This window comes from Carcharodon carcharias, chromosome 29, assembly GCF_017639515.1.
Source record: "Carcharodon carcharias isolate sCarCar2 chromosome 29, sCarCar2.pri, whole genome shotgun sequence".
Classification (NCBI taxonomy): Eukaryota; Metazoa; Chordata; class Chondrichthyes; order Lamniformes; family Lamnidae; genus Carcharodon; species Carcharodon carcharias.
In genome coordinates this window covers 1,992,285-2,064,199 of record NC_054495.1, presented here as the reverse complement: position 1 = coordinate 2,064,199, position 71,915 = coordinate 1,992,285, and the positions used below count along the sequence as shown (strand labels likewise).

Sequence of the window (71,915 nt, the reverse complement as noted above, 5' to 3'; positions counted from 1 at the left end):
CAGAGGGTCAGTACCGTGGGAGCACTGCACTGTTGGATGGTCAGTACTGCGGGAGTGCTGCCCGGTCAGAGGGACAGTACTGAGGGAGTGCTGCCCTGTCAGAGGGCCAGTACTGAGGGAGTGCTGCCCTGTCAGAGGGTCAGTACTGAGGGAGTGCTGCCCTGTCAGAGGGCCAGTACTGAAGGAGCGCTGCACTGTCAGAGGGTCAGGACTGGGGGAGCATTGCAGTGTTGGAGGGTCAGTACTGAGGGAGTGCTGCACTGTCAGGGAGTCAGTGCAAAGGGAGCGCTGCATTGTCAGGGAGCCACTACTCAGAATGTCAGAGGGTCAGGACTGAGGGAGCATTGCAGTGTTGGAGGGTCAGTACTGAGGAAGTGCTGCACTGTTGGAGGGTCAGTACTGAGGGAGTGCTGCATTGTCAGGGAGTCAGTGCCAAGGGAGCGCTGCATTGTCAGGGAGCCAGTATTGACAGAGCGCCGCACTGTTGGAGGGTCAGTACCAAGGGAGTTCTGCACTGTCGGAGGGTCAGTACTGAGGGTGCGCTTCACTGTCGGAGGGTCAGTACCAAGGGAGTACTGCACTGTTGGAGGGTCAGTACTGAGGGGAGCACTGCACTGACGGAGGTTCAATACTGAGGGAGTGCTGCACTATCGGAGGGTCAGTACCGAGGGAGCACTGCATTGTTGGAGGGTCAGTACTGTGGGATCACTGCACTGTCGGAGGGTCAGTACTGAGGGAGCACTGCACTGTTGGAGGGTCAATATTGAGGGAGTGCTGCACTGTCGGAGGATCAGTACTGAGGGAGCACTGCACTGTCAGAGGGTCAGTACTGAGGGAGTGCTGCACTGTCGGAGGGTCAGTACTGAGAGAGTGCTGCACAGTCGGAGGGTCAGTACTGAGGGAGCGCTGCACTGTCGGAGGGTTATTACTGAGGGAGCGCTGCACTGTCGGAGGGTTATTACTGAGGGAGCGCTGCACTGTCGGAGAGTTATTACTAAGGGAGTGTTGCACTGTCGGAGGGTTATTACTGAGGGAGTGCTGCACTGTCTGAGGGTTATTACTGAGGGTGTGCTGCACTGTCAGAGGGTCAGTACTGAGGGAGTGCTGCACTGTCGGAGGGTCAGTACTGAGGGAGTGCTGCACTGTCAGAGAGTCAGTACTGAGGGAGTGCTGCATTGTCAGGGAGTCAGTGCCAAGGGAGCACTGCATTGTCAGGGAGCCATTACTCAGAATGTCAGAGGGTCAGGACTGAGGGAGCATTGCAGTGTTGGAGGGTCAGTACTGAGAGAGTGCTGCACTGTTGGAGGGTCAGTAACGAGGGAGCGCTGCACTGTTGGAGGGTCAGTACTGAGGAAGTGCTGAACTGTTGGAGGGTCAGTACCGAGGGAGTGCTGCATTGTCAGGGAGTCAGTGCCAAGGGAGCGCTGCATTGTCAGGGAGCCACTATTGACAGAGCGCCGCACTGTCAGAGGGTCAGTACTAAGGGAGTTCTGCGCTGTCGGAGAGTCAGTACTGAGAGTGCGCTTCACTGTCGGAGGGTCAGTACCAAGGGAGTACTGCACTGTTGGAGGGTCAGTACTGAGGGAGTATTGCACTGTCGGAGGTTCAATACTGAGGGAGTGCTGCACTGTCGGAGGGTCAGTACCGAGGGAGCACTGCATTGTTGGAGGGTCAGTACTGTGGGATCACTGCACTGTCGGAGGGTCAGTACTGAGGGAGCACTGCACTGTTGGAGGGTCAATATTGAGGGAGTGCTGCACTGTCGGAGGGTCAGTACTGAGGGAGCACTGCACTGTCAGAGGGTCAGAACTGAGGGAGTGCTGCACTGTCGGAGGGTTATTACTGAGGGAGCGCTGCACTGTCGGAGGGTTATTACTGAGGGAGCGCTGCACTGTCGGAGGGTTATTACTGAGGGAGCGTTGCACTGTCGGAGGGTTATTACTCAGGGAGTGCTACACTGTCAGAGAGTCAGTACTAAGGGAGTGCTGCACTGTCGGAGGGTCAGTACTGAGGGAGTGCTGCACTGTCAGAGAGTCAGTACTGAAGGAGTGCAGCACTGTCAGAGGGTTATTACTGAGGGAGTGCTGCACTGTCGGAGGGACAGTACTGAGTGAGTGCTGCACTGTCGGAGGGTCTGTACTGAGGGAGTGCTGCACTGTCGGAGGGTCAGTACTGAGGGAGCGCTGCACTGTCAGAGGGTTATTACTGAGGGAGTACTGCACTGTCGGAGGGTCAGTACTGAGGGAGTGCTGCACTGTCGGAGGGTTATTACTGAGGGAGTGCTGCACTGTCGGAGGGTCAGTACTGAGTGAGTGCTGCACTGTCGGAGGGTCAGTACTGAGTGAGTGCTGCACTGTCGGAGGGTCAGTACTGAGGGAGTGCTGCACTGCCCGTAAACAAGACTTTCGTCTGCCCTCTAAAGTGGATGTGGTAGACCTCATGTGCATTATCTGGAAGAAGATAAGTGGGGAGTACTCCCCGATGTCCTGGGACTCCCACAACCAGTGTCAGCAAAACCAGATGATCTGGCTCATTATCACATTGGTGTTTGTGGGAGCTTACTGTCGGCAAATTGGCTGCTGCGCTTCCTACGTTGCAACAGCGACTGTGGGAGAAAAAATAAATGACTTGAGCTGTGAAGGGCTTTGGGCCTGCTGAGATGGGGAACGTGTGAAAGAAACGGAAGTCTTTCCGTTCAGTGAGTAGGATGGAAAGGACCTCGAAGTTATGCACACTAACACTGGTCTGATTAATAATACAGAGACTAAAAATGGCATGCATTGCTATGGATGTACCGATAACGAATGCCTTTCGAATTTCAAGCTTATTCCTTGCACTGCTAATCAGCACTTTTGTGCTTGGGGCCACTTCAAAGGAACGGTTTGGGGTAAGTACTCCTCCTAAATTTTGCAGTATGCACAAAACCGCCTGGTTTTTTTTAATAGCACAATTGACGTTGCTTCAAGGCTGCCTTGCCTAATGCCACACTTACCAAGAGGATTCAGAAGATACATTAAATTTCAAAGATACAGCACGCACCCCCACCCCAAGCCCACTTGCTGCATGGACTGTACTGAATCTGTGCAGTACTCCACCCGCTGTTCCAGGGCCTGCAGCAATACTCTGTGTGAGGGATTCCTGATTGTGACAAAGTGAAATCGAGCTTTGTATTCAGATCGTGAATCCATTCTTACAGCTCTCCTGTCTCCCCCGATGTCTACCTCCCCTCCATCCCGCAGCATAGTAATTCTCAGCAGCCCCCACTGTGTCCCAGTGCTCAATCTGTATGTATCTCCAAAACCAACAATCTCAATCCACTGATAATTATCTTGTTGCCTTGTTGGAACTACTCTTCAAATACTCACGCATTTGGTTCTCTTTAACACACGTATCACATTTTTAAAACATTCAGAACTCGTTTCCTCATCATCGCCACTGTTTCTCACTGACCCACTTTGGCTCCCCCAATAGCAATGCCTCCAATTTAAAATTCTCGCCCTTGGTTTCAAGTCTCTTCATCCATTCTTCCTCTCTCTAAGCCCGTAACTTCCTCCAGTCCCTACAACCCTCCCTATCTGTATAACCTCCTCCAGCTCCTACACCCCTCCGTATCTCTGTAACCTCCTCCAGCCCTTACACCCCTCTATCTCTGTAACCTCCTCCAGACCCTACTTCCCTCCCTATCTCTGTAACCTCCTCCAGCCCCTACAACCCTCCCTATCTCTATAACCCCCTCCAGTCCCTACATCCCTCCCTATCTCTATAACCTCCTCCAGTTCCTACACCCCTGCCTATCTCTGTAACCTCCTCCAGCCCCTACAACCCTCCCTATCTGTATAACTTCCTCCAGCCCCTACATCCCTCCCTATCCTCGGAACCTCCTCCAGCTCCTACACCCCTCCCTATCTCTGTAGCCTCCTACAGACCCTACAACCCTCCCTATCTGTATAACCTCCTCCAGCCCCTACAACCCTCCCTATCTCTGTAACCTCCTCCAGCCCCTACAACCCTCCCTATCTCTGTAACCTCTTCCAGCTCCCACAACCCTCCATATCTCTGTAACCTCTTCCAACTCCTACAACCCTCCCTATCTCTGTAACCTTCTCCAGCCCCTACAACCCTCCCTATCACTGTAACCTCCTCCAGTCCCTACAACCCTCCCTATCTCTGTAACCTCTTCCAGCTCCTACAACCCTCCCTATCTCTCTAACCTCCTCCAGCCCCTAAAACCCTCCCTATCTCTGTAACCTCCTCCAGCCCCTACAGCCCTCCCTATCTCTGTAACCTCCTCCAGCCCCTACAACCCTCTCCAGCTCTGTAATCTCCGCCAGCCCCTACAACCCTCCCTATCTCTGTAACCTCCTGCAGCCCCTTCAACCCTCCCTATCACTGTAACCTCCTCCAGCCCCTACAACCCTCCCTATCTTTGTAACCTCCTCCAGCCCCTACAACCCTCCCTATCTCTGTAACCTCCTCCAACCCCTACAACCCTCCCTACCTCTGTAAACTCCTCCAGCCCCTACAGCCCTCCCTATCTCTGTAACCTCCTCCAGCCCCTACAACTCTCCCTATCTCTGTAACTTCCTCCAGCCCCTACAACCCTCCCTATCACTGTAACCTCCTCCAGCCGCTACAACCCTCCCTATCTCTGTAACCTCCTCCAGCCCCTACAACCCTCCCTATCACTGTAACCTCCTCCAACCCCTACAACCCTCCCTATCTCTGTAACCTGTTCCAGCTTCTACAACCCTCCCTATCTCTGTAACCTCCTCCAGCCCCTACAACCCTTTCTATCTCTGTAACCTCCTCCAGCCCCTACAACCCTCCCTATCTCTGTAACCTCCTCCAGCCCCTACAAGCCTCCCTATCACTGTAACCTCCTCCAGCCCCTACAACCCTCAGGGATCTCTGCGCTCCTCCAGTTCTGGTTCTCCTTAATGCCCCAAATTTCGCCAATCCACCAATCGTGGCTTTTACTCACCCTTGCTCACAATATCAAATAACGTCACACCTCACCAGCATCTGCAATCCCAGCCCATCCTAATGTGCTCAGGGAGGAATACTGTCATTGTCGAGCCCCTACTCACAGGAACTGTAGGAGGCCATTCAGCCCCTCGAGCCTGTTACACAGGAACAGAGATATGCAGCTTCCGGACGCTGACCTGTCATTCAACCTTAACTTCATTTTACCCGCCTTGGTTCTGTAAATCTTAATCCCCTTAACCCCATCAAAAATCTATCACAGAATCACACAGTGCAGAAGAGGCCCTTCGGCCCATCGAGTCTGCACCGACGCATAAGAAACACCTGACCTACCTACCTCACCCCATTTTCCAGCACTTGGCCCATAGCCTTGAATGTTATGACGTGCCAAGTGCTCATCCAGGTACTTTTTAAAGGATGTGAGGCAACCCACCTCCACCACCCTCCCAGGCAGCACATTCCAGCCCGTCACCACCCTCTGGGTAAAAAAGTTTTTCCTCACATCCCCCCTAAACCTCCTGCCCCTCACCTTGAACTTATGCCCCCTTGTGACTGACCCTTCAACTAAGGGGAACAGCTGCTCCCTATCCATCCTGTCCATGCCCCTCATAATTTTGTACACCTCGATCAGGTCACCCCTCAGTCTTCTCTGCTCCAACGAAAACAACCCAAGTCTATCCAACTTCTCTTCATAACTTAAACGTTTCATCCCAGGCAACATCCTGGTGAACCTCCAGTGCAATCACATCCTTCCCATAATATGGCGACCAGAACTGCATACAGTACTCCAGCTGTGGCCTCACCAAGGTTCTGTACAACTCCAACATGACCTCCCTACTTTTGTAATACTTTGATTGATAAAGGCAAGTGTCCCATATGCCTTTTTCACCACCCCACTAACATGCCCCTCTGCCTTCAGAGATCTATGGACACACACGCCAAGGTCCCTTTGTTCCTCAGAACTTCCTAGTGCCATGCCGTTCACTGAATACTTCCTTGTCGAATTACTCCTTCCAAAGTGTTTTACCTCACTTTTCAGGGTTAAATTCCATCTGCCACTCATCTGCCCATTTGACCATCCCATCTATCTCTTCCTGTAGCCCAAGACACTCAACCTCACTGTTAACCACCCGGCCAATCTTTGTGTCATCCGCAAACTTACTAATCCTACCCCCACATAGTCATCTATGTCGTTTATATAAATGACAAATAATAGGGGACCGAGCACAGATCCCTGTGGTACGCCACTGGACACTGGCTTCCAGTCACTAAAGCATCCTTCTGTCATCACCCTCTGCCTCCTACAACTAAGCCAATTTTGAATCCACCTTATCAAATTACCCTGTATCCCATGTGCCTTTGCCTTCTTTATAAGTCTCCCATGTGGGATCTTGTCAAAGGCTTTTTTGAAATCCATATAAACTACATCAACTGCTCTACCCTCATCTACACATCTGGTCACCTCCTCAAAAAATTCAATCAAATTTGTTCAGCATGACCTCCCTCTGACAAAGCCATGCTGATCAAACCTTGCCTCTCCAAGTGGAGATAGAACTTTCTCCAATAGTTTCCCGACCACTACCGTGAGACTCACTGGCCTATAGTTCCTGGTTTATCTCTACAACCCTTCTTAAACAGCGGAATCACATTATCTGTTCTCGAGTCCTCTGCCCCCCACCCACCCCTACCCCCCCTCCGCCCCACCCCACCATGGCCAGAGAGAAATTAAAGATTTGGGTCAGAGCCCCTGCGATCTCCTTCCTTGCCTCCCTCAGCAGTCTGGGACACAAATCATCCAGACCTGGAGATTTGTCCACTTTTAAGCCTGCCAACACCTCCAATACCTTGTCACTCCCTATATCAATTTGCTTTAGAACCTCGCAGTCTCTCTCCCCGAGTTCCATACCTTCATCCTCATTCTCTTGGGTGAAGACGGATGTGAAGTATTCATTCAACACTCTAGCGATATCCTCTGGCTCCACCCATAGATTGCCCCCTTGGTCCCCTATGGGCCCTACTGTTTCCCTGGTTATTCTCTTCCCATTGATATACTTATAGAATATCTTGGGATTTTCCCTACTTTTACCAGCCAGAGCTTTCTCATATTCCCTCTATGGTCTCCCAATTGCTTTCTTAAGCTCCACCTTGCACTGTCTGTACCCACTAATGCCTCTGCTGATTTGCTCCCCTTGTACCTGCTAAAAGCCTCTCTTTTCCTTCTCATCGTAACCTGAATATCTCTGGTCATCCATGGTTCTCTGGGCTTGTTACTCCTTCCTATCACCCTAGAGGGAACATGTTGAGCCTGTACCCTCCCCATTTCCTTTTAGAACATCCCCCATTGTTCCTCTGTAGATTTCCCCACACATAACTGTTCTCTTGGCCAGATCTTGCCTTATTTCACTAAAATCCACTCTCCCCCAATCCAAAACATTTTTTTGCAACTTGTCGATTTCTTTGTCCATAACAAACTTAAACTGTACCATGTCGTGGTCGCTATCACTAAAATGCTCCCCCACCACCGCCTCAGCCACCTGTCCGGCTTCATTCCCCAGAATTAGATCCAGCAATGCACCGTCCTTCGTTGGACCCTCTACATATTGACCTAAAAAGTTCTCCTGTACACATTTCAAGAAATCCACTCCATCCAAGCCCTTAACACCATGTCTATCTCAGCTTTGAAAATTGCAGCTGACCCCTCCCGGTCTCAACTGTCTTTTGAGAGGAAAGAGTTCCAGATTTCCACTCTCCTTTGTATGAAGAACATACTCCCTGACCTGCACTGCTTAATTTTTTACTTCATCGTTCTAACTTTTAACGTTATGCCCCCTTGATCATGGACTCATCCCATAATATAACACACAACATCTCTTTAGGTATGATGCTGTCTAAACCTCGCTGCTGCTGTTAAATAGAAGGCTTCCATCGTTTCAATGCTGCCACTTTACACCGTCCCAAGAGCATGAACAGCTAGGCCTTGGGGGCTGGAGGCACGCAGTCCCTAACAGCTGTTTTAATCTTTCAGATAATGCGAGTTACAAAGTCACTTCCGCATTTCGAGGCTGCGTGAGTTTGGAGGTTTGCGCGGTGCCCTTTTCTGCACTCCACGACATTAGCTGCTGCTGTGGGGATCGGTGTAACAGGAGCGTCAGTACGCAGCGCAGCATCATTCTCCTCGTGTCGGGCCTGCTTTCGTCTCTCAACGCGCTCATGTAAGCGGAAAGCTGGAAAACTCCAGGCTTCGAATGGCCAGTTGGGGTGCCCCGTTTGAAAAGCCTGCCAAGGCAGTGAAAATGAAGAAAGGCTCTCTTTTTATTCGCTGAGTGCCTTTCAGGACCTCAGCTCGCCCGCAGGTGGTTTTAACACCCAGTGAGGTACTTTTAAACTGTAGCCACTGTTGTCGTGTAGGAAATGTGGTAGCCAATTGGTGCACAGCAAGCTCCCACAAATGAGATAATGACTTGATCTCTTTTTCAGTGATGTTGGTTGAGGGATAAATATTGGCCCCTGGACACGGGAGAACTCCCCCGTGCTGTACTTCAAATGGCAGTGGGATCTTCTACACTCACTTGAGAGGGCAGACAGGGCCTTGGTTTTGCATTTTGTCTAAAAGATGGCACCTCCCACAGCACAGCGCTCCCTCAGTACCGACCCTCCGACAGTGCAGCACTCCCTCAGTACTGACCCTCTGACAGTGCAGCGCTCCCTCAGTACCGACCCTCCGACAGTGCAGCGCTCCCTCAGTACTGACCATCCGACAGTGCAGCACTCCCTCAGTACTGACCCTCTGACAGTGCAGTGTCCCTCAGTACCAGCCCTCCGACAGTGCAGCGCTCCCTCAGTACTGACCCTCCGGCAGTGCAGCACTCCCTCAGTACCAACTCTCCGACAGTGCAATGCTCCCTCAGTATCAGCCCTCTGACAGCGCAACACTCCCTCAGTACCAACCCTCCAACAGTGCAGCACTCCCTCAGTACTGACCCTCAACAGTGCAGCACTCCCTCAGTACCGACCCTCGGGCAGTGCAGCACTCCCTCAGTACTGACCCTCCGACAGTGCAGCACTCCCTCAGTATTGACCCTCTGACAGTGCAGCACTCCCTCGGTACTGACTCTCTGACAGTACAGCACTCCCTCAGTACTGACCCTCTGACAGTGCAGCGCTCCCTCAATACTGACCCTCTGAAAGTGCAGCGCTCCCTCAGTACTGACCCTCTGACAGTGCAGCGCTCCCTCAGTACTGACCCTCTGACAGTGCAGCGCTCCCTCAGTACTGACCCTCTGACAGTGCAGCACTCCCTCAGTACTGACCCTCTGACAGTGCAGCACTCCCTCAATACTGACCCTCTGACAGTGCAGCACTCCCTCAGTACCGACCCTCTGACAGTGCAGCACTCCCTCAGTACTGACCCTCTGACAGTGCAGCGCTCCCTCAATACTGACCCTCTGACAGTGCAGCGCTCCCTCAGTACTGACCCTCTGACAGTGCAGCGCTCCCTCAGTACTGACCCTCTGACAGTGCAGCGCTCCCTCAGTACTGACCCTCTGACAGTGCAGCGCTCCCTCAGTACTGACCCTCTGACAGTGCAGCACTCCCTCAGTACTGACCCTCTGACAGTGCAGCACTCCCTCAGTACTGACCCTCTGACAGTGCAGCGCTCCCTCAGTACTGACCCTCTGACAGTGCAGCACTCCCTCAGTACTGACCCTCTGACAGTGCAGCACTCCCTCAATACTGACCCTCCGACAGTGCAGCACTCCCTCAGTACCGACCCTCCGACAGTGCAGCACTCCCTCAGTACTGACCCTCTGACAGCGCAACACTCCCTCAGTACTGACCCTCCGACAGTGCAGCACTCCCTCAGTACTGACCCTCTGACAGTGCAGCACTCCCTCAGCATTTCTGTTTCTGGGAGCTCGCTGCATGCAAGTCAGCTGCCGCGATTTTTGCATCACAACCGTGACTCCATCCACCTCATTAGATAAAACTTCATTGGCTGTGAAGTGTGTTGGGACGTCCTGAAGTGGTGAACAGCGCTCAGAGAAATGCAAGTCTTGTTACTTCTGGTTGGACTGACGTGTTTGTGAGACGACCACCAGACTGTCATGGTGCCTGCTCGAGAGGGCGTGACAGAGGGCAGCTTCTCCGGTTGACTGCACACCTCAAAAGTCAGCCGCGAACTCCACTAGTATCTTGACAGGACATTCCTTACTGAACTGCTTCCTTCCAATCCATTCTGCTCAGTGTGAAACCTCAACTTTGATCAAATCAGCAATGAAATGGCACTCAACATTCCATCCAGAAGTTTCCCTAATGGATTGTTGCAGGAATTCTCCTTGTTTGAGCAGGTAATGGGAAATGATAACCTACTTTGTAGCATCTGCAAACAACCGTTTTATAACCTTTGAAACTGTGTTCAGACTTGAAACTTGTAGTGTGTATTTGGTGCGTTACACAGAACACTTTAATGATATTTTGAAAATGAAATGAATTAATTATTAGTGGATGTGTTATATTCATTTTGAATTTTGCGAAACCATGTTTGTATTGAGTGCCACGTGTTTGTATTGAGTGACACACGTTTGTATAGAGTGATACGCATTTGTATTGAGTGACACATGTTTGTATTGAGTGACACACGTTTGTATAGAGTGATACGCGTTTGTATTGAGTGACACATGTTTGTATTGAGTGACACGTGTTTGTATTGAGTGACACGCGTTTGTATTGAGTGACACGCGTTTGTATAGAGTGATACGCGTTTGTATTGAGTGACACGCGTTTGTATAGAGTGACACGCGTTTGTATTGAGTGACACGCGTTTGTATTGAGTGACACGTGTTTGTATCGAGTGACACGCATTTGTATTGAGCGACACGCGTTTGTATCGAGCGACACACGTTTGTATCGAGCGATACGCGTTTGTATCGAGCGACACGCGTTTGTATCGAGCAATACGCGTTTGTATGGAGTGACACGTGTTTGTATTGAGTGACTCGCGTTTGTATTGAGTGACACGCGTTTGTATTGAGTGACACACGTTTGTATTGAGTGAAACGCATTTGTATTGAGTGACACGCGTTTGTATTGAGTGACACACGTTTGTATTGAGTGACACACGTTTGTATTGAGTGACACGCGTTTGTATTGAGTGACACGCATTTGTATAGAGTGATACGCGTTTGTATTGAGTGACACGTGTTTGTATTGAGTGACACGCGTTTGTATAGAGTGATACGCGTTTGTATTGAGTGACACGCGTTTGTATTGAGTGACACGTGTTTGTATCGAGTGACACGCATTTGTATCGAGCGACACGCGTTTGTATCGAGTGACATGCGTTTGTATCGAGCGATACGCGTTTGTATCGAGCGACACGCGTTTGTATCAAGTGATACGTGTTTGTATGGAGTGACACGCGTTTGTATTGAGTGACACGCGTTTGTATTGAGTGATATGCGTTTGTATTGAGTGATATGCATTTGTATTGAGTGACACGCGTTTGTATTGAGTGACACGCGAGTGACACACGTTTGTATTGAGTGACACGCGTTTGTATTGAGTGACACGCGTTTGTATTGAGTGACACGTGTTTGTATTGAGTGACACACGTTTGTATAGAGTGATACACTTATGTATTGAGTGACACGTGTTTGTATTGAGTGACACGTGTTTGTATTGAGTGACATGCGTTTGTATTGAGTGACATGTGTTTGTATTGAGTGACACGTGTTTGTATTGAGTGACACGCATTTGTATTGAGTGACAATACCCTTTCAGTGTTTGCCTTTCGGACCGATTGAAACTGCCTGCGGCGTTGTGTTTCGTATCATTTTCACCTCAAGATAATTTCAGAATTGAAGCAGACACACTGGGATCTTCCAAAGAGAATTGAGCACCTTCTCGAAGAAGAGTAATAATTGCAGAGCTACGGGGAAAGAGTGGGCTGGGATTTTTTCAATGGGAGTCTGCTGTGCACAAATTTTGCAAGGAGGATGGAGTACAAAAGTAGGCATGTCTTGGTACAATTGTACAGGGCATTGGTGAGACTGTGCCTGGAGTACTGTGTACAGTTTTGGTCTCCTTACTTAAGGAGAGATATGCTTGCATTGGAGGCAGTTCAGAGAAACTTCACTAGGCTGATTCCTGGAATTAAGGGGTCTGTCTTATGAGGAAATTTTGGACAGGTTAGGTCTATACTCACGAGTTTAAAAGAATGAGAGGTGATCTTGGCTTGATAGGGTAGATGTTAAGAGAATGTTTCCCCTTGGGGAATCTAGAACTAGGGGACACAGTTTAAACTTAATGGGTTTCCCATTTAAGACAGAGATGAGGAATTTTTTCTCTGAGGGTTGTTAGTCTGTAGCATTCCCTTCCCCAGCAGAAAGCAGTGGAGGCTGGGTCATTGTCTAACTCAGCCTTGAATATATTTCGTTTTGATTGACAGGGGAGTCAAGGGTTATGGGGGACAGACAGGAAAGTGGAATTGGAGACCACAATCAGATCAGCCACTGTTTCATGTTTAAGAACTGCAGGGCTTCATCAGTGTCTTCTCAGTGAGAGGCTTTATTGAACTGATCGGAAGTGGCAGCTTATAGTGCTTGCCTCATGGCAGAGTCATATAACAATGGAAAGCTAGATGTGACTTCAGACTGATTACACTTCAAAACCCAAACAGCTCCCTTTTCGTATCAAACAAAAGATATAAACATCCTCTTTTTCATCGTGAACAAAAGACACATTTGCATGCACAATCCTGTGTGACTGTGAGTTACCCAAGTTACCCACTATACACCCACTGCTTTCATGCATTATCAACTGTTTCGTCTACTAGTCATTCTCTGCACACGCATTGCACACATTGCCTTTAAACCGTGCACATTGACATTGGCAGTTCGTCTGGGTAATGTTCCTTGTCTGGAGAGTGTTGTTCCCTTGCTCTATACTCAGTGCAGCTGGTGAGACACCTTCGTCTTGACTGGCCGATTTCTGTGAAGAACAGCTTTGCTAGTTGTTTGGAAATGTCTGTGGTTGCACTGGTCTATTCTGCTATTCACTCCCATCGCGAATGATTGAGGTGACAATGACTCCATGCCTCTCCTAAGTCTCCACATGGGCTGACTCTTGTTGAGAGCGTTGAAGGTTTGCACTGTGACTGGCTCCGGTTTATCGTGCATTTTCACGGGTCTACGCTCAGCTTGAATCTTGCGCTTACAAATCTTCCTGTTCAGTTCTGATGTGGAACGTTTTACTGTAGAACGGTTTTCACTTACCTTCAGCTCATGCATTTCATTCTCCGATGTGGTCGGCAACCATCCTGTGGCTTATTCAAATATTGTCCCCCTCTCTCTGGGCTCTTCTGTTTCCCTCTCTCTCTCTCGTCTTTTGTTGTACTTTGTGTTGGTGCGTTTAGGGTTACCGGCCCAAGCTTTAGACTTGCTCCAGCTGAGATGAGTGGACGTTGCATCCCATCTATGATCCGGAACTCTAGGATCTTCTATCTTGTCATTGCATTGGGCTCTCAGACTAATTTGTCCTCTTGGGTATGAGTATCAAGCCACCGTATAACCTCAGTCTTACTTTCAAGGATTTCATTTTTGAATTGCCAGGCTGAGCCACTTTGCACAGATCTGTGGAGGTCCTGATGTTGCATGATGCACCAGTGTCTATCTGACATTTCTTATTCTCCCTCTGCGGTCGTCATTGGAATAGTCACAAACCATTCGTCGCCTGTAGATTTGACAGAACCAACCTGTTGCATCGTGTATAGTTCTTCATTATACTCATCCGCTGATATCTCTCCAGTGGCCATCTCCAGTATAGACTTTTTTTGCTTTTTCTCACCAAGCCCTTGTGTTCGAAATGACTCTATTCCTTGCAGTTAAAACACTGTTTTCCCCCCAACTCTGGGCAATTCTCCTTTTCCTTTGTATGCTATCCTCCGCAGTATCTGCACCTCGCCTTTTGTCTGTAATTGCGTCTCTCAGCATGATGTACCTCCTGGTCTTCTCTGCTAAACATGTGCTCTGGCTGACCTTTCACAGTTACCGCATTTCAACACACGTCAATCGTTTTCTTCAGCGTTAGTTTCTCACCTTTCAGTAGACTTTCTTTCACCGAGGGGTCTCGCACACCTAAGACTAATCTATCTTTAATCAGGTCATTGTTTTAGCTGTCTGAGTTCACATGTTTCTGCTTTACTGCAGTCACATACTGTACAATGGCCTCTTTTTCACCCTGAGCCCTAGTGTTGAAAACACAGTGTTCATACATAATGTTCACTTGCGCTTCAAAGTGTTCATTCAAGGCTTTCAAAATCTCTATTTTCTTTGCTTGTCGGTTAGATTTAGGGTGGGTACACAATTTGTAGTAGTCCCTCCCCAGCAGCATTAAGAGGGTGGCTACTCTTATCCGTTCCGGCCTGTTAATTAAGCCTTTTTTTTTTTGCAATCTCATAGTTTTGTCATTGCAAGTGGAAAAACTGCCAATTCTGCCACATATCACCGTCCAATGTTACTGATGTAGGGATTGGAAAATTTACTGCAGCCATTTTACTCGCTCGGTATTGTCCTGGCAGCCTTTGTGTGCTTTTGCTTTGTCCTTTTGCGTTTGCTTTTCCTTTGTCCCTTTTTTATTTTAGCAGCTTTGCTTTTGTTGACGATTTGAACTTTTCTGTGTGCCTTTCTGAGCAGCATCTTTTCTGCAGCCTGTGTTTTACTTGCAGCCTTCGGTCTGTGTTTGCTCTACATTTCAAAACCCAGTGGCGTTTTTCGCAGATTCGAACACTCCCATTTTCCTGGGTTCTCAGTGTCTTCTCTGCATTTGCAGGATTCAAAAACCTGTTTTATCACAACTTCCTAACACCGTGATTCATGTTTAAGGACTGCAGTGCGAGAGGCACTGATTCAGAAATAGCAACCTGCAGTGCTTGCACCATGGTAGAGTCACATGACTATGGAAAGCTAGATCTGACAGCAGACCGATTACGCTTCGAAACCCAAACAGCCGTGATCCTATTGAATGGCGAAGCAGGCTCGAGGGGCTGAATGGCCTACTCCTGCTCCTACCCCTGATCTTAAATTGCCACTTTCTACATTGCAGCAGTGACCACTTTTTAAACAATGGCCGTCATTGGCTGCAAAACGCTTTGGGGAGGTTCCGAGGTGGTGAAAGGTGGCTAGAGGAATGTAAGTCACTCTTATGCCAATTTACTTTTAATAATTGCTCCCTGCGGCGCTAAAAGAAAAAAGTGCCAGATGTGTGTGTGTGACTATATGTGCGTGTGCGCCTCCCTGTCGCTCTGTGTTGCCTAGAGCGGAGGAGGGAGAAGGGGGTCAAAGGTGAAGGGTCAACACAGTACTTGACTTGTATACTTGGCTAAAGGCCTGGATGATGCAGTTGGCCACAGTATCCAAGGGCGCCATCTCTCTGACAGCCGGAGCTCATATTCCTGTCAGCTTCCTGTGGGACACTGGTAGCCCTCATTTGATTGAAGATTTGCTAATGGCCCAGAGCTGCCCCTGAGGCTTTGAGCCACTGTTTGTGCATTCGGGATGCTTGCAGAGCTTAAATACAACACGGCAATACTGCAATACTGCAACATGGACATGAGAGGGAACCGAAGCACCATTTCAGACACAGCCAGGAGAGGGAAAACTAGTCATCAACATTCATAATGGCAAAGGTGAGTTTAACATTCGGGGTCCCAACAGAAATGTAAACCCTTACGCAGGATTTCCTGATCTATTTCTTCCCTCATGTCTTTCTCCGATTATTTTTTCAGTCTCTCCCTCCTCATTCTCTCTCTCTCTCCGCGACCTGCTGATTATCGTTTGTAGCCAGGAAGAGTCAACCGCACAGGAAAAAGGGCCATTTGGCCCATAATGACCGTGCTGCCCCTCAGCTAGAGATCTCCACTATCACCTGAGGCTGAGCCAGTCTTCGATGCTATTATTGAACCTGAGGTGAACTTCCAACCTCACATCCACTCTGTCACCAAGAGCAACTATTTCCACCTCCGTAACATCACCTCACTCTGCTCCTGCCTCAACTCATCTGGTGCGGAAACCCTCATCCAACCCTTAGTTACCTTCAGACTCTACTATCCCAACACTCCTGCCCAGCCTCCCATCTTCCGCCCTCTGTAAACTTAAACTCATCCAAAAGTCTGCTGCCCATCGCCTACACCCACATCATGTTTTGTTCATCCCTGTGTTCAATGACCTACATTGGCTCCCACTTGAGCAGCACGTCCATTTTAAAACTTATTCACTTTTCAAAACTCTCCATGGCCTCCTCACCCCCTCCAATCTCTATAACCTCCCCTAGCCCCTACAACCCTCCCTATCTCTGTAACTTCCTCCAGCCCCTACAACCCTCCCTGTCCCTGTAACCTCCTCCAGCCCTTACAACCCTCCCTATCTCTGTAACCTCCCCTAGCCCCTACAACCCTCCCTATCCCTGTAACCTCCTCCAGCCCTTACAACCCTCCCTATCTCTGTAACCTCCTCCAGCCCTTACAACCCTCCCTATCTCTGTAACCTCCTCCCGCCCCTACAACCCTCCCTATCTCTGTAACCTCCTCCAGCCCCTACAACACTCCCTATCTCTGTAACCTCCTCCAGGCCCTACAACCCTCCCTATCTCAGTAACCTCCTCCAGGCCCTACAACCCTCCCTATCTCTGTAACCTCCTCCAGCCCCTACAACCCTCCCTATCTCTGTAACCTCCTCCAGCCCCTACAACCCTCCCTATCTCTGTAACCTCCTCCAGGCCCTACAACCCTCCCTATCTCAGTAAACTCCTCCAGGCCCTACAACCCTCCCTATCCCTGTAACCTCCTCCAGCCCCTACAACCCTCCCTATCTCTGTAACCTCCTCCAGCCCCTAAAACCCTCCCTATCCCTGTAACCTCCTCCAGCCCCTACAACTCTCCCTACCTCCGTAACCTCCTCCAGCCCCTACAACCCTCCCTACCTCCGTAACCTCCTCCAGCCCCTACAACACTCCCTATCTCTGTAACTTCCTCCAGCCCCTACAACCCTCCGAGATCTCTACGCTTCCCCCAATTCCGGCGTCTTGACCATCCCCCGATTCCCATCGCTCCACCATCGGTGGCCGTGCCTTCAGCTGCCTGGGGACCCTAAGATCTGGAATTCTCTCCCTAAACCTCTCTGCCTGTCTCCTTGAAGGTGCTCTTTATAATCTGAACTCTGACTGAGTTTTTGGTGGCCTGACCTAGCATCACCTGACCTAGCTAGCTGTCAGGCTTTGTTTGAAGCAGCTTGGACATTTTATTATGGTAAAGGTGCAGGATGAATTGAGTTTGCTGTTGTTGCTAATTCTATTCCCCTGCTGCTCCCCCTGACTATTCTAGATTTTCCTTCACACAAAAATCTCTCAACTTCCCCTTTCAAATATCTTTTGGATTCCACTTCCCCCAGTGCCTGTGGTTGGACATTCCCCAAGTCCAAACGCCATTCTTTGAGCCCCCACCTAAGAATTGTGGCGATGATTTCACAGACGCGAGGGTCATATGCTCAGAGGTGGGTGGCAGGCACAGGGTGCTTATCCTTCCGTATTGCTCGCTGCTTGTGGGATCTTGCTGTGTACGCAGGTTAGGTCCCCAGCCTAAAAGGGAGCACTTCCAAAAACAAAATCTATCCGGATGTGAGGCCTTTTGGGATGTCTCGAGGTTGTGGAGGGCACTGTATTTCAATTGGATATGGGTAGCAAGGGATGAGGATCAAAGGAGCTGAACAGCGTGGAGCCATGATAAAATGTGGGACATGCTCGAGAGGCTTATTGGTCTTCCCCCTACTCCCATATCAGTGCAAATACTTCCTCGGTTTTACGGTACAAGGAGGTAGAAGTCACACTTCAGCCTATACAAAGGCCCTGGTTAGACCACACCTGGGAGTCACTGTGAGACGCTCTGGGCCCCACACCTAAGGAAGGATGTACTGACCTTGGAGGGAGCGCAGTGTCGATTTACCAGAACGGTACTGGGAGTCCAAGGGTTAAATTACGAGGAGAGATTAAACACAAACTCAGCTTGTATTCCTTGGAATTTAGAAGGTTCAGGAGGCACTTGATCAAAGTTTTGAAGATATTAAGGGGAACAGGTAGGCGTGGATAGAGAGAAACTATTTCCCCTGGTTGGGGGGAGTCTGGGACTCGGGGGCAGAGTCTAAAAATGAGAGGCCGACCTTTCAGGAGTGAAATTGGGAAACACTCCCACACACAAAGGGTGGGAGAAGTTTGGAACTTTCTTCCCCAAACGCCAATTGATCAATTGATAGAGTTCTGTTATCCAAGGGGATTAAGGGATATGGGGCAAAGGCGGGTATGTGGAGTTAGGTCACAGATCAGCCAGGATCTCATTGAATGGAGGAACAGGCTCGAGGGGCAGAGTGGCCTCCTCCTCTCCCTGTGTTTATGTTTCCCTAAGTTGTCAATGCGGCAAATCCATGTAATAGGGCCAGGGACTGGTGGTAATAGGATTCAGTCAACACTGTATACAGAACCAGGTAATTAATTTATTCCCTAACCAAATCAAATGTTCCATTTTAATTAAGCGAATGGTTTAATTAATTAATTAATTCCGGAGGATAAAATGAAAATTAACTAAATAGAGAAAAGGGACACTCAAGGGTTCTAAATCTTTATTAAATTAAAATCTAATGTACAAGGGTGAAGGAACTAAAAGGACAGAACTAGGAAACTAAAAGGGTCAACTCACTCCAAATTAATCTAAATCTAAAGGCAAAGCAAAATCTATCTAGACCTACCTTGGTGAGGTCACATCTGAGTACTGTCTGTAGTTTTGGTTTCCTTGCCTGAGGAAGGACATCCGTGTCTTAGAGGGAGTACACGCAAAGGTTCCCTAGATCGATTACAGGAATAAGGGGATTTTCATATCTGGGAAGATTGCATAGAACGGGTCAATACTCTGGAGTACGGAAGAATGAGAAGTGATCCCATCAGAACATTAAATTAAGGGGCTTGACACTGAGTGGTTGTTCCTTGCCCCCACCCCCTCCTACATACACACACACACACAGAGTCCAGAACTTGGGGGTCATAGTCTTAGGATAAGGGGTTGGCCAATTTGGGCTGAGGTGAGGAGAAATTTCTTCACAGAGGCTCAGGCTAATGCTCTGGGGGCATGGGTTTGAATCCCACCACAGCAGCTCGTGGAATTTAAATTCAATGAATAAATCCCAGAATATAAAGCTAGTCTCAGTAAATGTGACCGTGCAATTATCATCGATTGTTGTAAAAACCCATCTGGTTCACTGACGCCCTTTCGGGAAGGAAACCTGCCGTCCTTACCTGGTCTGGCCCACATGTGACTCCAGACCCACATCAAAGTGGTTGAGTCTTAACTGCCTTCTGGAATGGCTTAGCAAGCTACTCAGTTCAAGGGCAATTAGGGATGGGCAACAAATGCCGGCCTTGTCAACGACACTCACATCTCGTGGAAGAATTTGGGGGAAAAAAAACCCTCAGGAGGGTTGGGTTGTGAATCTTTGGAACTCCCTACCCCATAGAGCTGTGGATGCTCAGCTCAAGACTCTCAAGACTGAGATTGACAGGTTCATGGGCGTCAAGGGACAGGGCGGGAAAGTGGAGTTGTGGTGGAAGGGCAGCCGTGATCGTACTGAACGGCTGCTTGTGGGCTTTTGCCGTGCACCTTTTGGCTGCCACACTTCGTACATTACGACAGCAACTACACTCCAAAAGGTACCTCAGGGGCTGTAAAGCGCTTTTGAGACGACCAGTTGTCACGAAAAGCGCAATATAAATGCGGGTCTTTCTTGCTGTAAGAGACGTGGATCAGGAGAGTGAGTTCGAGACACTGCAGAGGAAAACAGAACTGGCAGGAAAAGGCAGGACCGTCACTCTGCAGGGTGAGGGGGAAGATTGTGCAGGAGAGTCCCACAGACGATTTTCCTGTCTAACAATAACCTCACAGGATAGGACAAAGGCTTCCATGGTGTATAAGCACCAAGATGGATCCGTGGGGCTGAATGACCTGTTTCAGTGTTGCAAATACCTTGTAACCAAGTCTGAAACCGGACAGATTGGGGGGAACAGTGGTTGGAAATAATTGGTGAGTGACTGGTCCACAGAATGAGTAATGAGGAGGTGGGGGAAGTTCAGTAATTCAGAGAATGTATCACCAGTGGGTCCATGGTAATTCCACCGAGGTCCCGAGATTTAGCAAAAAGAGGAAGTTTTAAATCTCATTTTTATTCTAAACGCCTCTCCTCGGTGTGACAGAGTCTCATCCTAAAGGCCTCGGCACCTGCAGTTATCATTTCTCAATCTATCAGTGCTCACCATTGAAAGAATCGTACACTGTCCCATCTATTACAGCCCCCGTCAAACACTCCCAGGACAGGTACAGCACGGGGTTAGATACAGAGTAAATCTCCCTCTACACTGTCCCCATCCAACAGTCCCAGGACAGGTACAGCACGGGGTTAGATACAGAGTAAAGCTCCCTCTACACTGTCCCCATCAAACACTCCCAGGACAGGTACAGCACGGGGTTAGATACAGAGTAAAGCTCCCTCTACACTGCCCCCATCCAACACTCCCAGGACAGGTACAGCACAGAGTTAGATACGGAGTAAAGCTCCCTCTAGACTGTCCTCATTGTAAATCACTCCAAATGCAGGAGAGAATTCATAGAATCATAGACTGGTTACAGCACAAAAGGAGGCCTTTTGGCCCATCATGTCTATGCTGCCTCCTCCTATTGTGTTGGGGTCACTACTTGATTGGAGCCAAAGTTGCTGGGGTTTGTGTGCATCACTTGTAACTGTCTTAAGATTCAGGTTTATGGAAGCTTTTCACTACTGGGCCCAGGATATGTTAAGGATCTTGGAGGTGAAGATTTGATGTACCATTCAGCCAGGCATCCAGCTCCTTTTCCACCATTTCTGAAACTCTAGATAAAATAGTCTCACCAAATACCATAGAAGAATTGAATGCCGATTCGCTCTGGTCTCACAGACTTGGATGTTCTGATGGTACCATATAACTCATCGCACAACAGTTAAAGATAATCATTTATTAACAATATATATATATATATATAAAAATGATTGCAGTACAAAGCTATAAGCTACAGCCTGCTGCAGCAATCTTTTAACATTCACAGAATCTTACAACTCAGCAAGAGGCCATTCAGTCCATCGTGCCTGTGCCGGCTCTTTGAAAGAGCTATCCAATTAGTCCCACCGCCCCCCCCTCCCCCCCCCACCTCCCTCCTCACCATAGTCCTGCTAATTTTTCCCCTTCAAATATTTCTTCAATTCCCCCTTGTGAAAGTTCCTATTGAACCTGCTTCCACCACCCTTTCAGGCAGCGCTTTTGGTCATGACTTTGAACACCCTGGATTAAACGTCCCACGTAACCTTCTCTGCTCTAAGGAGAACAATCCCAGATTCTGCAGTCTCTCCACCTGAAAGGAAGCCTCTCATCCCTGCTAAGCCTCCTCCATACCCTCTCCAAGGCCTTGACATCCTTCCCAAAGCCTGTGGCACCCAGGATTGGGATACAATAGTGTCAGGAACGTAAAATGCTGGAAAGGATAAATGTTGGGAATTTAATCTTCTTTCCGATTCTCTACGCTTTCAACCCTCCATTTGGTAAGACCCTGGCGTACGACCACCATTCCCTGCGTGCGAGCTCAGGCCTGCTATTTGACTGTAGTAGCATTGCAGTCATAGTCACCTTTGTGAGTGTGTCTCCGGGAAGCGTGTGGGTTAACAAGGGGCAGCAGGAACATTGGATGACATTACCGCCTTCTCCCTATTCCCCCCCACCCCACCCCCCCAGAGTCGCTCAGGGGCATCTGTAACAGCTCAATCGCAGCCCACCTGTGCCCTCCGTCAGGCAACAGTCTGCTCCCACCGGGGGGACCAACGGCGTGATCGTCCGGTGACCTCGGCTGATCGACGAATGGGGCATCGCAGGATCGTGACAATGGCAAGGCGAAGTCTCAGCGGTTGGCGTGTGGGCTCGTGATGGGACTGATGCAGCCAAACCCCTTCCCGTGTCCTTCTCCAGCCTGATCCCCACAATCCCCACCAGGGGAGGCTGTCCATCCCTCCCTCAAAGGGAATTAATAGTCACATCCATTGTCACCCAGCGAAGGCCAGAGAGGCCAAGATCACACACAATCCTCATGCTGGTTGATCTTCTGCATTTCTGAAAGAGAAGACGACAGGGTTTTCACACGGAGGTTTGTATCCCATCATCCAACTCCCTCCCTAACAGCACTGTGGGTGTGCCTACATCACATGGACTGCAGCGGTTCAAGAAGGCAGCTCACCACCACCTTCTCAAGGGGCAACTGGGGATGGGCAATAAACGCTGGGCCCAGTCAGCGACACCCGCATCCCGTGAATAAATTTTAAAAATATATTTTTTCTTTTTACAGCAGCTGTGTATTGTCAAGCAAGCCTCATTCTGAACCTCTTTCGCAATCCTGGGCACTCTTTCCCTCTGGTAAGCATGGACCTCCCAGTTTCAATTGGATAAGTCAGGCAGCAGTCTGGCTGCAATCTTGGAACACAGGAAACGGAGGCCATTCAGCCCCTCGAGCCTGTTCCTCCATTCAATGAGATCCTGGCTGACCTGTGACCTAACTCCACATACCCGCCTTTGCCCCGTATCCCTTAATCCCTTTGGATAACAAAAATCTATCAATCTCTCCAATTTAAAATGAACATTTGCCATTTGGGGAAGAGAGTTCCAAACTTTCCCCACCCTTTGTGTGTAGGAGTGTTTCCTAATTTCACTCCTGAAAGGTCAGCCTCTCATTTTTAGACTCTGCCCCCGAGTCCCAGACTCCCCCCCACCACCCTCAATCAGGGGAAATAGTTTCTCTCCATCGATCCCTATCTGTCCCCTTTAATATCTTCAAATCTTTGATCAAATCCTCCCTTAACCTTCTAAATTCCAGGGTAATGCAAGCCGAGTTTGTGTTTAATCTCTCCTCGTAATTTAACACTCGGAGTCCTGGTCTTATTCTGGTAAATCGACACTGCGCTCCCTCCGAGGTCAGTACATCCTTCCTAAGGTGTGGGGCCCAGAGCGTCTCACAGTGACTCCCAGGTGTGGTCTAACCAGGCCTTTGTATATGCTGAAGTGTGACTCCTACCCCCTTGCATTCTAGTCCTCGGGACAGAAAGGCCAGCGTTCCATTAGACTTTTTGGATATCTTTTGTACCTGTTCATGATACTTTCATGATCTATGTACCTCCACCACCGTGCCTCTCCTACACCCCTCCCAAGTCCACCAAAACCTCTGCTTGCTACTTACCACTGGGCCTGGACTCTAAAGATTCAAGATTGAGGTCATTATCATGGTTGCTCGTTACTGTAAAACACAAAACACATAAGAACATAAGAAATAGGAACAGGAGTAGACCATTTGGCCCCTCGAGTCTGCTTTGCCATTCAATAAGCTCACTGCTGATCTTCTTGTGTTTTGATTTCCACATTCCCATCTACCCCCGATATTGATTCCCTTGCCTCACAAGAATCTTTCTGCTTCCGCCTTAAAAATATTCATTTACCCCCACCTCCACCACCTCCTGAGGCAGACAGTTCCAAAGTCGCACAACCCTCGGCGAAAAAAATTCTCCTCATCTCTGACCTAAAAGGGCCACCCCTAATTTTAAAACAGTGCCCCCTAGTTTTGGACTCATCCACAAGAGGAAACATCCTCTTGATGTCCATCTTATCAAGGCCGTTCGGGATCTTGTAAACTTCAATCAAATCAACGCGCACTCTTCGAAACTCCAGCCTGTTTCCTCATAAGACAACCCACTCATTCCAGGTATCAATCTGGTAAACCTCCTCTGAACCGCCTCCAAACCTTACATCCTTCCTTAAATAAGGAGACCAAAACTGCACACAGTATTCGAGGTGCAGTCTCACCAATTCCCTGTATAGCTGAAGCATAACATCCTTACTTTTATGTTCAACCCCTCTCGTAATAAAGGAGAGCATTCCATTAGCCTTCTTAATTACTTGCTATACCTGCATTCTAACTTTTTGTGACTCGTACTAGAACACCCAGATCCCTCTGCACCTCAGAATTATGCAGCCATTCTCCATTTAAGTAATAAACTGCTTTTTTGTTCTTCCTGCCAACTTCACATTTTCCCACATTAAACTCCATTTGCCAGATCTTTGCCCACTCACTCAACTGATCTATATCCACTTCAACCTCCTCATGTCTTCTTCAGAACATACTTTCTTATCTATCTTTGTGTCATCTGCAAGGTTAGCTACCATGTCTTCACTCCCCTCATCTAAGTCATTGATGTAAATTGTAAAAAGTTGAGGCCTCAGTACAGACCCCTGTGGGACTCCACTAGTCACATCCTGCCAATCAGAAAAAGACCCATTTATGCATACTCTCTGCTTACTGCCAGCCAGCCAATCTTCTATCCAAGCTAATATGTTACCCACTACACCATTATTTTCTGTAATAACCTCTGATGTGGCACCTTATCAAATGCCTTCTGGGAATCCAAGTACAGTATGTCTACAGCGCATATAACTCCTTCAAAAAAACTCCAACAACTTGGTTAAACACGCTTTTCCTTTCACAAAACCATGCTGACTTTTCCCCATTGCTTTGAGCTCTTCTAAGTGCCCAGCTATAGCCTCCTTGATGACCGATTCTAATAACTTCCCCATGATAGATGTCAAGTTAACCGGCCTATAGTTTCCTGTTTTCTGCCTCCCTCTCTTTGATTTCCTTCCCTAAAAGATGTTAGTGTCATCATTAGACTTTTAGTTCCAGATTTTTATTAAATTCAAATTCCACTATCGTGGGATTTGAACCTGGGTCCCCAGAGAATTCTCCTGTGTCTCTGGATTACTAGTCCAGCAACAATACCACTACACCATCACCTCCCCCAGTTAACACCTCTAGTGAACCACGGATGGTGGATCCTCCCCTTAGAATCTTCCTTTATGGTAGGAATATACTTATTTTGAATACTTTAAAATATTGCCTAAATGTCTGCCACTGCTTCTCTATTGATCTATCCTCTAGCCTAGTTTCCCAGTTCACTTCAGCTCACTCAGCTTTCATCCCCACATAGTTGCCCTTATTTAAGTTTAAGAGACTAGTCTTAGACCCACTCTTCTCTCTTTCAAACTGGATGTAAAATTCAGTCATATTGCGGTCGCTGCTACCTAGTGGTGCCTTTACTCTGAGGTCATTCATTAATCCTGTCACATTACACAACACCAAGTCTAATATAACCTGTTCTCTGGTTGGTTTCAGAACATGCTGCTCCAAGAAACTATCTCAAAAGCATTCTAAGAGCTCTTCATCCAAGCTACTACTGCTGATCTGATTTTTCCAGTTTATGTGTAGATTAAAATCACCCATCATTATTGCTATCCCTTTATTACAAGCACAAATTCTTGAATATTTTGTCCTACACTGTGGCTACTCTTAGGGAGCCTATAGACGACTCCCACTAATGACTTTTTCTCCCTACTTTTCCTCATCTCCACCCAGACCGATTCTACATCCTGATCTCCTGAACCAAGGTCATCTCTAACTACTGCACCAATGCCCCCTTTGATTAAGAGTGCTACCCCTCCACCTTTACCTAACTCGCTATTCTTCTTGAGTGTCATATATCCTTCAATATTAAGGGCCCAATCTTTGTCGTCCAGTAGTCACGTCTCCATAATTGCTATTAGATCATATTTATTTACTTCAATGTGGGCCATCAATTAATTTACTTTCTTATGAATGCCACGTGCATTCAGATAGAGAGCCTTCAGTTTTGTCTTTTTGTTACCTTTGATACATCTGGTCTTGACTGTTGATATAATCTTAGGTTTTTTCTCTCTGTCCTTTCCTGCCATTCTCTGACCCTCATTTCTCATTTTACTATTTTGCTCTCCTGTCTTGACTCTATGGTTTGAATTGCCACCTCTACCCCAGCTTGATCCCTCACTGCTCTTGTTTAGTTTAAAGCCCTCTCTACTTCCCTAATTATGTGATTTGCGAGGACACTTGTCCCAGCACAGTTCAGGCCCCACTTTCTCCAGTACTGATGCCAGTGCCCCACAAACCGGAACCCACTTCTCCCACACCTGTCTTTGAGCCACGCATTCATCTCTCTAACCTTACTTGCCCTAAGCCAATTTGCACGTGGCTCAGGTAATAATCCAGAGATTATTACCTTTGAGGTTCTGCTTCTTCATTTGGTCCCTAGCTCCTCATACAGACTTTGCAGAACCTCTTTCCTAGTTCTACCTATGTCATTGGTACCTATATGGACCACAACAACTGGATCCTTCCCCCTCCCAATGCAAGTTCCTCTCCAGCCCTGAGCAGATGTCCAGAACATCTGCACTCTCGCTCTTTGCTGCAGCGAACAGTGTCAATTCTCCTGAATATAATACCCTGTACTACCACTGCATTCCCAACAGTACAGGCCCCACTTTCTCCAGTACTGATGCCAGTGCCCCACAAACCGGAACCCACATCTCCCACACCTGTCTTTGAGCCACGCATTCATCTCTCTAACCTTACTTGCCCTAAGCCAATTTGCACGTGGCTCAGGTAATAATCCAGAGAATATTACCTTTGAGGTTCTGCTTCTTCATTTGGTCCCTAGCTCCTCATACAGACTTTGCAGAACCTCTTTCCTAGTTCTACCTATGTCATTGGTACCTATATGGACCACAACAACTGGATCCTTCCCCCTCCCAATGCAAGTTCCTCTCCAGCCCTGAGCAGATGTCCAGAACATCTGCACTCTCGCTCTTTGCTGCAGCGAACAGTGTCAATTCTCCTGAATATAATACCCTGTACTACCACTGCATTCTGTTTTGCTCCCCCCTGCCCCTTGAATGGCCTCCTGTACCACAGTGCCATGGCCAGCCAGCTCATCCACCTTGCAGACTTTGCTTTCATCCACACAGGTTGTGAGCACCTCAAACCTGTTTGACAATTGCAAAACCTGAGGCTCGTCCACCACTGTCTGCTCGGTCCCATTAGCTGCCTCACTGACAGTCACATCCTCCTGTCCCTCACTGCTGACCAAAACAGTTGACCTTCTTCTAAGAGGTGTGACAAAGTATCCAGGTATTTTTCCCCCCCCCCATTATGTTGCGCAGAGTCTGCTTTTCGGCTTCCAGATCAATAATCCTGATCTGAAATTCCTCAAGCTGTTAACACTTCCTGCAGATGTGTTTGTCATGGATCACCTTGGCATCCAAAAGCCCCACATTCCACAGCTGCAACGTAACACCTGTCCCGTCATTCTAACTTATGTTATTTAATTTACTTTCTTCCTATGTATTATAATTGTGTTAATTGAATTCTAGTACCTGACAACTAAGGTTACATGCTACATGCTTCATGACTACAAGGTATGTCTCCGCGCTCTTTTATCCTGTGTCTCCGCTCTCCTCACGCTCTTTTTTCCTGTGTCTCTGCCGCTCTCCTCACGCTCTTTTATCCTGCGTCTCCACCACTCTCCTCATGCGCTTTTATCCTGTGTCTCCGCTCTCCTCACGCTCTTTTTTCCTGTGTCTCTGCCGCTCTCCTCACGCTCTTTTATCCTGTGTCTCCACCACTCTCCTCATGCGCTTTTATCCTGACATCAAGCCATGAGGCGAAAAATCACAAAGCTGCCTCTGGTTTTACTGCGATAGCAAATACACAACCAAGATCACTTTGGCTTCTTGGCAAAGCTACAAGAGGTTGGGAATTCTGTGGTGTGTTAACTCACCTCCTGACTCCCCAAAGCCTGTCCACCATCTACAAGGCACAAGTCAGGAGTCTCTGATGGAATACTCCCCACTTGCCTGGATGAGTGCAGCTTCCACAATACTCAAGAAGCTCAACACCATCCAGGACAAAGTAGCCCCGCTTGATTGGCACCACATCCAGAAACATTCACTCCCTCCACCACCGACGCACAGTAGCAGCAGCGTGTGTACCATCTACAAGATGCACTGCAGGAATTCACCAAGGTTCCTTAGGCAGCACCTTCCAAACCCACAACCGCTACCACCTAGAAGGTCAAGGATAGCAGATAGATGGGAACTTCGCCACCTGGAAGTTCCCCTCCGGGCCACTCATCATCCTGACTTGGAAATATATCGGCTGTTCCTTCACTGTCGCTGGGTCAAAATCCTGGAACTCCCTCCCTAACAGCACTGTGGGTGTACCTACACCACATGGACTGCAATGGTTCAAGAAGGCAGCTCAACACCACCTTCTCAAGGGGTAATTAGGGATGGGCAACAAATGCTGGCCCAGCCAGCGACGCCCACATCCCATGAATGAATTTTTAAAAAATTAATCTCACGTTCAGAGCAGTTCCTCATTGGTGCTTACCTGAATATACAAACGCCAATCTCTTCTTTCTGTACAGTAATATTCCCACAGTGAAGGCAAGAGCAACTCCTATCAATACGGCCACTAGAATTAGTGCTGAGGCCTTGCCAGACTGATCAGGATTCCAGGAATCTAAATCAAAAGCAACAACTTTAGAGCCAGGGAATGTAACAACTTGCATTTATATAGCATCTTAACAGAATAAAACATCTCTAGGCACCTCACAGGAAGGTTACCAAATATAATTTGACCCCGAGCTACAGAAGGAGGTTTTAGAACAAATTGGGACAAGTAGGTGAGTTTTTAAGGAGCATATTAAAGGAGGAGAGAGAGAGAGAGAGAGAGGCGGAAAGGTTTAGGGAGGGAATTCCAGAGCTTAGGGCCCCCAGGCAGCTGAAGGCACGGCCGCCAATGGGGGAGCGATGGGAATCGGGGGATGCTCAAGAGGCCGGAATTTTGGAGCGCAGAGATAAACAGCCTGCCAACCCTCTGTGGTCTCCCTATTATAAAAAGGTAGAGTAACTAGAGAAGGCACAAAGAAAATTTGACAACAATACCAAAACCGAGGGGTTAAAACTGTCGGGACAGATTGAACAGGCTGGGGCTCCTTTCTCTAGAAAAGAGAAGGCTGAGCGGTGACCTGATAGAGATCTTCAAAATGATTCCCGGGATGAAGAGCTGTAGCTATGAGGATAGATTGGAGAGGTTGGGACTGTTTTCCTTGGAGAAAAGAAGGCTGAGAGGAGACTTGATCAAGGAATTCGAGATCCTGAGGGGTAAGGACAGGGTAAATAGTGAGAAACTGTTCCCAATCAAGACAGCATCAAGAACTAGCGGGCACAGATTTAAAATAATTGGCAAAGGGAGTAAATGTGACGTGAGGAAACATTTTTTCACCCAGAAGGTGGTTGGAGTCTGGAGCGAACTTCCTGAAAGGGTGTTGGAGGCAGGATCGATTGAGATATTCTAAAGGGAATTGGATTGCTATGTGAAAAGAGAGAACGTGCAAGGTTACAGGGATAAGACAGGGGACTAGGACTAGGTGGAATGCTCGTTCAGAGACCCAGTGCAGACTCAATGGGCTGAATGGCCTTCTACTGTACCTTAAAGATTTTGTGATACTGTGATTCTGTGAAAATGATGAAAGGGTTTCAATAGGGTAGACGTAGAGAAGATGTTTCCACTTGTCCAGAACTAGGGGCCATCAATATAAGATCGTCACTAATAAATGCAATGGGGAATTCAGGAGAAACCTCTTTGCCCAGAGAGTGGGGAGAATGTGGAGATCGCTCCCACTGGAAATACTTTGAGGTTTAGGGAGGGAATTCCAGAGCTCAGGACCCCAGGCAGCTGAAGGCACGGCCGCCAATGGCGGAGCGATGGGAATCGGGGGATGGTCAAGAGGCCAAAATTGGAGGAGCGCAGAGATCTTGGAGGGTTGTAGGGGCTGGAGGAGGTTACAGAGATAGGGAGGGTTGTAGGGGCTGCAGGAGGTTACAGAGATAGGGAGGGTTGTAGGGACTGGAGGTGGCTACAGAGATAGGGAGGGTTGTAGGGACTGGAGGAGGTTACAGAGATAGGGAGGGTTGTAGGAACTGGAGGAGGTTACAGAGATAGAGAGGGTTGTAGGGATTGAAGGAGGTTACAGAGATAGGGAGGGTTGTAGGGGCTGGAGGAGGTTACAGAGATAGGGAGGGTTGTAGGGGCTGGAGGAGCTTACAGAGATAGGGAGGGTTGTAGGAACTGGAGGAGCTTACAGAGATAGGGAGGGTTGTAGGGGCTGGAGGAGCTTACAGAGATAGGGAGGGGTGAGACCGTGGAGGGATTTGAAAACAAGGATGAGAATTTTAAAATGGAGGCTTTGCCAGACCGGGAGCCAGTGTGGGTCAGCGAGTGACAGGGGACGATGGGTGGATGGGACTCGGTGCGAGTTAGGACACAGGAGGCAGCAGAGTTCTGGATGAGCTGAAGTTTATGGAGGGTCGGAGATGGGAGGCTGGGCGGCAGAGCATTGGAATAGTCAAGAGTGGGAGGTAAAAAAACATATTTGATCTCCACTGTACATCTTATCACCAAGAAAATTCATGATTGAAATTACATTTCCAACGAGCTGTCCTGCTCTCTCGAGTACTCTTGTTGAAGATGGAACAGAGGAAGGTGGAGTTCACAGTTACATTCACTCGCAGGACACTCGTCACATTCCAGAGGCCGCTGACTGGGTCAGGCTGCATTGTCGTGTCCACCTGGCTTTGTCCAGGCAGCAAGTTGCCCCCGGCGTCCGTCCAATTAACAAGTGGCTTCGGGTACCCGCCTGAGGATTGGCAGGTGAGGTTCACTTCCTCACCTGGTCGAATAGCTTCCTGTTGTGGTCCCAATATCACTGGGCGACTGAAGTGAGCTAAAACGTAGAATGACATAATGTTGTTACAGTGCAATCAGTCATTTTTTATTTGGTTTTCTAAAAATCTTCCCATTTTTAGATGGTGCTCTCTTGTCCTGTACTCCTTTGACAGCCAGGACTCAGTGGCTATCTCTGTCTCTCTCTCCCTGTCTGTCTATCTTCTCTGTGTTTCTTTCTCTCTCTCTCTCTCTCGCTGTTTCTTTCTCTCTTTCTCTCTCTCGCTGTTTCTTTCTCTCTCTCTCTCTCTCTCGCTGTTTCTTTCTCTCTCTCTCTCTCGCTGTTTCTTTCTCTCTCTCTCTCTCGCTGTTTCTTTCTCTCTCACTGTTTCTCTCTCTCTCAAGCTGTTTCTCTCTCTCTCCTGCTGTTTCTTTCTCTCTCTCTCTCTCTCGCTGTTTCTTTCTCTCTCTCTCTCGCTTTCTTTCTCTCTCTCTCTCTCGCACTGTTTCTTTCCCTCTCTCTCGCACTGTTTCTTTCTCTCTCTCTCTCGTGCTGTTTCTTTCTCTCTCTCTCTCGCTGTTTCTTTCTCTCTCTCTCGCTGTTTCTTTCTCTCTCGCTGTTTCTTTCTCTCTCTCTCTCTCGCTGTTTCTTTCTCTCTCTCTCTCGCTGTTTCTTTCTCTCTCAATTTCTCTCTCTCTCAAGCTGTTTCTCTCTCTCTCCTGCTGTTTCTTTCTCTCTCTCTCTCTCGCTGTTTCTTTCTCTCTCTCTCTCTCTCTCGCGCTGTTTCTTTCTCTCTCTCTCTCTCGCGCTGTTTCTTTCTCTCTCTCTCGCGCTGTTTCTTTCTCTCTCTCTCTCGTGCTGTTTCTTTCTCTCTCTCTCTCTCGCTGTTTCTCTCTCTCTCGCTGTTTCTTTCTCTCTCTCTCGCTGTTTCTCTCTCTCGCTGTTTCTTTCTCTCTCTCTCGCTGTTTCTTTCTCTCTCTCTCTCTCCCTCGCTGTTTCTTTCTCTCTCTCTCTCCCTCGCTGTTTCTTTCTCTCTCTCTCTCCCTCGCTGTTTCTTTCTCTCTCTCTCTCCCTCGCTCTGTTTCTTTCTCTCTCTCTCTCCCTCGCTCTGTTTCTTTCTCTCTCTCACTGTTTCTTTCTCTCTCTCCCTCGCTGTTTCTTTCTCTCTCTCTCTCCCTCGCTGTTTCTTTCTCTCTCTCTCCCTCGCTGTTTCTTTCTCTCTCTCTCGCTGTTTCTTTCTCTCTCTCTCGCTGTTTCTTTCTCTCTCTCGCGCTGTTTCTTTCTCTCTCTCTCGCGCTGTTTCTTTCTCTCTCTCTCTCTCGTGCTGTTTCTTTCTCTCTCTCTCTCTCGCGCTGTTTCTTTCTCTCTCTCTCGCACTGTTTCTTTCTCTCTCTCGCGCTGTTTCTCTCTCTCTCTCGCTGTTTCTTTCTCTCTCTCTCTCGCTGTTTCTTTCTCTCTCTCTCGCTGTTTCTTTCTCTCTCTCTCTCGCTGTTTCTTTCTCTCTCTCTCTCTCGCTGTTTCTTTCTCTCTCTCTCTCTTGCTGTTTCTTTCTCTCTCTCTCTCTCTCGCTGTTTCTTTCGCTCTCTCTCCCGCTGTTTCTTTCTCTCTCTTTCTCTCACTGTTTCTCTCTCTCTCAAGCTGTTTCTCTCTCTCTCCTGCTGTTTCTTTCTCTCTCTCTCTCGCTGTTTCTTTCTCTCTCTCGCGCTGTTTCTTTCTCTCTCGCGCTGTTTCTTTCTCTCTCTCTCCCTCGTGCTGTTTCTTTCTCTCTCTCTCCCTCGTGCTGTTTCTTTCTCTCTCTCTCGCTGTTTCTTTCTCTCTCTCTCTCGCTGTTTCTTTCTCTCTCTCTCTCTCACTGTTTCTTTCTCTCTCTCTCGCGCTGTTTCTTTCTCTCTCTCTCCCTCGTGCTGTTTCTTTCTCTCTCTCTCGCTGTTTCTTTCTCTCTCTCTCTCGCTGTTTCTTTCTCTCTCTCTCTCGCTGTTTCTTTCTCTCTCTCTCTCACTGTTTCTTTCTCTCTCTCGCTGTTTCTTTCTCTCTCTCTCACTGTTTCTTTCTCTCTCTCTCGCTGTTTCTTTCGCTCTCTCTCACTGTTTCTTTCTCTCTCTCTGTTTCTTTCTCTCTCTTTCTCTCGCGCTGTTTCTCTCTCTCTCTCGCGCTGTTTCTCTCTCTCTCGCGCTGTTTCTCTCTCTCTCTCGCGCTGTTTCTTTCTCTCTCTCTCTCGTGCTGTTTCTTTCTCTCTCTCTCTCGCTGTTTCTTTCTCTCTCTCTCTCGCACTGTTTCTTTCTCTCTCTCGCGCTGTTTCTTTCTCTCTCTCCCTCGTGCTGTTTCTTTCTCTCTCTCTCGCTGTTTCTTTCTCTCTCTCTCTCTCACTGTTTCTTTCTCTCTCTCTCGCTGTTTCTCTCTCTCTCTCTCGCTGTTTCTTTCTCTCTCTCTCTCTCGCTGTTTCTTTCTCTCTCTCTCTCTCGCTGTTTCTTTCTCTCTCTCTCTCGCTGTTTCTTTCTCTCTCTCTCTCGCTGTTTCTTTCTCTCTCTCTCTCTCTCGCTGTTTCTTTCTCTCTCTCTCTCGCTGTTTCTTTCGCTCTCTCTCTCGCTGTTTCTTTCTCTCTCTTTCTCTCTCACTGTTTCTCTCCCTCTCAAGCTGTTTCTCTCTCCTGCTGTTTCTTTCTCTCTCTCTCTCGCTGTTTCTTTCTCTCTCTCTCTCTCTCACGCTGTTTCTTTCTCTCTCTCTCTCTCTCGCGCTGTTTCTTTCTCTCTCTCTCTCTCACGCTGTTTCTTTCTCTCTCTCTCCCTCGTGCTGTTTCTTTCTCTCTCTCTCGCTGTTTCTTTCTCTCTCTAGTTTCTTTCTCTCTATGTCTCTTTTTCTCTCTCCCCCTCCAGTGTCAGAATCAGAATGTTGTGGGTTCAGTCCCCAATCCAGAGAATTGAGTCCCATAATCCAGACGTCACTTTCTTTGCTGAGGGAGAGCTACACTCAGAGAAGGCATTCTTCAGAAGTGACAATAAATCAAGGCCCCGGCTTGCCCATTATTTGGAAGAAGAGCAGGGGTGAGTTCTCCCCGGTGTCCTGGGTTCAATATTTACCCCTCAATCAACATCACTAAAAACAGATGATCTGAGTCAATTATAACATCGCTATTGTGCAGATTAGGGTTCCCCATTTCCTACATTATAACAGTGACTACACTTCAAATGATCAGAATTGGAGGAGCGCACAGACCTTGGAGGGTTGTAGGGGCTGGAGGAGGTTATAGAGATAGGGAGGGTTGTAGGGGCTGGAGGAGGTTACAGAGATAGGGAGGGTTGTAGGGGCTGGAGGAGGTTACAGAGATAGGGAGGGTTGTAGGGGCTGGAGGAGGTTACAGAGATAGGGAGGGTTGTAGGGGCTGGAGGAGATTACAGAGATAGGGAGGGTTGTAGGGGCTGGAGGAGGTTACAGAGATAGGGAGGGTTGTAGGGGCTGGAGGAGGTTACAGAGATAGGGAGGGTTGTAGGGGCTGGAGGAGGTTATAGAGATAGGGAGGGTTGTAGGGGCTGGAGGAGGTTATAGAGATAGGGAGGGTTGTAGGGGCTGGAGGAGGTTACAGAGATAGGGAGGGTTGTAGGGGCTGGAGGAGGTTACAAAGATAGGGAGGGTTGTCGGGGCTGGAGGAGGTTACAAAGATAGGGAGGGTTGTCGGGGCTGGAGGAGGTTACAGGGATAGGGAGGGTTGTAGGGGCTGGAGGAGGTTACAGAGACAGGGAGGGTTGTAAGGTCTGGAGGAGTTTACAGAGCTAGGGAGGGTTGTAGGGGCTGGAGGAGGTTACAGAGATAGGGAGGGTTGTAGGGGCTGGAGGAGGTTACAGAGATAGGGAGGGTTGTAGGGGCTGGAGGAGGTTACAGAGATAGGGAGGGTTGTAGGGGCTGGAGGAGGTTACAGAGATAGGGAGGGTTGTAGGGGCTGGAGGAGGTTACAGAGCTAGGGAGGGGTGTAGGGGCTGGAGGAGGTTACAGAGATAGGGAGGGTTGTAGGGGCTGGAGGAGGTTACAGAGATAGGGAGGGTTGTAGGGGCTGGAGGAGGTTACAGAGATAGGGAGGGTTGTAGGGGCTGGAGGAAGCTGTTGCTGTGCAGTGACTGCTCAGCTCTGGGTGACCAGGAATCTGTGCCACTCTTACCTCCTGCTGTGTGTTGGAAGGATTTGCTGTCTTCTGAACACACCTCCCTTGGCCATCACGCTTTGGATCGGGACTCGGACCCAGAGCTTGTGACGTGGAGGCAGGGTTGCTGCCCACTACCCCACAAGACCTGCCATGCCGGTCAGGAAGCAACACGAGGGGGAAGGGCGAGCGGGGAACGTTGGGAGGGGCAGAGTCTCGGACGATGTCAAATCCACGGAGATGGGGTTTGTCAGATCTTTTACCTGCTGCGACCAGGTGGACTTTGGTCTCTTGTTCCTTGGAACGTCCCTTGTCACCGAGAACCAGCACGATACAGCTGTATAATCCTTCGTCTGCCGGCCTCACAGCATCGAGTTCGAGGGACAGGTTCCCCTCAGAGATCCTCGCCACCAGAACCTGCGTGCGGTTTCTGTACCTGAGGTCCTGGGTCGTATCCCATTCACTCTCGCCTAACTGCGCGTGAACCAGTTGGTTCTCTGCTGTCTGCCACAGCACGTGCAAATCAGATGCGTTCTGACCCCTGCTCATGTTGAACCTACATGGCAGTAGCACCCGCTCGCTGATAATTCCCAGGATCAGGGGAGTACCTGTAGCTGAAGGAGACAGAGAACAGTGACAAAAAACTCTCAGCGGGATCTGGGTGTCCATGGACACAAGATCGCGTCGGGCAGAATTTTATTGCCCCGTCATAATGGGGGATGGGGCCATATAATAGTGAGCCATTCAGAAGGCCACTGGCTCCGGCAGGACCGGAACATTCCACCGCCAGGAGCAGCCCAAAAACTCAGCGTGCAGGGACAGCACGGAAACCAAGGGGTATGTTGCGAGAGGGATGGAATATAAAAGTCAGGAAGTCTTGTTACAACTGTACATGGAATCTGCCCACCTCGGTTCCATCACCCTTAATCCCCTTAACCCAACAAAAATCAATCAATCACAGAATCACACAGTGCAGAAGAGGCCCTTCGGCCCATCGAGTCTGCACCAACATGTGAGAAACACCTGACCTACCTAACTAATCCCATTTACCAGCACTTAGCCCATAGCCTTGAATGTTATGACATGCCAAGTGCTCATCCAGGTACTTTTTAAAGGCTGTGAGGCAACCTGCCTCCACCACCCTCCCAGGCAGTGCATTCCAGACCGTCACCAACCTCTGGCTAAAAAATGTTTTTCCTCACATCCCCCCTAAACCTCCTGCTCCTCACCTTGAACTTATGCCCCCTTGTGACTGACCCTTCAACTAAGGGGAACAGCTGCTCCCTATCCACCCTGTCCATGCCCCTCAAAATCTTGTACACCTCGATCAGGTCGCCCCCCGCCCCCCCGAGTCTTCTCTGCTCCAACTAAAACAACCCAAGCCTATCCAATCTCTCTTCATAACTTAAAATGTTTCATCCCAGGCAACATCCTGGTCAATCTCCTCTGCATCCCCTCCAGTGCAATCACATCCTTCCTATAATGTGGCAACCAGAACTGCACACAGTACTCCAGCTGTGGCCTCACCAAGGTTCTATACAACTCCAACATGATCTCCCTACTTCTGTCATCTATGCCTCATTTGATAAAGGCAAGTGTCCCATATGCCTTTTTCACCACCTCACTAACCTGCCCCTCTGCCTTCAGAGATCACAGTTTGGATATTTTGAACTGACCCCCTCCCAGCCTTGACAGCTTTCTCATTGGGGGAGAGAGAGTTCCAGATTTCCTCTCCCCTTTGTGTGAGGAAATGCTTCCTGACATCACCCCCTGAACGGCCTGGCTCCAATTTTAAGATTCTGTCGCCTGGTTCTGGATTCAAACTCCTCACCAGAGGGAACAGTTACTCTCTATCGATCCTATCAAATCCTCCAATCTTCTTAAACCCCTCAATTAGATTGCTCTTCAATTGCATCTAATTCTGGCCACCACCCACTTCAGGAGGGATGTCCTGACCTTGGGGAGGGTGTGGAGGAGAATTACTTAAATGGTTCCAGGGATGAGGGACTTCAGTTCATGTGGAGCGACTGGAGAAGCTGGGATTGTTCTCCTTAGAGCAGAGAAGGTTAAGGGGGAGATTGAATTGAGGCGTTCAAAATCATGAGGGGTTTGGATAGAGTCAATAAGGAGAAAGTGTCTCCAGTGGCAGGAGGGTCGGTAACCAGAGGGACACAGATTGAAGAGAATCGGGAAAAGAACCAGAGGGGGAGATGAGGAGAATTTTTATTTTGACACAGCGAGTTGTTGTGATCTGGGAGGCGCTGCCTGAAAGGGCGGTGGAAGCAGATTCAATAGGAACTTTCCAAAGTGGGGAATTGGATAAATACTTGAAGGGGAAACATTTTCAGGTCTGTGGGGAGAAAGAGCTAACAGGGAGAGTGGGACTAATTGGATAGATCGTTCAAAGAACTGGCACAGGCATGATGGGCTGAATGGCCTTTTCCTGTGCTCTATGATTCTACACAGAAGTTACCCCATTCCTCCAATTCTGGCCTCTTGAACATACCACAATTTCTATCCCTCCACCATTGGTGGCTGTGCCTTCAGCTGCCTGGGGCCCAAAACTGTGGAAATCCCTCCCTAAATCTCTTTGCCAACATTAGCCTGCCCCCCCCAACCCCCATCTCCGTCTCTCTCTCTCTCTCTCTCTCTCTCTTTCGTCCTCTCTCTCTCTCTCTGTTCTCTCATTTTCTCCCTCCTTTAAGAGTCTCTTTAAAATCTTTGGCTGAATTATGTGCCTCAGCATCACATCCAATATGTGAAGGGCTTAATTAGGATGGTTTGACTAAGTTCAGGATGCCATGGAAATGCAGGTTTTTGTTGTGATTGAGTGCCATGAGATCACGGTGACAGGCAGGGATATTCCCAACATCTCATTTTTCCAAACACTATTTCCCGATTGTCTCATTTGTTCGCCTGCTGCCACCCTGAAGCTTAGGCCTCAGCTCAAGCCTGGGGCCTCCCAGTGAAAACACGCCCGCCACAGGAAGGCACACGCTTGTATTCTCACCTGCTGCCACACAGCTCACGGCAAGGTGCAGACCGACAATCCAGTTCTTCATCCTAAAGAGAAAGGCGATGAGAATATTAATGAACAGCAAGGACGACTTAGCTCTCGGCCTACAAAAACAGGCTCCATGTTCGTCGCGCCAAAACATCTGCTTTTGTTTCTGTCTGTTTTGCCCCCCCTCCAAACACACACACACACACACACACACGCACACGTTCCACTTCCGAAACCTTTCAAGAGAAACAAATGGCGTTGAGCTCTCTCTAATTGCCAGCAACGAACGCTTTGGGTGCAAAGCCAAGTAACTGAATGGACAACTGCATGCGTCGGGCCTATGGGGTTGACAAACTAATCTCGAGGGCACTGTCACAAGCAAAACTCCATGAAGAGCAATCTCAGGGATGATGAACATATCATGTTTGTGGAAAAACATTTTTCCTGGCTGTCAGGACTTCACCTATCGAAATATCGGAGATCGACAAGCAAAAACTAGAGCAGTCATGATCTCGTTGAATGGCGGAGTAGGCTCGAGAAGCCGAGTGGCCTATTCCAGCTCTTAACTCGTATGCTCGTATATTATCCAATAGACAACCTGTCCATACAATAGAATCAAGGAATGGTTACGGCATAGGAGGAGGCTATTCAGCCCATCATTTCCATGCTGGCTCTCTGCAAGAGCAGCTCAGCTAGTCCCGCTCCCCCAGCCTTTTCTCCAGAGCCCTGCACGTTTTTCTCCCTTTAACTAATGATCCAATTCCCCTTCCGGAAGCTACGATTGGATCTGCCTCCCCCACACTCTCGGGCAGCGCACTCCAGATCCTAACCACTCGCTGCGTGAAAAGGATTGTCCTCATGTCGTTGCCGATCACCTTTTAAATCGGTGTCCCTCTGGCTCTCGATCCTTCCCACCAGCGGGAACAGTTTCTCCCTCTCTACTCTGTCCAGGCCCCTCACGATTTTGAACAACCTCTATCGAAATCTCCTCGCAACCTTCTCTTCTCCGAGGAGAACAGTCCCAGCTTCTCCAACCTATTCGAACGTGGAGAGATTGGAGGAGCTGGGATTGTTCTCCTTGGAGCAGAGAAGGTTAAGGGGGAGATTGAATCGAGATGTTCAAAATCATGAGGGGTTTGGATCGAGTCAATGAGGAGAAACTGTTTCCAGCGGCAGGAGGGTCGGTAACCAGAGGGACTCAGATTGAAGAGAATTGGGAACCAGAGGGGGAGATGAGGAGAATTTTATTTTGACACAGCGAGCTGTTGTGATCTGGAAGGTGCTGCCTGAAAGGGCGGTGGAAGCAGATTCAATAGGAACTTTCAAAAGGGGGAATTGGATAAATACTTGAAAGGGAAAATTTGCAGGACTATGGGGGCAAGAACAGGGGAAGAGTGGGGACTAATTGGATAGAGCTTTCAAAGAGCCAGCACAGGCCCGATGGGCTGAATGGCCTCTCCCTGTGCTGTAAGATTCTGGTATTTATTCTAAAAGTAAACGCAGTTTAGGTAAAGGTCACAGCAGGTGCAGTTCTAAAGGTCAGGAGAGATTATAAACAAGTTAACTGTGAGATTCCTACTCAACAACCGGGGAAATCCCCATGTTATTTTGGGCATGTCCCCACATTTATTTAAAAAAAAAATCAAAATATTTCTTAAAAGCAAACTGCTGAGGGATTTTATTTCCAGAGTTTCTCCACCTCGACTTGAATCTGCTTCCACCTTCCTTTCAGGCAGCGCCTTCCAGATCACAACAACTCGCTGTGTCCAAAAAAAAAATTCTCCTCATCTCCCTCCTCTGGTTCTCTTCCCGATTCTCTTCAATCCGTGTGTCCCTCTCTGCACTCAGCTCTGCCTCAGTGAGTGACACTCCCATTCGAAGGTTGTGGGTTCGAGCACCACTTGCAGAGGCTTAAACACATGACTGGGGGCACTGCCAATGTGGGGCTGTGGGAGTGCTGCACTGGCAGAGGTGCTGGCTTTCCAAGGAGGCATTAAAAACAGAGTCTCCCTTCCCAGGGAGACAAAATGGATTCCACGGCCAATCCGAGGGGAATTCTCCTCGAGTCCTGGCCAACAAACATCACTAAAAGAAAAAATGAAACCTGCAAATGGTGATTGTCTCATTGCTGTTTGTGGGAGCTTGCTGTGCGTAAACTGGCCACTGCTTCTCCGACTTAACGACAGTGGAATATTGCCTGTGAAGGACACCCTGAGATCGGGAAAGGTGCTATATCAATGCAAGGTCTTTTTCAATTAATCCATCCACAGGAACACAGGCAGGTACAATAGTTATAGACGGGGAGAGCACAGGAAAAATAGCGGAACTCAGTGAAGGGGAAATAAATCCCAGAGATAAATCTACACTGGGAGGGACAATGGGTAACATAGAATGACAGTAATGTGATCCACTTTACAGCACTTTGTGGACATACTCTCCACTTGCCCTGGATGAGTGCAGCTCCCACAACACTCAAGAAGCTCGACACCATCCAGGACAAAGCAGCCCCGCTTGATTGGCACCCCATCCACAAACATTCACTCCCTCCACCACCGACGCACAGTAGCAGCAGTGTGTGTACCATCTACAAGATGCACTGCAGTAACTCACCAAGGCTCCTTAGACAGCAGCTTCCAAACCCACGACCTCTACCATCTAGAAGGACAAGGGCAGCAGACACATGGGGAACACCACCACCTGGAAGTTCCCCTCCAAGCCACTCACCATCCTGACTTGGAAATATATCGGCCGTCCCTTCACTGTCGCTGGGTTAAAATCCTGGAACTCCCTCCCTAACAGCACTGTGGGTGTACCTACACCACATGGACTGCAGCGGGTCAAGAAGGCGGCTCACCGCCACCTTCTCAAGGGGCAATTAGGGATGGGCAATAAATGGTGGGCCCAGCCAGCGATGCCCACATCCTGTGAACGAATAAAAAAAAAATTGACCACAGCAGGCATCGCCATGGCAGGTGAGTTGCCCATAGGTCAAGGGTGAGGGATGTTGGGGATGAACTGGAAGACTTTTCTGCCCAGCTCCGTCCCACCACCACCTCACCTGCCCGTCCCACCCTCTGGCTCGGCCCTCTGCCCCCTTTGAAGTGAGGGACCTGAGGTCAAGTATGCGCGACCGAGCTCCCGATGGGGAATGGACCCAGGAACAGAAGCCGTGATGTTCCTCTGCCTGGTCGGTGTGATTAAGTTACCCATCTGGGCCTCGCTCAGCTACTAGCTAAGGGAAAGTACCTTAAAGTGTCAAACACTGGATTTCGTATTCAAGCCTCTGGGGTGGGACTCAGACCCACAATGTTCTGACTCAGAATGAGTGGGACATAACATTAATGGTCTCTGGTTAACTCTGTGTGGCCCTTAATAGAATTTTCTGCATTATTCTCTGCGGAGGTGAAGGGTGCATCTGCCTTGGAAGTTTTGTTGAGGGATTTTCCCCAGCCCAGTTTCAACTTGTGCTCGACAGCTGCCCCTTCACGGCTACTATAAAAGTTAGCAGGAGGTTGGTCATTGACCGACCGCTGCTTCCATAAGCCTGGGGATATGGGGGGCACTTGACTATCAAGTGGGGCAGGAGGGAAGATTTGGGATGCACCTTCAGCAATGGAGACCGTCAACTGACAATGGACATCTATTTCAACCTGGCGCTGTGTGTGGAAGGGAAGAACATTCCCTATTCCACCCACCCCGTACTCACAGGCCTCAGGCTTACTAAAGTCTCTGTCCTATACACGGGTCTTGGCCCCCTACAGACCTCAGGTCTATGCAGCCACTGTCCTACTACAGGCTTCTGGCCTAACAGAGCCCAGTCCTGCAGACTCCTGGCCTACCACAATTCTCTGTCCTAAGTAGGCTTCTGGCCTACTGCAGGCCTCTGGCTTAGCACAGGTCTTTGTCCTACTAGACTTCAGGCCTACTTCTGGCTTATGTCAGGCCTGCAGGCTTCTATCCTATGCAGGCCTCTTCTCTGCGCAGGCCTCTGGCCTACCGCAAGTTTTTTTTCTACAGCCTCAGGCCTACCATAGGCCTCTGGCCTCAGACAGGCCTCTGTCTTGTGCAGGCCTCTGGCCTATTACATGCCTCTGTCTTGTGTAGACCTCTGTACTGGCCTCTTGTCTACCACAAGTCTTTATCCTACAGGTCTTAGGCCTACTGCAAGCCTCTGGCCTATGTCAGACCTCTGTCCTACTACAAGCCTCTGACCTACAGCAGGGCATTCGGCCTACAACAAAATAACATTCCACAGATAACTTTTAAATGCAAGATAAATGGGGAGGGGTGGTGGAAACTGAGTTTAAGTGGTTGATAAACAGACCTAAAGTGAATGGAATTCAAAGGGCAGCCTGTATTTATTTAATAAGGTCAGAGTTAGAAGTGGGCAAACATTAAACAATGGAGTGCAACCCCTTTATGAGTTCCTCGATGGAGACAAAATGTCTGCAGTTGCCTTCTTAAGGGGATTAAATTATTCATGTAAATCCCCAAATCAAAGAAAGGTTGGAAAGCAACCAGTAAACAAGGGAAGGTCTTAAAGTATCCATATACTTTTCAGATCAAAGGAGTTGTTTTGGAAGGTGAATTTAATTAGTACCTTTCTCTACTCCAGGATGCCCCAAAGCGCGTCACAGCTAAGGAAGTTCTCCTTTTGAAAGCGCAGTCACCGCCGTAATGTAGCGAACTGCGGCACAGCAAGATCCCACAAAGTGGCCGACCAGATTATCGGCCTTCGAGTGTTGGCCGCAGGTTAGATGACAGTCCAGCAATGCTAGCAAGGTTAATTCGGCCCAGAGTTGCCGGTGACTGCTAGCCATTCTTTAAGAATTTGGGCACCAAATAGTATACCTTCCTTCCAATCACCTGCCCATTACCCGGTGACTCCTTCAGAATGATACCCGGGTTAAATGCCAAGAACAGGTTGCACAGACTGGGCTTGTATTCCCTCGAGCATGGAAGGGGTGATCTAATCGAGGGGGTTTAAGATGATTAAAGGATTCGGTAAGGTTAATAGAGGGAAACGATTGCCTCTGATTGGGGGGGGGGGGGTGGGATGGTGTAGTGAGGTGGGTCGGTGTTGGGGGGGAGCGGTGGGGAAAGAGTCCAGAACCTTCAAATTGGAGCCAGGCTGTTCAGGGGGTGATGTCAGGAAGCACATTCTTCACACAAAGGGGGAGAGTAAATCTGAAACTCTCTCCTCTTACGCCCCAGCCAAAAAAGCTATTGAGGCTCGGAGGGGTCAATTGAAATTCTCAAAACTGAGATTGATAGGTTTTTGTTGGGCAAGAGGATTAAGGGTTACGGAACAAAGATGGAGTTAAGATGCAGAGCAGCTGTGATCCGATTGGATGAAGGGACAGGCTCGAGGGGCCAATTAGGTTCGTAAGAACAGTAGGCGGCCATTCAGCCTTGGTGACCTTTACTTCTCTTCCTTTAACCTTTTTGTCACCTCCCAAGTCTCTCTCTGCTCGGACACAAATAGCATCAGAAGCCGGGGGTTCACTTGCTCTCAATCCCTTTACGCCTTCCAGATCACAACAACTCGCTGCGTAAAAAGTAAAACATTTCTCCTCATCTCCCCCTCTGGTTCTTTTCCTGATTCTCTTCAATCGGAGTCCCTCTGGTTACTGACCCTCCTGCTGCTGGAAATAGTTTCTCCTTATTGACTCTATCCAAACCCCCTCATGATTTTGAACGCCTTGATTCAATCTCCCCCTTAACCTTCTCCGCTCCCAGGAGAACAACCCCAGCTTCTCCAGCCCCTCCACATGAACTGGAATCCCTCATCCCTGGGACCTTTCGAGTGAATCTCCCCCTTGATCTTCTCTGCCCCAAGGAGGGGTACAGACAGAGTAAACGCGAGTAGGCTTTTTCCACTTAGATTAGGAGAGAATAAACAAGAGAGGACATGGCTTTAAGGTGAAAGGGGAAAGCTTTAGGGGGAACTTTAGGGGGAACTTTTTCACTCAGAGTGGTGACAGTGTGGAACGAGCTGCCATCTGACGTGGTAAATGCGGGCTCACTCTTAAGTCTTAAGAATAAATTGGATAGATACATGGATGGGAGAGGGCTGGAGGGTTATGGACTGGGTGCAGGTCAATGGGATTAGTGGAATAATATTTCGGCACAGACTGGAAGAGCTGAATGGCCTGTTTTCTGTGCTGCAGTGCTCTATGGTTCCTTAGTCCTTGGAGAACAATCCCGGCTTGAATGAAACCCGGATTTGTGTCAGCTCTTGGGAATTTCAGGGGCCTGAAGCCTAACGGTGACAATGCAACTGATTCCATCCCATCTCAGTGACGGGGGAGGGGGCAAGACAGTGCTGTGCATTTGGAACGTAATCCCCCACTGTCAGAGCCCACCGCAGCCTGGACCGGACATGAGCATCAGATACAGGGAGCAGGCCGAGATGGGGGTGCAGCAGCATTGTCACTGGACTGGTAATCCAGAGGCCCAGGCTAAAGCTGTGGGGGACAGGGGTTCAAGGCCCACCACGGCAGCAGGGGAGGTTTGAAATTCAATTAATAAATCTGGAATTATAAAGCTAGCCGTATATCATCAATCATTGTTAATAAAAAACCCCATCTGGGTCACTAATGCCCCTTTAGGGAAGGAAATCTGCCCTCCTTACCCGGTCTGGGCCTACACGTGACTCCAGACCCACAGCGACGTGGTTGGCTCCAAATTGCACCTCTGATATGACCGAGCAAGACGCTCAGTACAAGGGCAATTAGGGATGGGCAACAAATGCTGACCTTACCCACATCCCATCAAAGAGCAAAGGAAAGAAAGAGGCCATTCGGCCCCTCAAGCCCATCTTCCCCTGCTAATCTTCTACCTCGACTCCACTTTCCCGCCCTATCCCTTATTGCCAAAAAAATCTATCGACCTGAGCCTTGAATAGACTCATCGACGGAGCATCCACAGCTCTCTGGGTGAGAGAATTCCAAAGATTCGCAACGCTCTGAGTGAAGACATTTCTCCTCATCTCAGTCCAAAATGGCCACCCCCTTATCCCGAGATTGTGACCCACCCACCACCGCCCCCCCCCCCACACCTCCCCCACCCATCGAGTCCTAGACTCTCCAGTTATGGGGGGGGGGGGGGGGGGGGGGGGAAATAGCCTCTCAGCATCAACCCGGTAATTTTATATGTTTCAATGAGATCACCCCTAAACTCCAGAGGATATAGGTACTCAATTGCTGTTCATAGGATAACCCGCTCATCCCAGATAGCATTTTGGGGAAGGCGTTGGTATAGTGGTATTGTCGCTGGGCTAGTAATCCAGAGACCCAGAGAAATGCCACGGCAGATGGTAGAATTTGAATTCAATAAAAACATCTGGAATTAAAAGTCTAATGATGACCATGAAACCATTGTCGATTCTCGTAAAAACCCATCTGGGTCACTAATGCCCTATGGGGAGGGAAATCTGCCCTCCTTACCTGGTCTGGCCTACATGTGACTCCAGACCCACAACAACGTGGTTGACTCTTAAGTGCCCCCCTGAACTGGCCGAGAGAGATACTCAGTACGATCAAACTGTGATAAAGTTACAAAAAAGGAATGTAACCGGACGGACCACCCGGCATCAACCTCGGCACTGGAAACGACAATGGCATACTCAGATCTGTCAACCCTGCAAACTCCTCCTTACTAACATCTGGGGGCTAGTGCCAAAATTGGGAGAGCTGTCTCACAGACTAGTCAAGCAACAGCTTGACATAGTCATTCTCACAGAATCATACCTTACAGATAACGTCCCAAACTCCACCATCACCATCCCTGGGTATGTCCTGTCCCACCAGCAGGACAGGCCCAGCAGAGGGGGTGACACAGTGGTAAACAGTCGGAAGTGAGTTGCCCTGGGAGTCCTCAACATCAACTCCTGACCCCCTGAAGACTCATGGCATCAGGTCAAACATGGGCAAGGAAACCTCCTGCTGATTACCACGTACCGCCCTCCCTCAGCTGATGAATCAGTGCCCCTCCATGTTGAACACCACTTGGAGGAAGCACTGAGGGTGGTAAGGGTGCAGAATGTACTCTGGGTGGGGGACTTCAATGCCCATCACCAAGAGTGTCTCGGTGGCACCACTACTGACCGAGCTGGCCGAGTCCTAAAGGACATAGCTACTAGACTGGGTCTATGGCAGGTGGTGTGGGAACCAACAAGAGGGAAAAACATACTTGACCTCATCCTCACCAACCTGCCTGACACAGATGCATCTGTCCATGACAGTCTCGGTGGGAGTGACCACCACACAGTCCTTGTGGAGACGAAGTCCCACCTTCACACTGAGGATACCCTCCATCGTGTTGTGTGGCACTACCACCGTGCTGAATGGGATAGATTTCGAACTAACCTAGTAACTCAAGACTGGGCATCCATGAGGCACTGTGGGTCATCAGCAGCAGCAGAATTGTACTCGAACACAATCTGTAATCTCATGGCCCGGCATATCCCCCACTCTACCATTACCATCAGGCCAGGGGATCAACCCTGGTTCAATGAAGAGTGCAGGAGGACATGCCAGGAGCAGCACCAGGCATACCTAAAAATGAGGTATCAACCTGGTGAAGCTGCAACACAGGACTACTTGCCAAAAAGCATAAGCAGCAAATGATAGACAGAGCTAAGTGATCTCACACCAACGGATCAGAGCTAAGCTCTGCAGTCCTGCCACATCCAGTCATGTATGGTGGTGGACGATTAACCAACTCACTGGAGGAGGAGGCTCCACAAATATCCCCATCCTCAGTGATGGAGGAGCCCAGCACATCAGTGCAAAAGATAAGGCTGAAGCATTTGCTACAATCTTCAGCCAGAAGTGCTGAGTGGATCTCAGCCTCCAGAGGTCCCCAGCATCACAGATGCCAGTTTTCAGCCAATTCGATTCACTCCACGTTATAGCAAGAAACAGCTGAAGGCACTGGATACTGCAAAGGCTATGGGTCCTAACAATATTCCGGCAGTAGTACTGAAGACTTGTGCTCCAGAACTTGCCACACCCCTAGCCAAGCTGTTCCAGTACAGCTACAACATTGGCATCTACCCGGCTATGTGGGAAATTACCCAGGTATGTCCTGTCCACAAAAAGCAGGACAAATCCAACCCGGCCAATTACAGCCCCATCAGTCTACTCTCCATCATCTGTAAAGTGATGGAAGGGGTCATCGACAGTGCTATCAAGTGGCACTTGCTTAGCAATAACCTGCTCACTGATGCTCAGTTTGGGTTCTGCCAGGACCACTCAGCTCCTGACCTCATTACAGTCTTGGTTCAAACATGGACAAAAGAACTGAACTCCCGAGGTGAGGTGAGAGTGACTGCCCTTGACATCAAGTCTGCATTTGACCAAGTGTGGCATCAAGGAGAGCCAGCAAAACTGGAGTCAATGGGAATCAGGGGGAAAATTCTCCACTGGTTGGAGTCACACCTAGTACAAAGGAAGCTGGTTGTGGCTGTTGGAGGTCAGTCAACTCAGCTCCACGACATCACCGCAGGAGTTCCTCAGGGTAGTGTCCTCGACCCAACCATCTTTAGCTGCTTCATCAATGACTTTCCTTCCATCATTAGGTCAGGAGTGGGGGTGTTCACTGATGATTGCACAATGTTCAGCACCATTCATGACTCCTCAGATACTGAAGCAGTCCATGTCCAAATGCAGCAAGACCTGGACAAAATCCAGGCTTGGGCTGACAAGTGGCAAGTAACATTCACACCACACAAGTGCCAGGCAATGACCATCTCCAACAAGACAGAATCCATCCATTGCCCCTTGATGTTCAATGGCATTACCATCACTGAATCCCCCACTATTAACATCCTGGAGGTTATTGTTGACCAGAAAATTAACTAGACCAACCATATAAATACTGTGGTTACAAGAGCAGGTCAGAGGCTGGGAATCCTGCGGTGAGTAACTCACCTCCTGACTCCCCAAAGCCTGTCCACCATCTACAAGGCACAAGTCAGGAGCATGATGGAATACTCCCCACTTGCCTGGACGAGTGCAGCTCCCACAACACTCAAGAAGCTCGACACCATCCAGGACAAAGCAGCCCCGCTTGATTGGCACCATATCCACAAACATTCACTCCCTCCACCACCGACGCACAGTAGCAGCAGTGTGTGTACCATCTGCAAGATGCACTGCAGCAACTCACCAAGGCTCCTAAGACAGCACCTTCCAAACCCACGACCACTACCATCTAGAAGGACAAGGGCAGCAAATAGATGGGAACACCACCACCTGGAAGTTCCTGTCCAAATCACACACCGTCCTGACTTGGAAATATATTGACAGTTTCTTCACTGTTGCTGGGTCATAAAACCATAAGACATAGGAGCAGAAAGTAGATCATTCGGCTCATCGAGTCTGCTCCGCCATTCAATCATGGCTGATAAGTTTCTCAACGCCATTCTCCCGCCTTCTCCCCGTAACCTTTGATTCCCTTACCAATCAAGAACCTATCTATCTCAGTCTTAAATACACTCAGTGACCTGGCCTCCACAGCCTTCTGTGGCAATGAATTCCATAGATTCACCACTCTCTGGCTAAAGATGTTTCTCCTCATCTCTGTTCTAAAAGGTATTCCCTTTACTCTGAGGCTGTGCCCTCGGGTCCTAGTCTCTCCTACTAATGGAAACATCTTCCCCACGTCCACTCTATCCAGGCCTTTCAGTATTCTGTAAGTTTCAATTAGATCCCCCCTCATCCTTCTAAACTCCATCGAATATAGACCCAGAGTCCTCAAACGTTCCTCATATGTTAAGCTTTCATTCCTGGGATCGTTCTCGTAAATCTCCTCTGGACCCTCTCCAGGGCCAGCACATCCTTCCTGAGATACAGGATCCAAAATTGCTCACAATATTCTAAATGTGGTCTGACCAGACCTCAGCAGCACATCCCTGCTTTTATATTCTAGTCCTCTCAAAATAAATGCCAACATTGCATTTGCCTTCCTAACTACCGACTCAACCTGCAAGTTAACCTTGAGAGAATCCTGGACGAGGACTCCCAAGTCCCTTTGCACTCCAGATTTCTGAATTCTCTCCCATTTAGAAAATAGTCTATGCCTCTATTCTTCCTACCAAAGTGCATGACCTCACACTTCCCCACGTTGTATTCCATCTGCCAGCTTCTGCAGCCTCCCTGCCTCCTCAATACTACCTGTCCCTCCACCTATCTTTGTATCATCTGCAAACTTAGCCAGGATGCCCTCAGTTCCTTCATCTAGATCATTAATGTATAAAGTGAAAAGTTGTGGTCCCAACACTGACCCCTGCGGAACTCCACTAGTCACCGGCCACCATCCTGAGAAGGACCCCCTTATCCCCACTCTCTGCCTTCTGCCAGACAGCCAATCTTCTATCCATGCTAGTACCTTGCCTCTAACACCTGGGCTCTTATCTTACTGAGCAGCCTCCTGTGCAGCACCTTGTCAAAGACCTTCTGGAAGTCCAAGAAGATAACATCCATTAGCTCTCCTTTGTCTAACCTACTCATTACCTCCTCAAAGAATTCTAACAGATTTGTCAGGCATGACCTCCCCTTGATGAAACCATGCTGACTTTGCCCGATTTTACCATGCACTTCCAAATATTCTGAAATCTCATCCTTAATAATGGACTCTAAAATCTTACCAACAACCATGGTCAGGCTAATTGGCCTGTAATTTCCCGTCTTTTGCCTCACTCCCTTCTTAAACAGGGGGGTTACATTAGTGATTTTCCAGTCCTCTGGGACCCTCCCTGACTCCAGTGATTCCTGAAAGATCACCACTAACACCTCCACTATCTCTTCAGCTATCTCCCTCAGAACTCTGGAGTGTAATCCATCTGGTCCAGGTGATTTATCCACCTTCAGACCTTTCAGTTTTCCTAGCACCTTCTCCTTGGTAATGGCCACCATACTCACCCCTGCCCCCCGACTCTCTTGAACTTTAGGGATATCACTCGTGTCTTCCACCATGAAGACTGACGTAAAGTACCTATTCAGTTCCTCCGCCATTTCTTTGTTCCCCACTACCACTTCTCCAGCATCATTTTCCAATGGCCCAATGTCCACTTTTGCCTCTCTCTTACCCCTTATGTATCTAAAAAAAAACTCTTGCAATCTTCTTTTATATTACTGGCTAGTTTACCCTCATATTTAATCTTTTCCCTCCTTATTTCTTTTTTGGTTATCCTCTGTTGGTCTTTGTAGGCTTCCCAATACCCTGGTTTCCCACTGCTCTTCGCCGCATTGTATGCTTTCTCTTTAGCTTTTATGCTGTCCCTGACGTCCCTTGTCAGCCATGGTTGCCTCGTCCTCCTTTTACTATGCTTCTTCTTCCTAGGGATGGATTTTTGCTGCGTCTCCCAAACTACTCCCAGAAACTCCTGCCATTGCTGTTCCACTGTCTTTCCTGCTAGGCTCATCTCCCAGTCAATTCTGGCCAGCTCCTCCCTCATGCCTCTGTAGTTGCCTTTATTCAACTGTAATACCGTTACATCTGATTCCAGCTTTTTCTTCTCAAATTGCAGGGTAAATTCTATCATATTATGGTCACTTCCCCCTAAGGGCTCCTTCATCTTAAGCTCCCTTATCAAATCTGTCTCATTACACATCACTAAATCTAGAATTGCCTATTCCCTAGTGGGCTCCACCACAAGCTTCTCCAAAAAGCCATCTCGTAGACATTCCACAAATTCCTTTTCTTGGGATCCACTACCAACCTGATTTTTCCAGTCTACCTGCATATTGAAATCCCCCATGATCACTGTAACCATGCCTTTCTTACACGCTTTTTCTATCTCCTGGTGTATCTTGTCCCCCACATCCTGACTACTGTTCGGAGGCCTGTACATAAATCCCATTATGGTTTTTTTTTACCTTTGCGGTTCCTCAATTCTACCCATACAGATTCTACATCATCTGACCCTACGTCATTTCTTGCTATCGATTTAATTTCATTTCTTACTAACAAAGCAACCCCACCCCCTCTGCCAACCTGCCTATCTTTTCAATACGATGTATATCCTTGGATATTTAGCTCCCAGTCTTGATCCCCTTGCAGCCATGTCTCCGTGATGCCCACCCCATCATACCTGCCAATTTCAATCTGCGCCACAAGCTCATTTACCTTATTTCGTATACTGCGTGCATTCAGATACAACACATTCAGTCCTGTATTTCCCATCCCTTTTCTCATCATCGTCCCTTTATCTGATGTGCTTGAAGTTAGATTCCTAGCCCTTTCCAAACACTCTGTCCTATGCTGTGTTCTGGAGACTTTAATAGCCTCTCCTGGGCTCTCCTTTCTTTTCAGTTTTTTCATAATTTCCCATGAAGTTGAATCCACCCCCCCACACGCTAACCTGCTGCTTTGTTTCCCATTAGTCATACTTCTTGGAGTGTTACCCTTCCCTTCCCCCCTACTTTCTAGTTTAAAGTCCTGTTGACCACCCTATTTATCCTTTTCGCTAGGACATTGGTCCCAGATCAGTTCAGGTGGAGACCGTCCCAATGGTACAGATCCCTCCTGTTCCAATACTGATGCCAGTGCCCCACGAAATGGAACACCTCTTTCCTGCACCACTCCTTTAGCCACATGTTTACTTCCCTTATCCTCGCGTCCCTATGCCAAAATCCTGGAACTCCATCCCTAACAGCACAGTGGGTGTACCTACACCACAGGGACTGCAGCGGTTCAAGAAGGCAGCTCATCACCACCTTCTCAAGGGGCAATTAGGGATGGGCAATAAATGCTGGCCCAGCCAGCGACACCCACATCCCATGAATGAATAAAAAAAAGTCTAATGAACCTTCATCCCTCTGAGACAAGTGTACCCTTCCGTAGATAAGGAGGCCAAAACTGTGCACACAGTACTCCAGGTGTGGTCTCACCAAACGCCTTATGGATTCATTCCTGCTTCCTCCTGAGTGGGAATGTCTGGAGAAAAGTTTATCAACCGTATAATCAAACCAATTGTTGACAGCATCAAAACATGTGCTTCGAACACTTGGAGGTGAAGCAATTTCTCATGTAATTCTTTGTCAGTAACTGTCCAAGACATTATATCATATCTCCAACAACACTCAAGAAGCTCGACGCCATCCAGGACAAAGCAGCCCCGCTTGATTGGCACCCCATCCACAAACATTCACTCCCTCCACCACCGACGCACAGTAGCAGCAGGGTGTGTACTATCTACAAGATGCACTGCAGCAATCACCAAGGCTCCTTAGACAGCACCTTCCAAATCCACGACCTCTACCATCTAGAAGGACAAGGGCAGCAGACACATGGGGAACACCACCACCTGGAGTTCCACTCCAAGTCACTCACCATTCCGACTTGGAAATATATCGGCCGTTCCTTCATTGTCACTGGGTCAGAATCCTGGAACTCCCTCCCTAACAGCACTGTGGGTGTACCTACCCCACATGGACTGCAGCGGTTCAAGAAGGCAGCTCACCACCACCTTCTCAAGGGGCAATTAGGGAAGGGCAAAAAATACTGGCCTTGCCAGCAACACTCACATCCCATGAAAGAAAAAAAACATTAATACATTAACTTCGCTCAACAAGCATATTTTAAAAAATATATATACACTTGTCAGCAGCTTAAAGATACTTTAAATATACCTTTTTTTTAACCACTCCCCAAATTTAATCTTAAATCTGAAATTATTCCCAAAATTTTAACTACAGATGTGAATCAAAAGTTTATTTTCAATTTGAAACTATTCACAAAAGATTATCTTCAGATTTGAATAATTCCCAAAAATTCCACCTAAATTTTAAACTATTCCCAAAAGTTCCCCTTCATTGTTCCCAAAAAAATTACCTTCAGCATCCAACTTTTCCTGAATGCTGAATTGACATTTTAAATAATTCCCCCCAATTTTAAATGACATTTTAAATAATTTTCAAACGTTCGCTGACATTTAAATCATACAGTTTAACTCCGATTTTGAACGATTCCCAAAAGTTCATCCTCAGATTGAAACAATTCCTCCCACCACCACCCCTCAAAAAAATGCATCAAACTATCCCCACAAGTATTTTCAGCAGTTTTAAGATACTTTAAAAGGTCTGAAAGTGTTTGTGGAACTTACTTCGTAAAGAGCTGGGGACAGCGACTGTTGATACTGCGAGAGGGAGACAAATCTGAAATACACTCACTCGCTCACCGCCAGCTGAAATTTGGACTGGGTATCGCACTGATCTTTCACCTGAACATCGGGCATTGCGAGTTGAAACCGAAATCAAAAGCACTGGACTTTCCCCCGTTGGAGAGACACCTCCTTCTGAGATCATTGTCACCACGTGTCTAGCAGCCCCAATGCGGTTACTTGCAACATGTTTCTCCCTTTGCTTAGAGGCAAATGAGTGATTTTTTTTTCTTTATCTGTCGAGTTTAGAGAACTGGGGATTCAGTGCAGATTTTAAAACTGGTGAAAAATCTACCTGATTAGTCCCACTCTCCACCACCACCCCCCCCCAACCTGCTCTTTACCCCCCAGCTCTGTAAATGTTTCCCCTTCAAGTATTTATCCAATTCCCCATCTGAAAGTTCCTATTGAATCTGCTTCCATCCTAACCCCTGAACAATGTACACCTTAGATCATTGAGAACTGTCTCCTGTGAGCAGGTTACCCAGGCTCGAATTGAAACTTCTCTTCATTAGAAAGGAATTGCAAAGGAGATTTACTCCAATGGTCCCAGGGATGAGGGACTCCAGGAGAGACTGGGGAAGCTGGGATTGTTCTCCTTGGAGCAGAGTAGGTTAAGGGGGAGATTGAATCGAGGCGTTCAAAATCATGAGGGGTTTTGGATCGAGTCAATAAGGAGAGACTGTTTCCAGTGGCAGGAGGGTCGGTAACCAGAGGGGACACAGATTGAAGAGAATCGGGAAGAGAACCAGAGGGGGAGATGAGGAGAATTTTTTTTTTGGACACAGCGAGTTGTTGTGATCTGGAAGGCGCTGCCTGAAAGGGCGGTGCAAGCAGATTCAATAGGAACTTTCAAAAGGGGGGGAATCGGAGAAATACTGGAAGGGGGAAATTTTGCAGGGATATGGGGGAAAGAGCGGCGGGATGGGGGGAGAGTGGGAAGTAATTGGATAGATCTTTCAAAGAACCAGCAGGGCCATGATGGGCTGAATGGCCTCCTCCTGTGCCATGTGACTTAGAGACCAAGCACTGCGCCTTCCCCTTGAAGAATTCGTACCTTGCGTCCCGTTAACATGATTGTGGAAATGGAGACGTGAGCTGATAGGGAGCCCAGTTCATGGCCAGGATTTTCCCCTCGGCGATTTGGGGGTGGGGCCCGCTCGCTGAGGGGGGAAAATGAAGCGGGGTGATGTCAGGAGGAATCCCCGACGCCATCCTGGTCCCTGTAAATTTTAAGGAAGGCGGGTAGGACAGCGAAATCAGCTGTCCGCCCGCCGACCTGTCAATAGCCAATTGAGGCCACTGACAGGCTAGTTAGACCATAAACCCATAAGACACAGGAGCGGAAATTAGGCCATTCGGCCCATCGCGTCTGCTCCGCCGTTCAATCACGGCTGATAAGTTTCTCCACCCCATTCTCCCGCCCTCTCCCTGTGACCTTTGATCCCCCTTACCAATCAAGAACCTATCTCGCTCTTCAATACGCTCAACGACCTGGCCTCCACAGCCTTCTGTGGAAATGAATCAATAGTTAAGATAAGGAAAGGCCCTGTCTGTCCAGGCTTAAGGCTGCCGGACAAGCCAGGAGTCCCAGCAAGCTCCAGGTTATTCAGGAAACTTCATCCACTGGCGGGATGAAGATTCATGTCCGTTTTTTAAAAAAACATAATAAGACTTAAGTGTTTATTATTAACATGTCCCATCTCGTGCGGCGTTGTCACATGAGGGGGACATGTCAATAATTTTAATATTTTTCTATTTTTAGACTTTACTTACCCGTCACGAATCTCCCTGAGACAGGACTTTGCCTCAGGGGGTAGTGTGCGCATGCAGGAAAGAGCGCACTTTGACGGCTGGGGGGGGGTGGGGAGGTTGGGGGGGATTCCCTCCCCACCCCCACTCGCTTCCCCTCGGGCAGGCCGCTGGGTGGGCCTTAATTGGCCCGCCCACTCAAAATGGCGGGGGGAGGGGGCCCCTGTTTCGGAGGCGGGGGTCGGCTGTCCGCTCGCCGCCAAGCCGGCAGGGCCCACCCAGGGCAAAATTCTGCTCCACGTCTCGAAGTGCCATTAGCCCTCAGGCAATTGTATTACCATCACGGTGATGTAACCAAGCAGAGATTACCCCATCAGGAAGCACATCCCTGCACTTGTTTGTGCTTGCAAGGTGTGAATACAAGCCTTGCGAAAAGGTGACTGAGAGAGTGGGCAGGGCCTATGTCAGGCTTCCACAATTCTGCCTCACACATATTCAGGTTCCTTTATCTACAAAATAAAACCATCCTTTAGATGAATTCGTAAGATGGTAAGAAATAGGAGCTGGAGTAGGCCGTTCAGCCCCTCGAGCCCCCCTATGCCATTCAATAACAATTTGGTTGATCTGATTCCACAGACTAACCATCCTCTGAGAGATGGAATTCCTCCTCATCTCCATCTTCAATGGGAGACCCACTTATCCTGAAACTGTGGCCCCCAGTTCTAGATTCCCCTCTCCACATCCACCCTGTCAAGCCCCCCCCCTCAATAAGGTTTCAGTAAGATTGCCTCTCATTCTTCTGAACTCCAACGGGTACAGGCCCAACCTGCTCAACCTCTCCTCATTAGACAAACCCCCTTCATCCCAGGGATCAGCCGAGTGAATCTATCCCTCCCTAAAGAGACCACAACTGTACACCGTACACTAGATGTCTTCTCACTGAATTACTGGTGTGACAACCTTTGCTCAACAAGAGTCACCATCAGCAACGACATTGTATTTAAGTGGCACATCAACAAAATTACACATCAACAAAATCTGACCCCGAGCCTCATGAGGAGATCACATGGGCTGGCAGCCAAAAGCTGGGTCAAAGAGGGAGGTTATAAAGAGCGCCTCAAAGGAGTTTGGGGACTAGTGAGATTGGTTTCAATGGGAGAGTTAGGGGGCTAGGGGGAGGGTCTTCGATTGGAGGGTTAGGGGATTAGCGAGATGGCCTTCGATGGAGAGTTAGGGGACTAGAAGGATGGTCTTGGATGGGAAAATTAGGGGATTAGAGGGATGGTGTTCGATGGGAGAGTTAGGGGATTAGAGGAATGGTCTTCGATGGGAGAGTTAGGGGATTAGAGGAATGGTCTTCGATGGGAGAGTTAGGGGATTAGAGGGATGGTCATCGATGGGAGAGTTAGGGGATTAGAGGGATGGTCTTGGATGGGAGAGTTAGGGGATTAGAGGGATGGTCTTGGATGGGAGAGTTAGGGGATTAGAGGGATGGTCTTTGATGGGAGAGTTAGGGGATTAGAGGGATGGTCTTCGATGGGGGAGTTAGGGGTTTAGAGGGATGGTCTTCGATGGGAGAGTTAGGAAGGAATGGAAGAATTTTCAATATTAAAAAGTGCTATATTGGCTGTAAAGTTCTTTGACAAGGTCCTTGTGAAAGACAGTATCAAATGCATGTTCATCCATTCACTCACTCGTTCTGTCCTTCCTTCTGTCTCCTCATTCCATGAAACCCCCACCCCGCTTTTAGCCGGCATTTTAAAGGGAGTTTTATTAATTTGTTAATAAAAGCAGCCAGTTTAATCCTGAAAAGCTGAGCTCTAACCTGGGAGATGTAAGGGATTATAGAGTATCGCTCAGTTGACAGAAACTGTTGCAGTGGGTTTATGTTATTCTGAAACTATATTTTGGCCTGAGGGAAGGTTGATCCTGTGACATGACTTGGGTGATATATGCTCCTGTCGCAAAACCCCTGTGGCTTTCTGTTTAGAAACGTCACCCTCTCTCCTTGTTTTCGGTTCATGCTCCTTCCTGTTGAGAAAATACATGCTGGAAATAAACCAGCAAGTTGTGGGCATTTGAGTTTCTACGTGGGAGAGTAAGATTGAAGGGAAACCAAAGGAGGAAATGAATGAAAAATAGAGACAGAAGGACAGACTGCGGAACAGAGGATATGTACCGAGGTTCTGCACTCATTCCAGGGTCCAATAGGACCATTAGAAAAATGGCAGGAGGCCATTCAGCCCCTCCATTCTGCACCACCATTCTGTCAGATTATGGCTGATCTGTATCTTAACTCCATCTACCGACCTCGGTTCCATAACCCTTCACCCCCTTACCCAATAAAAATCTCTCAATCTCAGTTTTGAAATTTTCAATTGACCCCTCCCATCCTCGACAGCTTTTTCTGCGGGGGAGAGTTCCAGATTTCCACCCCCACTTTGTGTGAAGAATGTGCTTCCTGACATCACCCCCTGAATGGCCTGGCTCTAATTTTAAGAAGCCGCCCCCTCGTTCTGTCTCTTTTCCCCACCACCCACCCCCACCCACCCCCCCCCAACTTCCTTTCCCCTTCCCCCACCAGAGGAAGTAGTGTCTCTCTATTGACTCTATCGAAACCTTTAGCCATCTCAAAAACCTCTTCTATATTCAAGGGAACCTGAACCTAGTCTATGCAACCTGCAATATAAGAACTTAAGAAATAGGAGCAGGAGGAGGCCATTCAGCCTCCCGAACCTGCTCCCCGGCTCAATAAAATCATGGTTGATCTACTATCTCAACCCCGCTTTCCCTTCCTGTCCAAGTTTCCCTCTTAGCCCTTATCCAACCTATTAAATTATGTTAACATCCTGGACCTCTTGATCAGGTCACCCCTGGTCCAGTCCCTGGAGTGAGGGCAGAACCTCCATATCCTCTGTTCCACACTCTGCCTCTCCGTCTCTCTATTTCTCATTCACTTCCTCCTTTGGCTGCCCTTCAATCTTACTCCCCCGCTGCAGGCCTCAATCCTAAACCCAGCAGAAGTACGATGGTCTCCATCTGCCCTGTATTCTTCTGGGAGGGTGGGTAACAGCAAGGGCTCACTAAATCCTGGGATGAGAGGGGAGCCTGATGAAACATAGGAACATAGAAACCAGGAGCAGGAGAAGGCCATTCGGCCCTTCGAGCCTGCTCTGCCATTCATTATGATCATGGCTGATCATCCAACTCAGTAGCCTGCTCCCGCTTTCTCCCCATACCCTTTGATCCCTTTCACCCCAAGAGCTATGTCTAACTCCTTCTTAACAGTGATTGAGTAGAATGGGGCTATATTCTCTGGAGTTTAGAAGAATGAGAGGTGATCCCATTGAAATGTATGAAAAATGTCAATTGACAGGATGTTACTCCCAACCCCCGCCCCCTCCACCACCCCCCCCCCCCCACCCCACCTCCTGCAGCCGCAGAGTCTAGAACTGGAAGCAGGGGTGGGGGGGGGGGGGGGCGCGGTCACAATCTCAGGATTAAGGGGTCGGCCATTCTGGACGGAGATGAGGGAAAATGTCTTCACTCGGAGGGCTGTGAATCTTCGGGATTCTCTACCCCAGAGAGCTGTGGATGCTCCATCGCTGGGCCCATTCATGACCGAGATCGATCAATTTTTAGGTGCTAAGGGAGAGGGCGGGTAAGTGGAATCGAGGTAGACGGTCTCCTCCAGCTCCCATTTCTTAAGCTCTTGTGTTCTTGAGCTCCCTGATGGGAGCCATTCTCGCTCCAGCTCCCTTTGGAATCACCAGGTGTGGAACTTGAGTTCCACATCTCCATCATAGTTTCGCCGTCGTGAGGAAAGGAGCCCTCTCTCCAGCGGCTGCAGCGTGACAAGATTGGCACTCTCTCTCGAGTGAAAGGAGGAGGTGTGTGTGTGAGAGAGAGAGAGAGAGAGAGAGAGAAGCGTGAACTGCACTAAGACATCCTGTCAACATCACATCAAAGAATGAATCATTCTTATCCTTTTAATCATCTGTCAGAGGCAGGAAGGGGAAGCGGATGAGATAAAGAGATTGAGGGCAGATAAGAGGCGTCCAAGATGATAACAAGGTTAGGTGAAGTACACAAAGTAAACCTCCTCCCATTAGCAAAACCAGGGGACCAAGATTTGAGGTTTTGGGCAAGAGATAGAGGGCGGATGTCAACACAAACCTTTTTACACAACGAGTGGTGACGAGCTGGAACTTGCTGCCTATGAGAATGGTGGAAGCGGAGATGATGAACGATTTCAAAAGGAAATTGGACAGACGCATGAGGGAAATAAACTTGCAGGGATACAGGTATCGGGGGGGCAAATGGGACTGACTGGAATGCTCTACAGAGAGACGGCATGGACTCGATGGCCTTTATCTCTGCTGTAAGATCCTCGAAAACTCTCCCTATCTCTGCAACTTCCTCCAGTCCCTACAACCCTCCCTATCCCTGTAACCTCCTCAGCCCCTAACCCTCCCTATCCCTGTAACCTCCTCCAGCCCCTACGACCCTCCCTATCCCTGTAAACCTCCTCCAGCCCTACAACCCTCCCTATCTCTGTAACCTCCTCCAGCCCCTACAACCCTCCGAGATCTCTGCGGTCCTCAAATTCCAGCCTCTTGACCACCCCCCTATTCCCATCACTCCACCATTGGCGGCCGTGCCTTCAGCTGCCTGGGGGGCCCTGAGCTCTGGAATTCCCTCCCTCAACCTCTCCACATCCCTCTCTCTCTCTCTCTCCCCTCCTTTAAGACGCTCCTTAAAACCGACCTCTTTGACCAAGCTTTTAGTCACCTGCCCGTGATATCTCCTCATGTGGCTCGGGGTCAGATTTTGCTTTATAATTGCTCCTGTGAAGTACCTTTTGAATGTTTTATTACGTTAAAGATCCCATATAAATGTAAGATGTTGCTGCTGTACGATTAATTGGCCAACATAACGACTCAGTTCCCACTGGTGTAACGATTGAACTGGTGATATGAGGGAAAACCCCAGTGCTGGTCTACCCATTGACCCTGACTTGATACGAATGAATCATGTTGCCATAACATCCAACTGGCAACAGCCTGGGGACAGACCGAGAGTCGGAACTGCTCAGAAAACTGTTCAGCTGACTCATTGGTAGAAACTTCCACCCTGAAGTCCGAGTTTGGTGGTGGGCCTGGTAGCAGGAGTGATCCCTCTGGGTGGGCTGGTGGTCGGGGGAGAGTGTTGGTGGTGGTGTTAAGATGGCTGACCATAGGCGTTCTGGGACTTGTCAGCTCCACTAAATGTGCATCCACGAGGAGCTCGCCGACTCTCAAAGAGGGGGCGGGAAGGAAGCCTCCTTCTCCGCTCTTACCTCATGGGGTTGAAGGTCCGGGAGCCATATTTAAAGAGCATCTGGGACACCCCACACTATCCCTTCCACCCTTCCCCCCTGACCCTTCTCCTCCTCACCCTTCGACCCTTCTCCTCTGATCCTTTCCCTCTGACCCTTCCATCCTTCCCCCGCTGACCCTTCCATCCTTTTCCTTCTGCCCCTTCCACCTTCCCCCTCTGTCCCTTCCACCCTTCCCCCTCTGACCCTTCCACCCTTTCCCCTCTGTCCCATCCACCCTTCCCCCTCTGACCCTTCCACCCTTTCCCCTCTGTCCCATCCACCCTTCCCCTCTGACCCTTCCACCCTTCCCCTCTAACCCCTTTTCCCTCTGACCTTTCCACCTTTTCTCCTCTGACCCTTCACTCTTCCCCCTCTGACCATTCCACCCTTTTCCCTCTGACCCTTCCACCCTTTTCCCCCGACCCTTCCACCCTTCCCCCTCTGACCTTTCCACCTTTTCCCCTCTGACCCTTCCAACCTTTTCGCTTTGACCCTTCCACCCTTTTCCCTCTGTCCCATCCACCCATCCCCTCTGACCCTTCCACCCTTCCCCTCTGACCCTTCCACCCTTCCCCCTCTGACCCTTCCACCCTTTTCCCTCTGACCCTTCTACCCTTCCCCCATGACCCTTCCACCCTTTTCCCTCTGACCCTTCCACCCTTTTCCCTCTGACCCTTCTACCCTTCCCCCTCTGACCCTTCCACCTTTTTCCCTCTGACCCTTCCACCTTTTTCCCTCTGACCCTTCCACCCTTTTCCCTTTGACCCTTCCACCCTTTTCCCTTTGACCCTTCCACCCTTTCCTCTCTTGACCCTTCCACCCTTCCTTGGTCATCCTCCAGGCAGCTTGCACTGCCACCACCCGCTCTCAAGCCCAGGCTGCTATTTACAGACACTCCTTGAAGAGGACAATCGAATCCAGTTCACTAGCTTCACGCCCCTTACATGTAACCATAGAAGTGAACGTTCTGGTTTCTCACTGGCGGGGACTTTAATTGTGGCGATGTGGCCTTTGAATGGGGACGCACGACATACTAACGCCTGAGAAATGGCTTCCCAACATCGCTCCCCGGAGTGCTCAACCTGTCCATAACCTGCCTTTAACTCCCAAGACCAGAATTCTCAAAGTCCATCCCAACACCGGTAGAATGACTTTTTTGGCCAAATTAACTTCCCCATCCCCGTCACAATTCCCGCTGCTGGACAGGACCGTAAGGTTCCGCCCATTATTTCTGCTCCAGCCCCTCTCTCCGGATTCCTCCAATTCCGGCCCCTTGACCATTCCCCGATTCCCATCGCTCCCACCATTGGCGGCCGGGCCTTCAGCTGCCTGGGGGCCCTAAGCTCTGGAATTCCCTCCCTAAACCTCCCCGCCTCTGTCTCTCTCTCTCTCCCCTTCCGTAAAAACCGACTTTAGTTACTTAGATCTCCTTATGTGGATCGCTGTCAAATCTTTTCTCCGATTAGCTCCTGTCAGCCTTAAGGATGTGCTATTCTGTTAAGGGCACGATATGAATACAGGTTTCTGTTGTGGTTGACAGCCAATGTTGAGCCAAATCACCCATGGTTCTTGGGAAATGAAAGAAGGTCCCTTAGATCGAGGATGATTTTGTTTTGTTAATAGAGGAGCCCGAATAGGGGGTGGATTGTGGAAGCCTGAAGTAGGCCGCAATCCTGTTTACCCATTATCTCAGTCACCTTCGCACAACGATCGATTGGGTACCTAGGAAACTTGAACAAGGGCAGAATTCCCGGTGATGCAATATGGAACGACTGCTTGGCACAGGAGAAGCGAAGGCTGAGGGGAGATTTGATAGAGGTATTCAAAATCATGAGGTGGGGAGGGGAGGGGGGGTGGGTTCGAACAGGCTAGATAGGGGGAAACTGTCCCCACTCATGAAAGGACCATGAGAGCGGGAGGCGCAGATTTAAAGTCATTGGCAAAAGGGACAGGGGGAGAAACTTTTCCACGCAGCGAGTTGGAGTGCACTGCCTGAGAGTGTGGTGGAGGCAGGTTCAATCAAGTCATTCGAAAGGGAACTAGGTCATTGCCTGAAAAGGATGAATGTACAGGGTTACCGAGAGAAGGCAGGAGAATGGCACGGAGCCAATGGCTTATTCGGAGAGCTAGTACGGACACGATGAGCCGAATGGCCCCCTCTTTTCCTCACTGTTCCATGCTCCTGATTCTGTCATTCTATAACCCCGACCCGGTTACATCACCGCGATAGGAATACCATCGCGCAAGGGCTAATGACACCTCGAGACATGAACCGCACCGACAGGTACTTAATCCCTCTCCAAAATCGGCCGGGTTAACAGAGCATAAGATGTCGAGTTGTGGGGGAGTTTGTTCGTTTGTTTGCCGAACCACATTGAACAGGAGGAGGCCATTTGGCCCATCATGCCTGTGCTGGCTCTTTGAAAGATCCATCTAATTAGTCTCACCCCACCCCCCCACACCCAGCTCTTCCCCCACTATCACCCTGCAAACATTTCCCTTTCGAGTATTTATCCTTTTGAAAGATCCGATGAACCTGCCTCCACCGCCCTTTCAGGCAGCGCCTTCCAGATCACAACGTTTCTCCATATGGCGCCTCATTTGGCCTGATTTGCCTGGGGGTGTTACGCTACCAAATGGCAAGGCCTTTCCGCTCTTTTATATTATTTATTCTCTCATGGGATGTGGGCCTCTCTGGCTGGGCCCAGCATTTATTGCCCATCTCTAATTGCCCCTTGAGAAGGTGGTGGTGAGCTGCCTCCTTGAACCGCTACAGTCCCCTGTGGTGTAGAATCACAAAAGGCTATTATGCAGGTAACTGTCTGTCATTCGGAAAGCCAATAGAATATTATCACTTATTGTGAGGGGGATTGAATACACACGTAGGGAGTTTTTGCTTCAGTTGTACTGGGCGCTGGTGAGACCACATCTGGAGTACTGTGTACAGTTTTGGTCTCCTTATTTAAGGAATGATGTAAATGCGTTGGAAGCAGTTCAGAGGATGTTTACTGGACTAATACCAGGAATTGGGTGGGTTGTTTTTTGAGGAAAGGTTGGACAGGCCAGGCTTGTATCTGCTGGAGTTTAGATGAGTAAGAGGCAACTGGATTGAACCCCTGAGGGGGTCTCGACAGGTTGAATGCGCAGAGGATGCTTCCTTTTGTGGGAGAATCCAGAAAGAGGGGTCACTGTTTAAAAAATAAGGGGGTCGCCCATCTAAAACAGAGATGAGGTGAAATCTTTTCACTCAGAGGGTTGTGAGTCTTTGGAACTCCATTCCTGTAAAGGCGTTGGAAGCAGAATATTTGAATATCTTTAAGGCAGAGGTGACTAGATTCTTGGTAAGCAAAGGGGGTGATAGGTTATCGGGGGGTGGGGGTGTGTGTGTAGGGGGGGTGGGGGGGGGTGGTTGGTGGTGGGTGGTAGGTGGGATGCAGATTTCAGGTTACTGTCAGATCAGCCATGATCTGATTAAATGGTGGAGCAGGCTCGAGGGGCTGAATAGCCTCCTCCTGCTCCTTGTTTGTATGTTCTCTTCCAATTCTGAGCTTACATTGACCATCAAATTCGTATGTTCGTATATACACCCGCTATGCTGTGAGGGAGGGAGTTCCAGGATTTTGACCCAGTGACAGTGAAGGAATGGCTGATATATTTCCAAGTCAGGATGGTGGGTGGCTTGGAGGGGAACTTCCATGTGGTGGCGTTCCCATCTATCTGCTACCCCTGTCCTTCTAGATGGTAGCGGTCATGGGTTTGGAAGGTGCTGTCGAAGGTGCTTGGTGAATTCCTGCAGTACATCTTGTAGATGGTACACACACTGCTGCTACTGTGCATCGGTGGTGGAGGGAGTGAATGTTTGTAGATGGGGTGCCAATCAATTGGGCTACTTTGTCCTGGGTGGTGTCAAGCTTCATGAGTTGTTCGAGCTGCATTCATCCAGGCAAGTAGAGAATATTCCATCACACTCCTGACTTGTGCCTTGTAGATAGTGAACAGGCTTTGGGGAGTCAGGAGGTGAGTTACTCGCCACAGGATTCCCAGCTTCTGACCTGCTCTTGTAGCCACAGTATTTATATGGCTAGTCCAGTTCAGTTCCTGGTCAATGGCAACCCCCAGGATGTTGATGATGGGGGATTCAGTGATGGTAATGCCATTGAATGTCAAGGGGCGATGGTTAGATTCTCTCTTGTTGGAGATGGTCATTGCCTGGCACTTGTGGCCCGAATGTTACCGTTTATTAGCCCAAGCCTGGATGTTGTCCAGTATTGGCCCCTTAGGCAGAATTCTCCCCGTAGCGAGTTAAAATTCTCCGATTCCTGGTCTATTCCACACCCAAAAACAGGTTCACAAAACATTAAAGGGAACTTTGACAACAGAACTTTAACTGGTCCCAATATGATATCATCAGATCAGAATCAAAATATCTTCCCTTTTGCCCTTTAAAATGACTAAGAGGCTCCTACCAGTTATTTTTTTGGGGGAATTTTTTTGATGTCCAATCAGTTGACTTCCTGAGGTTTTTTTAAGCAAAAACAGAAGGGAGGAAATTGACTAAGGGTGGTCCCAGGATGGGGCACCTTTGACTGGGCCTCTTCAGAAACTTAGGCCCAGGATTGGTGGAGGACTTAGTAGACCTTCCATGCCACGAATATTTCAGCCCGTTCAATTTAAATGCTTGGATACTTCAACTTGGGATAATGAGCTTTACAACTGCAGGCATATGGGGTACAAAAACCAGGGCGGTGTTAAGTAAAACTTATGGAAAACCCAGCTGGAGAATGGCCAATTCTGGACTTTATGGGATGATGTCAAAGCCTTGGGGAAGGGTGCGGAGAAGATTCACTCGAACGGCCCCAGGCATGAGGGGCTTCAGTTCATGTGGAGAGACTGGAGAAGCTGGGATTGTTCTCCTTAGAGCAGAGAAGGTTAAGGGGGAGATTGATTCGAGGCGTTCGGAAGCATGAGGGGGTTTGGATAGAGTCAATAAGGAGAAACTGTTTCCAGTGGCAGGAGGGTCGGTAACCAGAGGGACTCAGATTGAAGAGAATCGGGAAAAGACCCAGAGGGGGGAGATGAGGGGAATTTTATTTTTGACGCGGCGATTTGTTGTGATCTGGAAGGCGCTGCCTGAAAGGGCGCTGGAAGCAGATTCAATAGGAACTTTCAAAAGGAGGAATTGGATAAACACTTGAAGGGCGAAAATTTGCAGGGATATGGGGGAAAGAGCAGAGGGGGGGTAGAGAGTGGGGACTAATTGAACAGATTACAAAGGGCTGAGGATGGGTTGAAGAGCCCAGTTATCTGTGATGTACTATTCTATCTTCATGGTTTCTATGAACTTCCGAAATTAAAATGTTAAACTGGGGGTAGAAGTGTTCAGGCTGTTGTTTAAAGCGTCATATTTTCAAGATCCCTGAGGCGGATGGAATTTTGCACTGTAGAGAAATATAGATCCACAGGTGATTTCGAGGTTTGAAAAATGGAGCATATGTGAAAGGCGGGATAGATACAAGCAGTGGGACTTTCCAGTCCAGCCAGCAGTGGGCATCGCCACAGGCAGGACAGGAACATTTGGTCAAAGGTCAAAAGACTTTTGCGCACTCTCCAAATTTTTGCTTCCCGCCTGCAATCTTGCCTGGTGCTGGAATGACAGGTGTATTCTGGCGAGCGAGTTCCCAGTCCCTTAGCGTATTTACTTCCTGTGTCTTCTACACATTGATCAGTACAGATGGAGCGCTGCACTGTCAGAGGGTCAGTACTGAGGGAGTGCTGCACTGTCAGAGGGTCAGTACTGAGGGAGTGCTGCACTGTCGGAGGGTCAGTGCTGAGGGAGTGCTGCACTGTCGGAGGGTCAGTGCTGAGGGAGCGCAGCACTGTCAGAGGGTCAGTACAGAGGGAGTGCTGCACTGTCGGAGGGTCAGTACAGAGGGAGTGCTGCACTGTCGGAGGGTCAGTACTGAGGGAGTGCTGCACTGTCAGAGGGTCAGTACTGAGGGAGTGCTGCACTGTCAGAGGGTCAGTACTGAGGGAGCACTGCACTGTCGGAGGGTCAGTACTGAGGGAGTGCTGCACTGTCAGAGGGTCAGAACTGAGGGAGAGCTGCACTGTCGGAGGGTCAGTGCTGAGGGAGTGCTGCACTGTCAGAGGGTCAGTACTGAGGGAGCACTGCACTGTCGGAGGGTCAGTACTGAGGGAGTGCTGCACTGTCAGAGGGTCAGTACTGAGGGAGCACTGCACTGTCGGAGGGTCAGTACTGAGGGAGTGCTGCACTGTCAGAGGGTCAGAACTGAGGGAGAGCTGCACTGTCGGAGGGTCAGTACTGAGGGAGTGCTGCTCTGTCAGAGGGTCAGTACTGAGGGAGTGCTGCACTGTCAGAGGGTCAGTACTGAGGGAGCACTGCACTGTCGGAGGGTCAGTACAAAGGGAGTGCTGCACTGTCAGAGGGTCAGTACTGAGGGAGTGCTGCACTGTCGGAGGGTCAGTACTGAGGGAGTGCTGCACTGTCAGAGGGTCAGTACTGAGGGAGCACTGCACTGTCGGAGGGTCAGTACTGAGGGAGTGCTGCACTGTCAGAGGGTCAGTACTGAGGGAGTGCTGTACTATCGGAGGGTCAGTACTGAGGGAGAGCTGCACTGTCGGAGGGTCAGTACTGAGGGAGTGCTGCTCTGTCAGAGGGTCAGTACTGAGGGAGTGCTGCACTGTCAGAGGGTCAGTACTGAGGGAGTGCTGCAGTGTCAGAGGGTCAGTACTGAGGGAGTGCTGCACTGTCAGAGGGTCAGTACTGAGGGAGTGCTGCACTGTCAGAGGGTCAGTACTGAGGGAGCGCCGCACTGTTGGAGGGTCAGTACTGAGGGAGTGCTGTAGTGTTGGAGGTACCATGCTTCAGATAAGACATTAAACCAAGGCCCTAGTCTGCCCTGCCAGGTGTGTGTAAAAGATCTCACGGCCAGTATTTGGAATAAGTGCAGTGGGGAGTTCTCCCCAGTTTCCTGGGGCCAATATTTATCCCTCATCAACATCGTAAAAAGTGCGCTGTACCTATCCTGAGAGGGAGCATTACTCTGTATCCAATCCTGTGCTGTACCTGTCCTGGGAGTGTTTTGATGGGGACAGTGTAGAGGGAGCTTTACTCTGTATCTCACCCTCTGCTGTACGTGTCCTGGGAGTGTTTGATGGGGAAAGTGTAGTGGGATTTTTACTCTGTATCTAACGCCGTGCTGTACGTGTCCTGGGAGTGTTTGATGGGGACAGTGTAGAGGGAGCTTTACTCTGTATCTAACCCCGTGCTGTACCCGTCCTGGGAGTGTTTGATGGGGACAGTGTCGAGGGAGCTTTAGTCTCTATCTGGGTGGTTCTCACATTGCTGTTTGTGGGAGCTTGCTGTGCGCAAAGTGACTGCCACTTTTCTCTGTACAACAACAGTGAGTCCTCTTCAAAAGGCCCATTGTTTGTGAAAAGCTTTGTGTTGTCCTGAAGTGTCAATAGGTGTAATAGGGGAAGTTCTTTGAGCCGGTGTGTGATAGCTGTTACATGTTACTTTCAGTTCCAGGTCAGACAGGAGTTTGGACATGGCGGAGTTGGGGAGGTGGGTGCAATGGAGAAGTACCTGCGGGGACCGGAACCAGCAGACAGTGCTGTGGATGTGACTTCTTCACCTCAACAAGAATAGTTTCACTTCCTCTCAGACATATTCTATATCTGTTTACTGGGTCTGTTTAACTCCAGTCAACATATACCTATCAACATAGAATATTCTACACCTGACCTTCCCTGGGAGTGTTTGATGGGGACGGTGTAGAGGGCAGCTTTACTCTGTATCTAATCCCCGTGCTGTAACTTCCTGGGAGTGTTTGATGGGGATGGTGTAGAGGGAGCCTTACTCTGTATATAACCCCGTCCTGTACCTGTCCTGGGAGTGTTTGATGGGGACAATGTAGAGGGAGCTTTACTCTGTATCTAACCTCGTGCTGTACCTGTCCTGGGAGTGTTGATAGGAACAGTGTAGCAGGACCCTTACTCTGTATCTAACCCCGTGCTGTACTATCTCTGGGAGTGTTTCATGGGGGTGGTGTAGAGGGAGATTTACTCTGTATCTAACCCCGTGCTGTACCTGTCCTGGGAGTGTTGATAGGAACAGTGTAGAGGCAGCTTTACTCTGTATCTAACCCTGTGCTGTACCTGTCCTGGGAGTGTTTGATGGGGACAGTGTAGAGGGAGTTTTACTCTTTATGTAACCCTGTGCTGTACCTGTCCTGGGAGAGTTTGATGGGGACAGTCTAGAGTGAGCTTTACTCTGTATCTAACCCCGTGCTGTACCTGTCCTAGGAGTGTTTGATGGGGACAGTGTAGAGGTAGCTTTACTCTGTATTTAACCCCGTTCTGTACCTGTCCTGGGAGTGTTTGATGGGGACAGTGTAGAGGTAGCTTTACTCTGTATTTAACCCCGTTCTGTACCTGTCCTGGGAGTGTTTGATGGGGACAGTGTAGAGAGAGCTTTACTCTGTATCTAACCCCGTGCTGTACCTGTCCTGGGAGGGTTTGATGGGGACAGTGTAGAGAGAGCTTTACTCTGTATCTAACCCCGTGCTGTACCTGTCCTGGGAGTGTTTGATGGGGACAGTGTAGAGAGAGCTTTACTCTGTATCTAACCCCGTGCTGTACCTGTCCCGGGAGTGTTTGATGGGGACAGTGTAGCAGGAGCTTTACTCTGTATCTATCTCCCGTAACCTTGCGTTCACGTTGCTCACGGGAGCTCGCGTTCTCTTTTAGGAGTGAGGAAATGTTCCTCGGGACTGGTTCAATATTCTGGGCCCCATTACCTCAGCATCTGAGAATTCGAGGAACGAATAGGGAAGGGCTTTGCTCAGTATATCAGCGCCCAAGACATGAATCAGCTTGAGATCCACAAAGTATGGTTTCAGTTGCTCTCAATTGTAGCTCCCCATAAGACGTAATCAACAACAAATTGCATTCGTAAACCAACTTGAAATGTCCCAAGATGCTTTACAGGACTGGTTATTTGGCAGAAATCTGACACTGTGCCTCTTGCAGCATTATTAGGAGATTTTAGTCAAACCTTTTTCAAAGATGAAGTTTTTATGGAGCGTCTTAAAGGATGAGTGAGGCAGAGAGAGAGAGAGGGTGGGAGAGGTTTAGGGAGGGAATTCCAGAGCTCAGGGCCCCCCAGGCAGCTGAAGGCACGGCCGCCAATGGTGGAGCGATGGGAATCGGGGATGGTCAAGAGGCCGGAGGAGGTTACAGAGATAGGGAGGGTTGTAGGGGCTGGAGGAGGTTACAGAGATAGGGAGGGTTGTAGAGTCTGCAAGAGGTTACAGAGATAGGGAGGGTTGTAGGGGCTGGAGGAGGTTACAGAGAGAGGGAGGGTTGTAGGGGCTGGGGGAGGTTACAGAGATAGGGAGGGTTGTAGGGGCTGGAGGAGGTTACAGAGATAGGGAGGGTTGTAGGGGTTGGAGGAGGTTACAGATATAGGGAGGGTTGTAGGGGCTGGAGGAGGTTACAGAGATAGGGAAGTTTGTAGGTGCTGGAGAAGGTTACAGAGATAGGGAGGATTGTAGGGTCTGGAGGAGGTTACACAGATAGGGAGGGTTGTAGGGGCTGGAGGAGGTTACAGAGATAGGGAGGGTAGTAGGGGCTGGAGGATGTTACAGAGATAGGGAAGTTTGTAGGGGTTGGAGGAGGTTACAGAGATAGGGAGGGTTGTAGGGGCTGGAGGAGGTTACAGAGATAGGGAGGGTTGTAGGGGCTGGAGGAGGTTACAGAGATAGGGAGGGTTGTAGGGGCTGGAAGAGGTTACAGAGATAGGGAGGGTTGTAGAGGCTGGAAGAGGTTACAGAGATAGGGAAGGTTGTAGGGACTGGAGGAGGTTACAGAGATAGGGAGGGTTGTAGGGGCTGGAGGAGGTTACAGAGATAGGGAAGGTTGTAGGGACGGCATTTGAAAACAAGGATGAGGATTTGAAAATGGAGTTGCTCCTGGACCGGGAGCCAATGAGTGTCAGCGAGTGACAGGGGGCGATGGGTGGACCGGACTCGGTGCGAGTTAGGACATTGGGTGGGGGTTGTGTGCGGCAGAGTTTTGGATGAGGTGAAGTTTATGGAGGGCGGTGGATGGGAGGCTGGGCAGGAGGGTGTTGGAATAGTCGAGCGGGATGGGAACAAAGGTACAAAAGCGGACTGAAGCAGGATTTCAAACAATCACCAAGATTTCAAAACTGTCCTTTTAATATGAATCGCAAATTAACCACAGAGTTCAGACACATCCAGTAATCCAGACTTGGGCAGCTGGAGACCCTTAAAATTCACACGCCTGCCCGGATTCCATCGTAACAAACGTCCTGTCCATTCCCATTCTCCTGCCTCGACTGCAGGAGGCTTCACAGCAGGGGGCAGCGTTTGCAGCAGGCACATCCTGAGGTCGAGTATGGCTCCATTGCTCGGCTCGGGCGGGCGGCTTGGGTCAGGGCTGGCATGGTGGGGGGGTGGCTGGGTGGGGTGGGGGTGGTGGGTGGGCCAGGCCGGAGCTGGGTAATTGTCCGTTGCTGTTCCACGAGGTGGAAAGATCGGCAGCCTACCCGGACCGGCTCTGTTTGTCCTCTCTCCTCTGATTCACAACCCCCCTCCCGTAACCAAAGTCTTCTCGGTGTATGACAATCGCAGTCGGTCAGTCCCAACCAGATGTTTCAGCAGGCCGCCCCCTCCATTTAGCACCTGAACAATTTCATTGATTACACAGCTCCTCTCCCTACCCACCACACACCCACACACTCACACACCCACACACTCACACACCCACACACCCACACACCCACACACTCACACACTCACACACCCACACACTCACATACCCACACACCCACACACTCACACACCCACACACTCACACACTCACACACTCACACACTCACACACCCACACACTCACATACCCACACACCCACACACTCACACACCCACACACTCACACACTCACACACTCACACACCCACACACTCACACACCCACACACTCACACACTCACACACTCACACACTCACATACCCACACACCCACACACTCACACACCCACACACTCACACACTCCCACACCCACACACTCACATACCCACACACCCACACACTCACACACCCACACACTCACACACCAACACACTCACACACCCACACACTCACACACCCACACACTCACACACCAACACACTCACACACCCACACACTCACACACCCACACACTCACACACCAACACACTCACACACCAACACACTCACACACTCACACACTCACACACTCACACACCAACACACTCACACACTCACACACCCACACACCCACACACTCACACACTCACATACCCACACACTCACACACTCACACACCCACACACTCACACACTCACACACCAACACACTCACACACTCACACACCCACACACTCACACAACACACTCACACACTCACACACCCACACACCCACACACCAACACACTCACACACTCACACACTCACACACTCACACACTCACACACCAACACACTCACACACCCACACACTCACACACCCAGACACTCACACAACAACACACTCACACACTCACACACCCACACACCCACACACTCACACAACAACACACTCACACACTCACACACTCACACACTCACACACCAACACACCCACACACCAACACACTCACACACTCATACACCCACACACCCACACACTCACACCCTGACACACACACACTCACACACCCACA

The 71,915-nt window shown here is 49.2% G+C and overlaps 1 protein-coding gene across 1 annotated transcript; it reads right to left on the bottom strand.

Moving 5' to 3' along the window:
* Positions 1–21,836: 21,836 nt before the first annotated feature.
* Positions 21,837–53,135, bottom strand: LOC121271093 (CD276 antigen-like). The gene is made up of 7 exons (XM_041176835.1): positions 52,977–53,135; positions 37,871–37,923; positions 35,124–35,474; positions 30,489–30,788; positions 28,391–28,522; positions 23,324–23,380; positions 21,837–22,206 (listed from the first exon to the last, which is right to left on the bottom strand). Exons 2-7 carry the CDS (start codon positions 37,920–37,922, stop codon positions 22,169–22,171), a joined length of 930 nt encoding a protein of 309 aa, XP_041032769.1. The 5' UTR covers position 37,923; positions 52,977–53,135; the 3' UTR covers positions 21,837–22,168.
* Between the last annotated feature and the right edge of the window lie 18,780 nt (positions 53,136–71,915).

Coding starts and splice junctions, on each gene's coding strand:
- LOC121271093 (XM_041176835.1), bottom strand. CDS start 37,922: ATGAAGAACTGGATTGTCGGTCTGCACCTTGCCGTGAGCTGTGTGGCA. Junction 35,475..37,870: donor CGTGAGCTGTGTGGCAGCAG/GTGAGAATACAA, acceptor TGTCTCCTTCAG/CTACAGGTACTCCCCTGATC. Junction 28,523..30,488: donor CAGGACAGCTCGTTGGAAAT/GTAATTTCAATC, acceptor CTTTTGATTTAG/ATTCCTGGAATCCTGATCAG.